The sequence below is a fragment of the Taurulus bubalis genome, assembly GCF_910589615.1.
Source record: "Taurulus bubalis genome assembly, chromosome: 3".
Taxonomy (NCBI): Eukaryota; Metazoa; Chordata; class Actinopteri; order Perciformes; family Cottidae; genus Taurulus; species Taurulus bubalis.
Window position 1 is genome coordinate 24,498,180 of NC_136591.1, and position 72,089 is coordinate 24,570,268.

General features: G+C 42.0%; 3 protein-coding genes across 3 annotated transcripts in view; 1 reads left to right on the plus strand and 2 right to left on the minus strand.

The window, feature by feature from the left end:
• Positions 1-6,039, minus strand: part of ccm2 (CCM2 scaffold protein) — a 9,433-nt gene extending 3,394 nt beyond the window's left edge. Inside the window, exons 1-3 of the mRNA XM_079216339.1 lie at positions 5,775-6,039; positions 437-613; positions 182-265 (exon numbers count right to left, since the gene is read on the minus strand). Of these exons, the coding sequence (XP_079072465.1) occupies positions 182-265; positions 437-613; positions 5,775-5,804 (291 nt within the window). The 5' untranslated portion in view covers positions 5,805-6,039. The remainder of the gene's footprint in view (positions 1-181; positions 266-436; positions 614-5,774) is intronic.
• Positions 6,040-13,086: 7,047 nt separating this feature from the next.
• Positions 13,087-56,126, minus strand: xkr6b (XK, Kell blood group complex subunit-related family, member 6b; the record flags this gene model as incomplete). The annotated part of the gene is made up of 3 exons (XM_079215488.1): positions 13,087-14,057; positions 14,786-14,982; positions 55,567-56,126. 3 exons carry the CDS (start codon positions 56,124-56,126, stop codon positions 13,087-13,089), a joined length of 1,728 nt encoding a protein of 575 aa, XP_079071614.1.
• A 7,160-nt stretch (positions 56,127-63,286) lies between these two features.
• On the plus strand, positions 63,287-70,018 carry mtmr9 (myotubularin related protein 9; the record flags this gene model as incomplete). Its single annotated transcript, XM_079214929.1, has 10 exons — positions 63,287-63,468; positions 64,130-64,238; positions 64,357-64,482; positions 64,592-64,765; positions 64,918-65,135; positions 65,314-65,475; positions 65,678-65,819; positions 66,131-66,351; positions 66,613-66,764; positions 69,855-70,018. 10 exons carry the CDS (start codon positions 63,287-63,289, stop codon positions 70,016-70,018), a joined length of 1,650 nt encoding a protein of 549 aa, XP_079071055.1.
• Between the last annotated feature and the right edge of the window lie 2,071 nt (positions 70,019-72,089).

Here is a 72,089-nt window from a genome sequence, read left to right on the forward strand (position 1 = left end):
TGGTATCAACTGTATTCTCCCGTTGCATTAAAGAGAACATATACGCATATATATTATTGAAGGAAATTCATTGAATATAGTTAATGATGTCAGCTATGTGGAAAACTATCCCAGCTAATTTTGAAAAACGGAAGAAAAAGAGAGCAACCTACTAATGGCCCACGTCAAATCAGAAACTTACCCTTGCATTGTCAATGAGCTGCAGCACTTCAGTGCGACTTGATGGGTTTAAGTATCCTGGAACTGATGCCAGCTGTCCCAAGTACTGGTCAAGACAGAACATGCAAAGATTTTACTTGAGAGTTGTAAAAAAAAAAAAAATTCAGGTAAACCAAACATAATAGCGCTTACTGTTATCTACTGCGTCATCATACGTGAATAGTGCTAAAAAAATGTTTTGATATGTATGGGTAGGGACTCTGCTAGTCACACTCACTTTGACTTCCTTCTCAATATAGTCATTAAGCAGGATGTCAGGGTCAATGTGGTGGTCAGGCTGAGAGAGTGAGAAGGTGTGGAGTGCCCTGCGCTCAGTGGCTTTCTCCTGGGCCTTCTTGTCTCGCCCCTTCTCTCCTTTCAGGAAGACTCGCTTGAACGGAGACACGATACCAGGCTGGTGAATAAAGACAAAGAGAGCAGAGTTGAGACAAAATGATGATGCTGCCTTCCGAAATGCGGTAAGAAATGAGACTCAATTTGTGTGTTTGTATAATATTTCAAACACTCTAAATTACAAACCGTTGGCATTATATGTTTCTATGTAATAGTATATTATACACATTTACAGGCAAACTTATACCTATTGAACAAATATGATTAAGTTGCAATAGACTGGCAACACAGTAAAGCAATTGCAAACGCAGCAACAAGTTTAATGTCTCTCCTCAAACATACATGCAGAAACTATATTAAACTTCTATTGACTGTGGTACTTAAATGCCTTGTAATTTCTGCTAACCCTGCATTGGTTTGTCTTTTCTTAAAAATGTCTGAATATACAGTTAACGCCTCTGCATTGCTATGCATGCAAAAAAAGAAACCACACATTAAATATATAATACTTTACGGCTTATATCGACCGGTAAAATGTCAACACTAGCCCTAGTGTCAAACTCCCTGAACGATTGTGTCCATGGCTTTAGCATAATACAATACATTTTGTGTGCGTGTTTCTAGCTCAAAGCCTTTTTAAAAAAGCCTACCTCGTTCTCCATGAACCCTCTCGCCTATTACACGGCAAGCACACTGCGTGGCCACGGATGCTGCTACGCTCCAACTGCCTGAACTAGTCACCTGTTGCCTCCACTCGCGCACAGTGACAGCTGCCAACCGGTGACAGACGTACAGTGCGGGGTGTGACTCCCCTCGCAGAGGAAGAGAAGGGTCTGTGTCTCTGTACTCGGCCACAAGAACAGGAAAGGGACTCGCCACAACTTCCTGTGATGACACACGCAGTCGTGCTTTGACTATTCAAATGCCTTCAAAACTGTGACATCTCATGTTTTGAAAACTAGTCCACAGCTGTTGACGACATGCAAAGAGGATGTGTGGTGAGGGATAATCTGCTTCAGATCTTATTGCAATTGCTGCCTTGCGTCAATCAATCAATCAGGACTCCGCTCTGCAACTGAAGGGCCATACACGTCACAGCTAAAACACAGCAATATCAGAACTCGTCTACTCTATAACGCAAACCACAGATATCACATCTGAAATGTGGTTTACACTGCAGATTCAATAAGGCCACAAGTGCAGTGCACACAATCAGGTGTAGTTTAAGCCAAGTTGGATAACCTCTCTTAACACAATGGTGATGAATGCAGAAAAGGGTCAGGATGGTGTATTTGACTCTTACTTGTTTCTGCCTGATGTGCGGACATTTGATCACAGACTTTAGACTCTATAGAACAGCACGACCAACAACCAGTGCATTATTTAAGAGTGTGTAGCTCGTGAAAAGAAAGTGCATTAACAATTTATGGCTTATACAATGTCTGGCGGAGGATCCTGTCCGGGAGGTCTTCAACTCCCACCGCCGGAAGAACTTCTCACAAATCCCGAGGGAGGCTGGGGACATGGAACCCGAGTGGACCATGTTCAAAGCCTCTATTGTGGACGCGGCTGCTTGGAGCTGTAGTCGGAAGGTCATCGGTGCCTGTCGTGGCGGCAACCCGAGAACCCGGTGGTGGACACCAGGGGTGAGGGAAGCCGTCAAACTGAAGAAGGAGGCCTTTCGGGCCTGGCGGGCCCAGGGGTCTCCTAAAGCAGCTGACGGGTACCGGCAGGCCAGAAGGGCTGCAGCTGCGATGGTCGCGGATGCTAAAACTCGGGCATGGGAGGAGTTCGGGGAGGCCATGGAGAAGGACTTTCGGTTGGCCTCAAGGAAGTTCTGGCAAACCATCCGACGGCTCAGGAAGGGAAAGCAGGGGCTACCCCAGGCTGTTCTCAGCACCCGGACTGGAGACATCGTCGGGCGGTGGAAAGAGCACTTTGAGGAACTCCTAAATCCGGCCAACATGTCCCCCGGAGAGGGGGCAGTGCCGGAAGACTTTAGGTTGGTTTCACCCATATCCCTGGCAGAGGTCGCTAAGGTAGTCAAAAAGCTCCTTGGAGGCAAGGCACCAGGAGCGGATGAGATCCGCCCTGAGATGCTGAAAGCGCTGGACATTGTTGGGCTGTCTTGGTTGACACGCCTTTTCAGTGTCGCATGGGGGTCGGGAACAGTGCCCATGGACTGGCAGACCGGGGTGGTGGTTCCCATCTTCAAGACGGGGGACCGGAGAGTGTGCTCGAACTATCGTGGCATCACACTGCTCAGCCTCCCGGGAAAAGCTTATGCCATGGTGCTGGAAAGGAGGCTCCGACCGCTTGTCAAACCTCAGATTCAAGACGAGCAGTGCAGATTCCGTCCCGGTCGTGGAACAGTGGACAAGCTCTTTACCCTTGCAAGACTACTGGAGGGGTCCTGGGAGTTTGCCCAACCAGTCTACATGTACTTTGTAAACTTGGAGAAGGCTTTCGACCGGGTCCCTCGGGGTGTTTTGTGGGGGGTGCTGCGGGAGTATGGGGTGCCGGACACGTTGGCACGGGCCATCCGGTCTCTGTACGCCAGCAGTAGGAGCTGTGTTCGTATCCTCGGTAATAAGTCAGACACGTTCCCGGTGGGTGTTGGCCTCCGCCAGGGCTGCCCTTTATCACCGGTCCTGTTCGTGACCTTCATGGACAGGATATCTAGGCGCAGCCAGGGGGCGGAGAGGATCCGGTTTGGGAGTCTCGGGATTGCCTCTCTGCTGTTTGCGGATGATGTGGTCCTGTTTGCCTCCTCGGACCGTGACCTCCAGCATTCACTGGGGCGTTTTGCAGCTGAGTGTGAAGCGGCAGGGATGAGAGTTAGCACCTCCAAATCTAAGGCCATGGTGCTCTGCCGGAAACCAGTGGATTGCTCCCTCCAGGTGGGGACAAACTGCCTACCCCAAGCGAAGGAGTTCAAGTATCTTGGGGTCTTGTTCACGAGTGAGGGTAAGGTGGAGCGGGAGATCGACAGGCGGATCGGTGCGGCTGCAGCAGTAAAACAGGCGCTGTACCGGTCCGTCTTGGTGAAGAGGGAGCTGAGCCGGAAGGCGGAACTCTCCATTTACTGGTCGGTCTACGTTCCAACCCTCACCTATGGTCACGAACTCTGGGTCGTGACCGAAAGAACGAGATCTCGGATACAAGCGACCAAAATGAGCTTCCTCCGTAGGGTGGCCTGGCTCAGCCTTAGAGATAGGGTAAGGAGCTCGGACATCAGGGGGGAGCTTGGAGTCGAGTCGCTGCTCCTTCGTGTCGAAAGGAGTCAGCTGAGGTGGTTCTGAGGTGCCTCCTGGACGCCTCTCATTAGAGCTTTTCCAGGCACGTCCAACTGGTAGGAGACCCCGGGGAAGACCGAGGACACGCTGGAGGGATTATATCTCCCGGCTGGCCTTGGAACGCCTCGGGATTCCCCAGAATGAGCTGGAAAGTGTTGCGGGTGAGAGGGAAGCCTGGGTCGGCCTGCTGAACCTGCTGCCACCGCGACCCGACCCCGGATAAGCGGTTGATAATGGATGGATGGATGGGCTTATGCTTGTGAAATGTGAGATCAGAGCTACCGTGGTTGACCCCAGCAAATTCACCTCAAGATGAACAAGTGCCTTTTTGGTGAAAGTCGGTTTAAAAATAAATGGAGAGGATGTATGTCTTCTTTGTGCTGTGATGGCCAGGGTGACAAGGGGAGGTGGACTTTCTTACACGAAAAGAATAATGCATGGAAACTTGGAATTTGTAGAAGACTTTACATAAGTTCATATAAAATCTGTTAGCCAAGTGAAAGTAACAATATATCATATGTAGGGGACTGAGCTTTCCCTTTGACCTGTGTAAGAAAACAATATTCTGTATAATAGATTATCAAAAACACATCAAATAGTGCTCATTATCCCCACCAAGTGGCACATACAACATTATGCATTAGTGACACTGATGCCTAAAAGATTAACCCTGAACAGCCAGTTTCATAAAGCTGAAAACATGAATTATTGACATTAAAAGGCTAAAAATAAAACGTTTTTTCTACCGCCACAAACAGACTACTTATAATTGGCAATAAAAGGTATTTTTGAGTGCAAGTTTTAAATCTATGCCTTATCAAACTATGAGCAGACTTTGGGTTAGTCTGACAAAAACATTTCCTTGCCACAACAAACCCTCTTCACACAAGGATATCACTTCATTTCCGTCCAAATTCCCCTTCACATCAAGAGGAGGTGGAATTAGATGGGAAGTAGCATTAGTGCTTTTCTCATAGAAAAAATAAATATGGAATGACCAGCACAATGAGAGACTAAGCCACTTCTCATTACACTGCTCAGGTTGTGAGAGCTTCTCAGTGTCATGTCCTGCCTCGATTTCGTGGGTCCTGCCCTTCAGCTTCCTGCTGCGCCGACCAGAAGGAAAATGCCCCTTTGTGTATGCTGCTCTAAGACAGATAGATTAAAGGAATGTCAGCTGTGTGTCTGAACTACAGATCTGCCTCTTTGTCAAACGGCATCATTAGGCAGTGTGTGTACAACCAAGGAGTGCTGATTATCTTTAGCATGACTGACGCTGATAGCCGCTGCCTTTGACAGCTGATGTTGAACACAGATCCCCTCGTGACCCACGCCGAAACATAGCAACGAGGGATATTAATCCTGGAAAGCCCGGTTGTGCTTTCATAACATGTTTTGAGAACACTGATTTAACCAGCATCAACACTCACTGTTTAAAATCCCCACGACGATGGCTGACGCTTTCCGTGAAAGTGCTTTACATGTAACGTAACCCAAGTTACCACAACTGACTACAGAACGAACGAAGGCAAAACAGTGTGGAAGTAGATAATACGATATCTGAGAACAGTATAATCATCCTGAAACCGAGACAGTAACGACACGTTTAAAATCGTAATTTAAAACACTTTACTCGATCTGTGTGGGTTCAATCTGTTGCGCCTTACTGAACTTAGCGTTACCTTGTATATAACTTAGCTACTATCCAATATGCACATGTACACATTCATCCCCTCGAATGAAAACGATGTCCATCTGTCGGCGTGTTAACGTGACCGCTTCTCCCTCTGGTCGCTCATATTTACTTGATATCGGTCTTAAATTAGCCAGCTAGCCGCTAAGCTAGCCGGGTCTGACTTGGTTGAAAGTTAGCATGCTAGCTCGTCAACTTGCAGTGAAAAGTAACTTGTGTCAACAACGACTTACCTTTTTCACTTTTTTCACATCCTCCTCCATTTCTATGAAAATGCCCTCTTCCTCACATTCAGCGTGGTGATCCAGGTGAGACGAGACATAACTATCGCCAGCGAGCGAAGCTTTTTAACCAGCGCTCATCAGAAAGTAGTTACTAGCTTGTTAGCCTAGCGTTGGTAAAGTGATGCCGGAATTTGAGCGGATAGCAAAACGCCATCCTGATTTTTCACCTCCTTATTCGACCGTCATTGAAATAAAATGCCGGCGTGCCACCGCTGTGAAAGTAATATACTTCTGTGCCGCGAACACAGCTAAATAAATAGTCTGTAAGGAAGACAAACTCGGATAAAACAGGCAAAACTTTTCAATCGTGCCGCCATTTTGGGCGTAAAAGCTGTGGTCCAGCATGTTTTGCACTGCACAAACCAAAACAGCTGCCACTGTTTATTACATCGTTAACTACCCAGAGGCTGTTTGACGAAGCGGCCTACTTTAATGTCACTTTACGGCCAGTGTTGAGTGACTGAGACTCACTTCAGACCAAATAAGTATAACTATAAATGCATAAGAGGCCGGACTAACTTTTCTTAAATTATTTTATCAATTTCAATTATTTAATTTTGTTTTGAAGTTCAAACCAGATTCATGGCGACTTGTAAGTACAAGGAGAAGGGTTAGAAATGTTGCCTCAGTTCTCCTCAAGAAAACCTCCAAATCTCACTTTTTGTTGATCAACAATTGGCCTGATGTTTTTTTTTTTTTACAGCTGACATTTTACTTATAACATAAAACAAAGCATAGGTGTCGTAGTGACCCATACACCTAATTGAACCACAGTTAAAATAAATGCAGCTGTTATTAAATGTGCTTTCCTGTTAAGACCTAAGTACGAGAGAGCGAGAGGTGTCACGGTTGTCTGCAGGAGTTTTGTTTGTTTTTCTGTACAGTATGAAGATGTTTGTAACCCCTCTATAAATGTTAAAGTAAATCATATTGCAAAATGTGCCCCTCTCAGCATGACCCCACACTTTTCGTCATCACCTGCTGACCCACTGCCAGGCGTTAAATATAAGTCTTAACATCTGTCTTAACATCCTCATTTTAACCATTGTTCCGATGTGCAAAATACATTCCCTCATAAGCTATGTTAGTAAAATGACTTGCGAAACAATTTGATCTAGTGCGCCCATGTTAAATCGTTTGTCAAACCACACAGGTGTTTTCACTTATGTGCCTGATTAGCCTTTTCTAAGGTTGATTGTCATGTGTCTCAGTTTCGTCACTCCATCACATACTGTAATCCCCACCATAACTCCACTCAATATTAATCTGCAGAGGTTTCATCAAAGTGAATGAAAACACCTGTGTGAGCGTGTAGGCTTTATTTGATTAGCAAAATTAATAAGTTAAAAGCTAAACTTTTTACTGTAAAAGCATTATATTAGAGCACATTCACTGTGTGTCGGCTCACATCACACACCAGGCCATATACTGCAGCTGCATCCCTTTCATTTGTTGAAATGTGAAACGTGAATACAGCAGTGATATATATATTGCACTTTCAAATACTATATTTATTTTTCTCTTCTGGGATGAACAGTCTGATATATGAATCTACAGTAAGGCTTAACATTACATTTTCAGCATAATATTTCTCTTTTCATCTAAAAACCAAAACATACAAAAAGAACTGTAGCACCATAAGTTATTAGTAATACTCATATTGTTCCCGAAAATAGGACATCAGTTTTGCTTTTTTAAAGAACGGGGATTCCATGAAACAATTTACTTACATTGTATATTTAACAACAACAAAGAAATTATTCCATATATGTTCTCAGTCACAACATAGGTTGTATGAGTACAATTTCATAAAGATGCTACAGATTGTAGCCAATTCACCTACTGACATTTTGCCAACTTTTGGAATACCCCGGATAAATCATATCATCTAGGGAGTATCCTGATAGATTTGTCAAATACACCAACAAGCTAACACAATCTAGAAATTGTTTCAATATAAACAAAGCAATATTTCCCAACACCTTTTGATAACAATTTCAAAAATCAGCAGCAATTAATATAACAACCATAGTCGCTTCATTGGAATATCAAATCCATTTTTAAACAAAATATTACAGCCAATTCTACAATAACAACAAAAATAGATACACACAGATTAAGGACATATAGATGACAGGAATTTACAACACAGCAATCACGTTCTATATATATATATATAGAGAGAGATTTTTTTTAACCCAAATTCCAGTAGCAGAAGTACATTTGTGCTCCTGTGCGTTTGCCAAAAAGATGCATTTTATCATCTGCTAATTTAATTCTCTCAGAGAAAAGAAAAAAAGAAATTCTAGTGCAGACTGAATCATAGTAAAATAAAAAACATACTGTATGCTGAAACCAGTATATTAAACACAATATGAACAGAGAATCTCTGTTTTTTCTTTGTGCAGGTTGGAAAATCAAAATGGCACCATTGAGAGTTGAGTTCAGCTGTAAACTGTGTGGATTTGAGGTGCTAGCTCTTGAGCATTTTGAGACTGCAAGTTTGTGAGGCGCAGGTCCTCTCAGTCACCCGGAAGGCTATGCTATCAGAAAGCTAAAAAGTGGACCGCAGTCCACAGTGGTAGCACCTTTTAAATGTATTTATTCAGCACCAGATCAGCAACAGAAATTGAAGAAAGATCTCAGGAAAAAGAAGTAAATGCACCGTTTTATCATCTGAGCATACTGCTCCCGTGGCCAAACAGATGGTCATGACACAAAGGTACAGACTTAAACCAAGTCAAACACTACAATGACCTGCTGCTACACATTAATGCAGAAATCAGAGGGTTTGTTGTGCAGTCGAGAGCACTTGCATGCTAAATGTTGAGGGTCACCTCACAATGACTTCCAAAGGCATGCTGGGAGGTGGTGGGAAAACCAGGAAATTAGGTTGTTCAAAAGTGAATCAGTGACCGGGCCTGCTTCATCATTCCATTGCAAGAAAATGCAACTTAAGTGTTTTGGGGTTTTCTTTTTGCGCATTTTGTCATCATTCACTTCTTCCGTGTTTTATTCCAACTGCAGGCTTTATTGTTTTGGCGAGAGAGGATGTATTTTTCACACAGGACAAACGACACAGAAGGTTTACGTCTTGGCACTACAAATCATTCATCATTGCAAGACAGAAGAAGATGTAAAGGCATAGACAAAAGTACAAAACAATCATTGACCAAATCGCTCGGTATCGTGGCTGGCATCTGTTAAGACTATCCATCAAACAGTTCAATGATAACTCTTTTGAGCTCAGTCCAACTTGCTAATTGTAACTTGCTGAATCACCCGGGGCTGTTGTGGTTCAGCTTGCTGAAACGTAATAAAGATGAGGAATCCTATGTTTGAGTACAGAAGATGCTCAGTATTGCCTTACTTTGTCTCCTATATATTTTGACAGAACCAATAACTGGGTTTCACTCCATACCCACCGCTTGGTTCTGTCACACTGTGAAGTTTAGTTGTAACACTGTACTAGGAAACAGTGGAGTCCTGTGGATGACAACTTGGATGAAATGGTGAGACTAATGGCATCGCCGACTGAGGTGTGAGCTGACAGAATCGAGAACTTGGCTTGATCAGGAGACAGACAGGGAGAATATTGTTTGGTGTTGTCATCGTCTTGGTGCGTGTGCTGGCACATGAAACAAGTAAAGAAAGACATTGGCATTGTTGTTTGTGAACCTGGCTGCCGTGGCTGGATCGAAGCACCCAAAGTAACAAGGCACAACAAGGACTGAGAAGAACAAGCTTGCTGTTCAAATGCTCTTGCTGTGTGTTGTGGCTGTTGTGGGATGTGGAGTTGGGCAGGTAACACATTTCTTTGTGACCTTGTTTATGGTATAAAGTTTGGTAGCCTTAATGCTGCCCTGTACTGTAACGGCTCCCACTTCCACTCGTGTGTAGCTTAGCTCTTCAAACCCGTGTAATTTAAAGAAAACAAAAAAAATACTAAAACCCACTTTTTTAGCTAATTTTTTTTTTACTAGATACAGAAAGTGGCAAAAACTATGATTGTTCTGTAGAAATTTGTAAAATATACTGTGTTTCATAAAAATGACTTGTATATAGACTCTTTGCAGACTTAATTAAAATATATTAGTTTAATTAACCGTCATTACTGCTATTCTAATGACACAGCTAAGCAAGCATAAATACTCTATGTTTCACGACATTAAGCACCACTATGAAATGCAGCCCAGTTGTACATAATCTAGTTTATGATACTATATTTTTACAATCATTCACACACACACACACACACACACACACACACACACACACACACACACACACGCAAATGAATGAATCACAGTGTGTTTGCACCTGATTTGGACATGTGTCCACGTCTGGAAAAGGTCAGCAGGGTTTAGAAAGGATGCACCATTTGCCAGGCAGCCAACTACCACAAAAAACGCCCGCCTCCCCCCAACAATAATAAGAATGAGCAATCATTCTTAGAAAACAAAAAAATTGCAAATCATAATCTAGTGGTACTTTCCCAGCCGAGGAGTGGTCCAGGATGCAATATGTTAAGGAAAAAATGGAGACCCTTGAGGACATGCCTGCGGATGAGAACTGCATTGAGACACCCCTGAGTCAGCTGGTTCAGTGGTCTTGTTTGTTGGTCCTGAGGAACCCTTGTATTGGCTGTTTTTTTTAAAAAGTTTAACAATATTTATTATTCATTAATTGACTAACTATTAACATGGCTGTTCATTCACTACAACAGAGAGGAACTACTCTGGCTACTATGGTAAACAATGAACAAGTTGGTTGTTTGCATACACATGTATATCTATACATATGGTGTCTTGGGTGTTGGCTCCACTTTAGCTGACTAAACAGTTCTCAATTACTCAGGGCTGAACATCATTTTTAATCTGAAGGGCGGCAGACCCTTGATGTTGAAGCTCTTGGCAGTGTACCTCATTGCATGTTCTCATGTCAGGATCTCCAGTTGTTCAGCCTCAACCCCGTTGTTCAGTTACCAGAGAGTGTGAGAGTGTTTCACAGGAGTGCACCAATGCCCAGCACCGAAGAGATGGGGAAGAGGGCGGAGCAGCAACCGGGGATGGAGCCGAACAAACGGCGAGAGAACAGAACTGTGGTAAAGGGCTGAGGAGACACACAAGAAAAGCATGCGTACACCATGCAAGCACACTTGGATCCCCTACAACATACTGTAGGTGGCACTGCACGTGCACGCACCTATCTTTTTCACACAAGCATACCAAGAATCATACACCAGTCAGGCCCTTTATCACGATCTGTCCTCATGTTCTTTTCCAACCCTGGCAAAAACCCCCTCTCACCTTTGGCCTGGACTTACATGGCATCTGCTTTTTACAGTACGATGTTAGCAGGCACACGTGGCCACAGCTGGGCAGAAAGCCAGTGAGCCAGGAGAAAGGAATCTCTGTTTTGTGAAGGGCTCTTGGGCATCCCTTGTTGGGTGCATTTTTACTAATGCCTTATACCAAAGTCATGCCAAACACTGCAATGTTAAAAAACACACGTTATATACGGATGGAGCATTGAGTAAATAGATACAATTTAAGTTTGAAATGCATTCACCTTTTTCTCATGAATTGTTCAGTAGCCTACTGGACATTTTCGTCAAGTTCCTTTGATTTAGAAGGCATGTTTTCTTTTGATTTCATTGAATTTTTGTCATGAGAGATGTATATCTGTGTATAACTGCTGCACAGCAGGCCGATGGATGGCACACGTTTCGCAGGGACTCATTCTACTGGTTCAAGTGGGCCGATAAATTGGAAAGACAGTACTGTAAGATGCGATTTGGCTTTTGTTTTCGACTGCGCGAGTAGGTGCCCGAGCAGTTGCTCTGTGAGGAATATACCTTTTAACACTGCACTGCACAACATTTTTCGTGATGTAAAAAAGTGTGTGTTCTGACAAAATATAGTTATGTCAATGACTATAAATGTGGACACAAATACGTACTGAAGTATTATAGCATAGAAATATCTTCTCAGATTTGTCATATTTTTTTTCAAGAACTCATTACATGTCTTTGCACCCAATAAGCATATATTAATCAACCAAAAACATTTGTTGATAATAAATCAAAATAGGGAGGTTGTATAAGAGTACTTTCTAGATTCAGAAGGGAATGGTGGAGGATTCCTTGAAGGCTGTCTTTGCACTTCAAACCAAAATGTGTGTTAACACACATTTATACCCTTCGACCCCTTACTAGACTTACAATCTTAAAAAAAAAAAAATGTCTTTGGAATGTTTTTATTATTATTTTCTAGCCACCAATTTAGAAAATGTTGTGCTCATTTCAACTACATTCTACATTCCTTTCATTGTTTTTTTTTCTTTCTCATCTCAGGTGGTAATCTTAAAACGTTGTGCTGTGAAAACTTAGTAAGGCTGTTACAGTTTGCCTCCACTGGAGGGCAGTCTGCACTGTAAAAATGTAATGTGTGGGTGGAACTGATTGAAGGTCAATGTGCTTCTTTTTTCCTCCATACATGATGCGATTACGATTTAGGATTTTGACCAAAAATAGAACAGCCAGGATACACTTGAGCCACGTAAGCTCACAGAAGGAAAATCCATTTTGAAGTCCTTCTCTTATAGACATATCTTTGATTGTGTCCTTTCTGTAATTTGCAGGGTCATGATAGGAATTTCAGTGCTTGCGAACCAAGGACTTAGTAAACAGTATCATACGTTTCAATAACTTTCATAAAGAATGGCAGTAAATGTTGGGATGTGCAAAGAACTGCCTCTTCTGAGACTCTCCTCCATCATTCCCATCAGGCTTTGCGCCAGTCCCATGTCACAGGGACACACAATATGCCTTTCACAAGTATTCACAGATTGAATCACCAATACAGTGTAATGCATTAAACACATTTCATAATGAAACATTCATATGTTATCTACACACTCATACAGAACCCTCCTCTATCAATGTAGAGGGATTTACATGATACTTCTGTTTATATCACATCAGATACTGTAGGTTCATAATTTTCTCTTTCTACTGGATGTTTTTTTCCCAAAAATAAATCATGACTGTGTGTTTGGACTGTCTCGACAGATTTTCGGTTGACAAACACACATCTCCTGCAGGAAAATTGAATGATCAGAGGGGAGAGAGAAGGAGAGAGCCGAGTGTCAAATGGAAAGAGATCATATCTGGAGAGGGGGAAGAGCAGAGTGAAAGAAAGAAACGCATGTGCATCGTAGTGTGCAAGAGGAGTTGACAGAGCTGTGGGAGAAGAAGCTTTCAGAGGGAGGATTCGTACTGCAGGAGTTCATATAGAAGCGGACCGTCCCTATACCTGATGCCCACCGCATTAGGACTAATGTACTGCAGAACATTTATGGTCCTGCGCAGGCGCCGATCCACAAAGTGCGCATCCCAGGCTGGGTAGCGCTTTCTGGGCATGTCTATCTTGATGAGAGGACCCTCAGGCTGGATGGGCCTGCCAGCTGCATCCACGGGCTCTGTGGACCTCACCTGGAAAACCGGAAGGCAGGTGTCCGTAGGTGTTTCGTCTGACTCCTCATATTCCCCTGCCAGACCCCGTGTGGGGGTGGCCTGAGAGCCACGGTGGCCTGGTGTGGGAGCCATGGGCTCGGCCTCGGGGGGTAATGGAAGGCCCCACAGAAGCTCAGCACAGCAGGAGCTGGCCAGCACCCTCAACCGGGGTCCCATGGGGTGAAGAACCCCGTAATAGAGAACCATACAGGCCACACCTGAAGCAAAGCACAGGAAGACACCACAGAGGGCAAAAGAGGCATAGGCGTCAGTGGTGACTGGGTCACGGTACGCATACCAAAGGAGGCTGAGGATGGCATTCTCGAACAGTACTACTATGTAATAGGCCACCATTCTGTACCGTGTCCGGCCCGCACGCACATTGAACCAACAGAAGACGTAGACCACGCCCACCACCATGTTGAACAGAACCTCCTCCCACTTGGACATGCAGAAGTCGGTGCCGCCATGGATGACCCAGAAAGCCATGGCACACCAATGGAGCACCACAAAAATGCCAAAGTAGATATGGAAAACAGAGGCAAATAGAGCGAGGGAGAGCACCCGTGAGGAGATGGTAAAAAGGCGCCAGAACAGATGCACCAGGGCTCCTCGGTAACTCATGCTCTTCTTGTCGTCACGTGAATCACGCAGGAGTTTGTGGTAAGATGCTAGCACCCAGGCCAGGGACAGAAGGGAGGAAATGGCAGAAACACCTGGGAATAGAGACAGAGAAAGAGTAAAAGAAGAGGAAGACCAATAATGGTACTGACAGATGCTGTGAGACGGTTCTAAAAACATCAGAAATTGAAAGAAAATTCCAGCTTCATTTTAAAGCATTGACCAAACAGTTATAGTTTTATCTTGACTTGGCTGCTATTCCACTTACTGTCTACAGTACACTTTATTTCAGCTGAAGCAATCCATCACATTTTATAACGCCACACCAAGACCATCAAAGGTCATTCAGTCAACATGGCTTCAATTTAGGGCACCAATTCAGTTTCCTTAAGAGTTGTATAATAGTGGAGGCAGCAGATATGTCAGAGCAGTAACCTGCTGCATGAAAAACGATAGAGGAGTATCTGCAGAACAGCAGCATGGCTTCTCAGCAAATGTATTGATGCCATTTCTATAGACACACAGACAAGGAAGGTATCACTTGTTATGATTGAATTGCCTTCCCTATGGAGCTGTGTTGCACAAGGAAACTAGAATTGTAAAAGAGGTTTCGATAACGAGAGTGATGAATGTTGGAGACACTACAATGTAAATAATGTGATATGTGAACTTCAAGGAAAATGGATTGTTGGGTGTAAAATGCTCAAGCATCTTGGATTCATGCAGCGATCCATGTATGATATAATGCAAGAACAAAAAAGAAAGGATATGAGAGACTACACTGAAACACAATTTAACTCTGGAGCCTTAGGGAAGCCCTTACACTGCAGCCACTCAGCCTTGTTGCTCTGGATCATGATGCAGAGCTGCAGCACCAGCTGAGGGGCACTTTCTAAGAAGGTCTCTAGCAGTCGCAGCATGTTGACATCAGCATACTCGTACATCATAGCCCAGTAAAAACGTCGATGGTTCTCCTTCTGCCGGTGACTTTGTATACCGAGGTACATGGTGCGGATGTACCTACAGAGGGAGGAAGGACGGACAGTTAGACAATGCAATAAACACATGATAATAAATGCACAGTTCAGAACACCTGCACATGGTTGAGTTTGGACAACACTAGAAGGCATACTCAGCTACACTTTATTAATGCACAATAAACACCTGCACACAAAAGAAAAGAAAGTCTAGATGCTCAGATGTTTACTGGGGAATACAATTCACTTTAATAAAATAAACACATAAACGATATGTGCAAAAACATGTGGATTTTGAAAACCACATAAACTTGTGAACACAATCATCTTGCTGGAGGATGTAGTGATATAACTAAAAGATAAGCCAAGTCCTTCCTGAAAACTCTCCTCCTGCCTATACATTTTACATCCGACGAGAGCTTCCCAAAGCAACAACTTGCATATCTCAGCAGTTTTTCTCCACAGTATGACAGCCTTGTGTAAAGCAGCAATGACAAAATTAAAAACATTTTACAAGCATCTCTTTGGCCATAGGTGGTTATTAAACCTGTTTATAGGGTGCATATAGGTAAACATGGCAATGATCATTCTTGATATGACTCATATTATCAGCTGGACTGGCTATTTCCATGACTTATGTGGTTTCATACCGGTGAAGCACAGTAGTGCAGCTGAGGAGTGGCAGCTAATTGAATCAAGCTCCCGTTGCCATCAAAGCTGTACCACTGCTTTCATGCATTGTTTACTGCTGGGCAAAAATGTAATATGCCCAAGGCTGTGATATAGCTCATTAAGATCATAATCTTCTTTGGGTATGGATTTTGAATGTAACAGCCGCCAATTAGTGTGCAGGGAGGAAGACGATGAAGAAAACATTTAGCGGACTGACGCTTTGAACAGGAACATCACACCACAAGCTTCATAATGCATGGTAAAAAAAATCATCAATTTATCCAACAACAAGAAGGAAAACTTCAGTCTGGCGGGGTTCGTTTTATCCTCTCCAATCTGTAAACAACTACGGCCCTTCAAACATGTTAACTCAGAGAGAATATCTCTGAAACAAGTATGACAATTATAGTGGTTTATAGTTGTCTTAATAGTGGATTCAGCCATTGCGTATTGGGTTGTAGCTGCAGGGCCTATCTGCCTGAGCTGGCAGAGTGGCCAAATAAATCCAGCACTTGATGTGAAGGCAGTCAACCGAGGACAATAGTGTAGCAAGGACAGAAATAGACTAGACAGAAACACTCCCCAAAACAAATTGAGAGGCCATGGATCTAAATACAGTTCCTAAAAGTGAGACACAAATGCACTGCAGCATAGCAAACACAAACAGAAAATGCCTATGAGTGGTTTTCAACATAATTAGCTTCTACATTAGCTATTGGGGAAGAGATTACTGTTTAATTTGAAATGAGGTTGAGAGCAGTGCGCTGTAAAGAATGCATCGTCTAGTCGAGTCTGATTGCTTTTGGTTATTGGTTTTGGCTAGATTTAACCACTTCCTATTCTCCCTACATACAGAGTCACACAACTCACTAAACCTTCAGTGAAATGTGATAATGGGAATATGAAATACATCCTGTCCACGTGGAAGGCCTGAGAAATGGGAATTGTTGGTTTTCCTGGGATCAACATTATATTTTTACACATTATTTTGATTCAACACATTATTGCTCTGATCCCGAGGTAATTGAGTCTTCCATGGGACTTTTATTGTGTTCACTAAATAGTTATTTCATGGCCATAAGAAAAGTAGCATGCTCTGGTTAGAGATCACAAAAAAAAGATAAATGCAACATTTTAAATAAGACAAGTCTGAGCACACACTCAGAAGCTAAATTGGATCAGTCTTGTTTTTTCGGCCCACAACAAAGCTCCCTCGGCTTCCTTTTTCTTTTTCTGACAAAGTTGGCAAACCTCTACGTGGTCCACTCAGCCAGCCAGTCAGTCAGTCAATTAACTAACCTGAAAAGACAGCTGGAGTTTCCCTCAAGGTGGGAAAGCAACTGGAGAAATGAACAAAAACATCCGTACCCAGCAACTGAAGCCAAAACATTAGTGTGGAGCCTTGAAAGATCTGGGTGACGGAGTTCAGGGGCACAAGGATGGTGTTTTTCTTTTCTTGGGACAGTGGGCAGGGGGAACAAGGCATGGGGCAAAATGGACAGACGTTTTTTGGGGGGATCAATAGCTCTGGGCTGTAAGAGGCACCATTATATCCAGACGTAAAGGCTGGCATTCCGTGACATTTTCAGCTGGACTGGTAAATGTCAGATGGAGCAAGTCAACCCCTCTCCCTCACTAATGACATACCACAGAGACCTATACACAGGCCCTTTGTCTCCATCTCCCAATTTTCCATTAGTCTGTGTTCTACCGACACGTCTCACTGGTCTGTAGTGCCTCCGTCAGAAACAGTAATCTTCTTGGTGTCCATAGCTGTCTCGCTTTGTAAAAACGAGACTCTACAGCCACGTTAGCAGCTCTGTGAGGCTGTACGGAGCCACGGCAGTGCTTTGAGCTCAGGGCTAACGCCGACATGCTAACATGCTTTTGTTTCGCAGGTGCAAAGACTTTATTATAAAATTGATATGATGAAGTTGTTTAAACTTCATCCTGTATTTATCCTGCACTTTATTGGAGTCAAACTAATAGTTGTTGTTGACAAGTTAATTCAAAACCATTAATGTGAACCTTGTGATGGAACTAAAGTAAAATCACCAAAATCCTTGTCCAGAATTTTGCACCAATCCATCCAGAGATATTCGCAACATGGGTGTCTGTACCGAATTTCATAGCAATCCATCCAAAAGTTTCCGAAATATTCTAATTGACAGCCATATAGTGCAATAATTCACACTTCATCTCTGATATTCAACCACAAACAAGGTAACAGTGGAGTTCTCACTGTACACATTCACATCCACCTCTTAACTCTCTGATAGTACACTCTATTAGTTCAGATTACCTTAGTTTCAGCAGAAAAAAATAAATAAAAAATGTGTACAGTTAGAACACTTTCATTCCTTTCATGGCTGTCAGAAAAATGTGAACTCATTCCATCACGTCTCCAACACACACATAGCGCATGCCTTCGCAAAAATCTCACACACATCCCGCTATTGCGATGCACACTGTTAACACTCCCACTGTGCCTTTTTTCAGTTTCAAATGGCTGTCTAGAAATAAGCACACACAAACGCATTACATGCACACACACACACACACACACACACGCACACACACACACACACACACACACACACACACACTCATGCATACTTGTCAGTGCGATAGGTAATGGGGGATTTCCTTTCTATTCCAGACACATTTGTGAGATGGATTCCGCTCTGCCTTCCTCCCCTCCTCACTTAGGCTGCCCCCCCCCCCAACTCCTTCCCTTTTAGCTCAATAGCTCCTCTACAGGGCTCCTCATGAATTATTTGTGGCGAGATCATGGCGATTCCTCATGGCTCGTTAAGCAGCGTACGCGTGGCCTAACAGCTCGACTCTGTGCCAGGGTCGTGTTCCAAGCTCAGCCGTCTGCCATTGCTGTCGAGACACAGACAACCTTTGACTTTATCAAAGTTACTGTAAGATATGAAACTGCTGGTTTGAATGAGATTTTGACCTCCCAGGTGAGCCACAGTGAGGGACAGGTGGAAATTCAAACGCACACTATGTGGACGCCTTGGCATGTTGTTCCTCTCCTCCAAATTCATTGACCGATGAGTCATCCAATCACCATTACACTAATCTCTTGAGTGTGTGGTTAGAAGAATCACACACACACACACACACACACACACACACACACACACACACACACACACACACACACACACACACACACACACACACACAGACCTAGAAGTAGCCAAGTTTAACAGCATCTGTCTTCTAAGTCACGCTCGTGGAAAGGTTCAGCAGCTCAGACTGCATTCATATCTTGGCCTAAACTGATTCATAAGAAGATCACAAGCAACATAGTAGCATGATGCAGAGCTTGGGCATCGTCTGTTTACAGGTGGAATCCGGCAGAACGCTAAGCACGGGGGACACATAACATACGCACGGCCTGAGGGTTACGACAAGTGTGTATGTGTGTGTGATTAAGGTGGAGGCAATGCCAGCTGCAATGAGTCACACCCCGAGTCCCACCGAGCGGCCGCACATCGACTCTCAATGAGATTTAAATATCTCTCCCTCTCTCGCTCGGGTGTCTTTGCCTCTCTTTATCTTTCCCTCTGTTTCATGACTCGAACACCACACCTAGCTTCCAAGACAAAATTCAATTTCTGTGTGCTGAATTTTGTTCTTCTTCGATACTGATTTATTTTCTGAGGGAAAGCGGTGGAGGGTGTGTGTGTGTGTGTGTGTGTGTGTGTGTGTGTGTGTGTGTGTGTGTGTGTGTGTGTGTGTGTGTGTGTGTGTGTGTGTGTGTGTGGCTGTGTGGGAGATGTTGCCTATACTTGACCATTCTGTTTCCATACCTATATACTGTTTGGCTCTGTCTCCACCCTTTTGGGGCTTTCTCATCTTATTGCCTATATCAACAATTCCATCATGAATGCCATTTTCTTTTAATGTTGTGTCATAATATTGTTTCAATAATTGACCCCTACTGCATATTGTTCTGCAAGCTGAGTTCTCAGCTTTTCGTCCTATCCTGAGTTACCTTTGTTATATGTAATCATTTCTAATCTACTCGATGCACATTACTTTGAATGTCTCCCCATATAACCAGTACAGTATTCTAGTGTATCGCTGGCTGATGATGATAACGATCAATTTATTTCAATAAATTCTTCTCTCTCTGCACGGCCCTCTGCCTGCCTAAAGGAGTCAGCATGTTTCAAAGGAAGCAAGTGGCCAGGTGTTTAGAGGTGAGAAGCAGCTTTAAGTATAAATCCTCCTTCTTTTAGTGGAAATGACCAGAATTATGAATTAGCAATCATCTTCACACACATACACAATAATGTCGTCTTGTTTGCTTCTATGAAGCCTTTATAACTGGCATGTGGGTGAAGCAAACATTGTTGTGGCTTGCTATGAAAGTATGAAAGGGACAGAGTATGTATAGTACATATATCTACTATATAGTAGTAATATTTTTAAGTGATGGTGATTTCTGAAGGAGAAAGTCATCTTTTCACTCAGGCGTTGTGAGTTCAGCAGTACGTTTCTTCAACAGAAAAACGATATTCAGTGTCTTGATCAAGGACAGTTCAGTAGGATGTCTCACATTTACAGTGAATGAAAGTAGTTGTAATGAAAGAAAGTCACTGTTGTGTTTTCATCATTCGCAAATGTGTACTGAGCCAAAGAAAACTGTTAAGATGAACATCTCTTCAACTTAGCATCCTACTTCTAAGGGAGAGAAATAGAAAATAAAAGTATAACATGAATGCTTTAATAAAAAAAAGAAGATGTTTATGTACGTCAAAATAAGTACGTCAATTTTTTTGCACTTTCCCGGAAACACTTTGTGGCTCAATGGGCTTCCCCTTTAACCGCGTACCACTGATCCTACGATCAGATATGTCTTTATCCTCCTTATGGTGGTGAAGAGCCCTGGATGAAAGGCTGACTGAGTTGAGATCTGAGTCCCACAGGCGAGTTAGATACACTCACATACAAACACACAACGATCTGTGACCAGTGCCTTTGGGTGATTGCTACACCGAGAGCTGCTGGAATGTTGAACGGGGATTGGGGTGACATGATGCAAGCTGAAAGCGATGGGGAGTGGCGAGCTGAGATGAGAGATGCTGTGTCAAGTCTGCTCCACCCTGTCAGTTCTCGGAGTGTGTAGTGGTTAACCACCTCTGACGTCTTGACTAAATATTATTACTGTAATTATAAACACATATACGTACTGTTGTGCGGGGTCTGTTGGAAGGAGGGATTTATTCATTACTTTACTGTATGGAAATCATCGAAAAATAATAGACCTTTTCCCCAGATAACATTCCGGCATGTCACAGTAGGAAAAGCGTGTCAACCATATCATCAATGACAGCTGAATTTCATTTTGGATCCTGATATTGCTGTAACACTGTCATGATGTACTGTTTATAATACTTTAGTGAGTTGTATAAGGAATTACATGCATAATAAGAAAACATGACAAGGACTGTGCCCACAAAATACAGAGTACTACGCTTGTATCATGTGCCAAAGATGTGCATCTCTTTTGTTTGATGTCCACATTTATGCTGCAACTCGTGCAGATTAACTAGAAAAACATACATCACTGCACTATAGTTCACATTACTATTAGAAACAACACATTTGTTCTAGAACTTTGGCATTTTAGAAGTAAATATTTAATAGGTTCATCTTTATCACAGATCAATAAAGCACCCTCTCGTTTTGACAAAGCAAACTGCTAATCTGCCAGCTTCACATTAAGACTGGAAGCAGGGGAAGATAGCTTCTCTGTAGAAAGGTAAACAATAAAAAAAATAAACCAGCACCTCTGGTGTTACAACTTAGATAGACAACACATTGTTGATTTACTGGGGGTTATGGTCCCAGACTATGTTGTGACTTCCTGGAGTTTCCACTGGTTACCTGTGAACGTCGCTGTGTCCACAAGACTCCAGGCTTTCTGCGCTTAAGTTAAGCTAACAGTCTACTCGCTGTTTTTTATCTTTTTCTCGGTGTCTTTGTGCACAGAGCACACTGAGCCCCAGCATGGATAGTCACTTTCCTCTTGTCTGCTGTACTCTTTTTCTTTTACTTCCTTGCACACCAGTCATTTGTCACCATTAGCAACAGTCCTCAGGTACTCCAACTTGTTGCACCGTGATCAAGTGTCAACACTAAGATGAGTGGGAAGCAGGGAGAAGAGGGTCAAAGAATAAATAGCAGGAAAGGATATAAGAGGATAGTGGATGAAGCAGGAGGAGAAGAAAGGGGCGGGATAGAAAGGGGAAGAGAAAGGAGTGGACAATATAAGAGCAAGAGGGGAAGTTAAGGCACATGATCCCTCTGCCTTTAGATGGACGGCAGCCAGAGATTCAGGCTGATCAAAGACCATTTTAGGTCATTCTCCGATAATGGACTCAAGCATGCTGCGGATAAGGAGGTGCAGATTTAGTATCAGTGCTAAAGAGAAGGGATGTTGTCTTGCCTTTCAGATACAGAATGCTATTGACCACTTCAACTGGGCATTACCAGCTATCAACAGCGATAGAGCTGTACTTTACTCAGATTGGTAATCCAATGAAGGGCAAATTTAATTAAATGATTGATTTGAAAGTTTAGAAATATCATGACATAATGTGCCTCTGACTAACAGATCACACACTCATGCGGTGTCACTCATTACCCAGATGTCACCTGGTTTTGAAGTTTTTAATCTATTTTCATTGACAGAACAAAAAGTCTAGCACTGCAAGATTCTTCTAAACCACAAATTTACTGTAAAAAAGACAAATTAAAAACACTTTTAAGAAACACTAATAAACAAAACATAAACAACACGTTCAGAAAATGAAATGGTTTCTGTGAAATTAACAATTTCAGCTGCTTCTCACCCACTGCATGATGGGATAACCTCCACTCTCATATTCATTTATATTTTATTTGAGATTTTCCAGGACATGGCAGACAAAAACATTTTGATTTGTTGTTTGTGTTTTAAAGGTTAACTTGTCAGTTGCGGTGATATATTTACCTTTTAAAACACAGGACACTTTACAGCTGATTTCACAGCTCCTCATACCAAATGCACTGTAGAATGTTTACCTGAGGCCCACACACACACACACACACACACACACACACACGTGTGACACACAAACATGCTGTTATGACTTCCTCTGTCCCTCAGACAAATTTGACCGAATGATCTTAAATATTAGGATAAGTGGTTATTACAGCAATTTGTTACTCTGTGACCTTCTGCTTTCTTTGGAGAGAAACCCCCGACAGCCTGAAGTGACATCCTTCTTTCTCCCTTCCTGTTCCTTGCTGTCTGTCTATCACCCTCCCTCGCCCCACCCACCCTGTACTGTTTTTGTGGCATGCTCTTGGACTAGAGGAAGGAACAGATTATGTACGGATTATGAAGAAAAGGCTTGACCCACTTGCTTTTCAAAGAGCACCAAATCAAAAAGGGCCGTGTGCAGGCTGGCTTTCAATCAGTGTCAGCACTTCTGTTGTGCTGTGCGAGACACTTGAAGCTCATGTTTATTGCACTTAAGACAATAATTAGCAGAACTGGCTTATAGTGTTAAAATGCTTCCCTGATTTACAGTTCTCTATGTAAATCTCCTTTGTGCCTGTGAGATTTTTACCGCCACTATCACATAACCACATAATATAAACGTGTGTGTGTGTGTGTGTGTGTGTGTGTGTGTGTGTGTGTGTGTGTAGGTGTGTGTGTAGGTGTGTGTGTGTGTGTGTGTGTGTGTGTGTGTGTTTTCTTTCAAGGTTTGATGGGCTTGCTGTCAGGTCAGGTGGCAATATGCATTTTTCAAGCCCCGCAGACTACACAAGAATGGAAGACGAGAGCCAAGTCAGCACACAAGGAGGAAAAGAGGGTGGTGTGTGTAGGAGAGGGTGGGGGGAAGACAAAGATAGAGAGGAGAGGCAGTGGAGATAACTACCAAGAAAGTGGAGGAGAGTGGGCGAGAGAAGGAGAGAATAGAGAGAAGTGACAGTGTGATGTAGTGACAGAGGAAGTGGAAAGACGCAAAAGGCAGAGAAAGTGGCAAGACAAAGACACAAGGAAAAGCTAAGGTAGAAAAGAACCTGGGGAGTGAGAGGAGAGTGAGAGGAGGGGAGTGAGAGAGAATGAGACCCAGGAGGTAAACTAATCACCGAGCACGCAATGCAATTTTCTGGCTCTGTGCCTCCACTCCACCACACTCCTCCCTCGTTCACTCCCGCTCCCTTCCCTCCTCTCCCAACCCCCTCGTCTCGGGGGCTCTTTTTACTATTCCGCTCACACACTGTCTCTCGCTCCTCTATCTATCAGGCCGTACCATTTCAGCGCTCCCCTCTCATCTCTAATACAGCCAAGTAAATCCCTCTGGCTCCCAAAAATGGATTGAGCCACTCTGGCCATCAGCATGAAAAAATAAAATAAAAAATGCAGTCGATGAAGGAAAATAACGTTTTAATGAGGAGGATTCTGTGGCTACAGATTTACTATTTTAATTTAGTGCTGGATGTTTCCTCAGGTGTTCTCATACTAAGTCCTTACTATGGGGTTTCTGTGTGACAAGGTGAATGATGGGAAAGCGCAGTCAAAAATGGCATGAAACAGAATCTGTCTGTTTGTATCTGTGCATGCGTGTGTGTTTCCCCCGGGGTGAAGGCATTTAGGTAACGTTTGATAACGCTGCAGTAAAGGTTTGAAAGTGTGTTCAGTCTCTCTCCCGAGAGCGTCGGCGGCGCCTGTCTGCCTCACTGTTTTGCAGCGCCTTGATGATGATGATAGATGTTCGCTCCAGACATGCAAATAAAGGAGGCGGCTCCCTGGTACTGCACACACACACACACACACACACACACACACACACACACACACACACACACACACACACATACACACACACACACACACACACACACACACACACACACACACACATACACATACACATACAAGCACATGTGTATGTTTGACTATGATCAAGTCATCTATTGATATATTAATCTTCCACTTTAGGGAATATACCCTCGGGAAAATGCGGAAAGCTCCCACACGCAGTAGCCTCAAAACTGCCCTATTTTCTCACTGCGCACTGAGTGGAGAGGAAGATCTGTCACATAGTGTGCTAATTTGAAAGATAGGAACACTTCTTCTCTCAGAGGGAGGTGTGAATGTATGAGACGAAAGCGAGCTAGCTCATTATTGACATGCAGTATATGTCACCCTATCCATCATAAGTGATACTGCTGTGACTATTGAGGCAAATAGGGACACACACACACACACACACACACACACACACACACACACACACACACACACACACACACACACACACACAGTAACAGACTACAGGATCAATTTCAACAAGCCTATCAAATTGTCACTCTTACACAATAGTATCAGTGTGCTCTTTGTCTCTCTCACACACACAGTAGTGTTTTTTGGGTATAATGACTTAAATGAATGCCATGGAGACTGAAACTAACCATAATCATAACCATAACCGTTACCTCTACCAGCCTAATCCTAACCTTAAAACCAGTATTTCCCCTAAAATTGAATGATTTACACGCATACAAGCATTTTGTCCCCAAAAGGAGGAAGAGTCACCACAATGTGACTGTTTACATATTCATGTCCCCACAAGATGTGTGAAACACACACTCAGACATGGACACAGCTGATGCGTTACACATAAAACACATATACCAAAAAACATATGTCTCAACTAACAAAAATGACATACGCACACATTTGTGCAAACAAATCACAATTTCAAATAGTCATCACATCACCAGACGATGTTACTATGGAAAAACCCTGAGTCCCATGTTAACCTGAGGGGATCCAATGATAGAAAGCATATGTGTAAGCCCCCAACTGCGAGTCACTGACAGGCCCGCTGAGCAAAACCAGCTGTGACATATCAAAATGTCAGCCTGGTAGGCGAAGGAAAGCAGAGATAGAGACAGACAGAGAGGAGGAAAGCACATTAAGTGGCCACCATAACAACTAATCCAGGGATACTTTAGCTATGCGGGGTACTTTAAGGTCACAGACATGCACTAGTGCAGCAGAGCTGCAGAGCAGACTGAGAGAGATACAGTTACTGACAATGAGGGAAAAAAATTAAGAGTCATCATAGTTTCCTGGAGGAACACACACACACAAAGCTGGGGTGGTGGAAAATCTCTCCTGCCCATTCCAGCGTTTCAGCCCCATAAACAGCTTTCTCTCCTCACCCAAACACCGGCTTACACAATATGATATAAATCCCCTGAGACAGCAGTCTGGATTCATGGTGTCAGCCTTTCCAGCTCTTTAAAACACACACACACAAGCACACACTGAATAGCGGACACAACACACATGTAGATGCTCAGCGAAGATGAGCCCTCCTGGGTCTGCTCTACCTGTCTTGGCTGGGGGCTGGTCAGATGGAGGATATGAGGAAGAAAGGGAAGGGGGGATGGGGCCCAATTGATCGAGGTATCCTGGGAATTCTTCCATGAATTTATGCAGGGAAGATCGGATGCTGACAGGGCTAAGCCCCCCTCCGGACACCTGATCTAGGCATCTGCTCCCTCTTAGGGAACTTTATCAGTGCGAGGGGGTAAAGGATTGGCTGTTTGAGCAAACATCCCTCATGCAGTAATACTTGTCGTATCCAGAAAAAAAAAGCGATGTATGATAGCAGCCATATCTCCTTGTCTGTCCCTCAGGATAAAAAAGGGTCGAGCTGTGATGTGTAATACGTATGATGTATTGACAAGAGGAAAGGTAGTGTTTTTATAGAATAGTTGAAAGATAGTGGTGTAATCTTAACAGGATGTCAAAAAAACACACTGTCTGACAGGTACAAATCTTGTACGTTTGTATTATAAAACATGCTGGACTGTGAGCTGTGCCTGAATTGGCCACAATTTAAGATTAAATTGTCAAAACATCAACATATATATATATATCAGAGGCTAGGAAACCCATCTGAATCGCAAAAATAGCCAACTGACTGCTTGTCATCTACAGGGACTGCATAAGTGCATTTGTTGACTTCATTTTTTTGTGGTAAAAGGTTGAGGTTTTCCTTGAGTGCGTAGGGATGAACGTCCTCTTGATAGAGGAAAATACAGAAGATTGATACCACGCTTTAAACATAACATGATGTTTTACACCTCGGTTTTAATTCAAATGGAACAAAGAAAGAGTTAATTGGTTAGCGGTGCTATAGATGGATTTGTTTACCCTCAGACACACCCAGGCTAGCTGTTTCCACCTGTTACAAGCCTTTATGCTAAGCTAAGATAATTGCCTCCTTACTGTAGCTTCATCACTTCCTATTCAATTCTTAGGTTAGGGTAAATTGAAATGTGTGTGTTGTGATTATCTTTGTCAGTTTGAAGAGGTGCTTCTTACTTTTAGTCGTCTGTTTCCAAGACTTCTGGTCGTGAGATAAACATAAAAAATGTCTATTAGCCATAGCTGAGGATTTCAGAGTGGCACCTAATCAGTTTTGCAGAATGTTGCCTTGTAGACACACCATTGCATGCAGGCTATTCTCCTCCAGCGGCCGTAGCTCCAAAAATGAATGCCCTGTAATTTGTAAATACCCCACAAAATCAATTTATTATGTAATCCATGTAATTATGAACCAAGAAGTATAAAGACTGCAAAAACCTTCAAACTTGGTGGATGGGTCAAGCAAAAAACAAGCTTTCACTCAAGAGACTGGAGTCAATGTTGATTTATTTGTCATATAACTTCCGAAATTAAGTAACGCCACTTACATAGTTATTAAAAAAAAGAAGAAAAAAAAAGAGTAATTTTGTTGCCTACATCTAACTAAGTTGTTTCCTGTGAAGACGGAAGTTTATTTTGAAAGCTTTGTAATCGACTCGTGTTGGTGGCTTTTGTAGGAAAACCCTTTTTTCGTAAGATATCATACATTGCTGCATTAGTTGCCTTGTTTACTAACTGGACTCCAGTTCAGTGGAACACTTTAAACACAGTTTGTTCAGATAACATACAGTAACAGTCTCACACACTCCACTCATGCAAACCTTATACTTGAAAGAATTCCTGCACTTGTAAACCTGATTGGAGCCATGTTTCGGTCAATTAAGACTTGTTATGCATGTCATGTGACATGGTGAAACACAAGTTGGCCATTACCGCTATAGGGCACTTTAAGTTCAATGGGTGGACGGAGAGAGAGAAGGAAAAAGAGAAGGTCTGTGGTTGTTTGGCTGAGAGGGGACGAGAGTGTAGAGGATGAGAGTGTGTAGTGGATAAGAGAAAGAGAGAGAGAGAGAGAGAGAGAGAGAGAGAGAGAGAGAGAGAGAGAGAGAGAGAGAGAGAAGCAGAGAGCGCTGGTGACTCCTGGGAGTTGCTAAGTGATGGTAACTGGACTCCAACATTTTGCAGTCTGGGAAGTCTCCTGATGAATAGAAGGGAGAGAGGGCAGCGGAGAAGGGATGGGAAGGAAGACAGGAGAAAACCTAGCTGCGTAATGTATGGGCACTGTGCCAAGGCATCCATTTCATTCACAAAATCCCAGAGCATGTCCAACCTCAGGCTGAACAATCTGCTCGTACTCAGCCCAGGGGAAAGGGACAGGAAGCTACTCTCACTCCTCCTTTTCCTTGCTTGTTTTCATACGCTTTTTTTCTCTTTTCATCTCCTTTGTTTCTTACTGTTTTTGTTTTCTTCATCAGGCTTTCCCTGCCTTTTATTTTCTGCTAAAATTATACCTTTTATTCATGTAGCATCACTGTGGATGTGCCACAAGTGTGATATGAGTCATGGAACATAGTGTATTGTTTCCCAAATTCGTTTCCCCCTAAAGATATTTAATTGCACCGAAAGACTGACCATCGACTGTCTGCGCTTTGTAACTTCTGTAATTAACTGAACCAAATTACTGAGGTGTGTTTTCCAATATTGCATCCTTCTAAAGTTACAGCAGACTCTCCAAAATGAAAAAAATGTGGTTTTAAATGTTTCAAAAAATATCCCATCCCTCATGTGTCCAAACTCACCCTGGCCCTGTGGTCATTTGAGTCAGAAGCATTATTTCATCACTTCTATTTGTCATTTTGGCAAAATAAATTATATATATATGTATGTGTGTGTCTGTATCATTTATCTGCAGCTCTAATGTACATCACTTTGGTTGTGATATGGAAGACCTTTAATTCATAAATACCCTCCACATGCAGATAAAATGTATAGCTTGCAACAACAGTGACGTGTTTAAGGTCATACAAGCGCAGCACATCTGAGCAAACTTTCAAATTGGTCTTTTACTTTGCGGGAGCCACAACTTAGTGATAAAAATAAAACAATTAACTAAAAAGTGCAACTCTCAGCTGGGCTTTAGCATATATTGGTTGTTACTGCAGGATAGAGGTCCTCTGATTCAGAAATACCTCACCACGGTTCCAGCATTTGCTATGACTCATAGCTGTTTGTGTACATTTCTATGGGTGTGTAGGTGTTTCGGAAAACAAATCTAGACAAATGAGACTAGACAAGAATAACCTTACGTGGGCCTGTGCACATGTGGATCCATATGTATGTGTGGATTTTTCGGATGAAAATAATGCAGATCTTCTCGTAGGTCGGATAAGAAGTTTTGGGTGGGTGGACAACACCAAAATGTTTTAGAAAAGGATCAATAAGGAAAAAAATATCATATGCAGTGTGATTTTGTGATTTTTAAGCAGCAGCTTGGAGCATGACTTTTGGATCGGGTGGGGAGCTTGTGAGAGGGGAAGATTGGGAGGAGGGGGAGAGTGAGAGAAAGTAGGACAGAGATGTGTGGGCCTGGCTCTGGAAGGACGGTGGCTCTAATCAGGACTGAGCAGCTGCTATTACTCCAGCGCTCTCTAAAAAGGGAAGGGAGGCCAAACCCTCCTCATGCTGTAACATCAAGGAGGGGAATCTAAATCACACAAGCTCCTGTTGGAAGCAATGTCATGCTATATCAAGACACGGTGTGAGCTGTAAATTATTAGGTAGAATTGATTTGCCGATGAAAAGGATCAAGGTGGAATTGATGAGAAACCTTCTATGAACTTCATTCATTTGGATGCTGTATTTGTCTTGTAATGCAGCTTAACTAGTTCTACACAGCAGTACAGAACAACACTGTCTTATAGATAGATCTTTATGACTGGGACATGCAGCTTCAGCATCAATTTTAGCGTAACATCTTGTATGCAGCCTTCAAGTGCATATTCACATGTAGTATATTGCAGATTCAAAAAGTAAAGTCGTTGTGTCCCAACTATCATCAAAAATGTAGTTTTCATTCAAACTTTTTCCCATCAGCCTCTCTACAGCAGACAAATTGTTTTGCAAGTCACCAAAGTCCCAATCCCTGTAGCAGACCCTGTAGCAACAACACCCAGAAACACCTCGCACTGAAATATTAAATAGCAAATGTGAAGCGACAGTCTCTCGAAAACTCAGCACTTTGTAGGGAAAAACAATCTGTCAATATCCGTGGCCTGGAAGCGCATGAAACTTGAAATAGACAGACAGACGGTTTCAGAGATGGAGAAACAGAAAGAGACAGAGGACACACTGACGTCTTTGTCTCCCTGGCTGTGGGCTTAGGCGCCCGTCTCTGACAAGGGAATGTCAATCTATATCTAAAGTGGACAGCTCCACCAAAAGAGCTCCAGTGTGTTGGTACCTCTGTTGAACCAGGAGGCCATGCCGGGTTAGAATCCTACAAAACTCCTCTCTCTCTTTGCTCCTCCAGCTTACTGCTAGAACATTTCGAGTTAAAACTGGTTGACCGTGAAGTTTCAAAGCATTTTTAGCATGACCGCATTAAAAGATTTTCTCCCTACCAAGAAGACAATAGCCTTTAAATCCACCAGACACATTCACACAATGTGTTGTTGAATATGCCAAAGTATAATCATACAATTGTCTGTCATTATTTTCTATCACAACACAGTCATCTGTTATGTCACAGACAACTGTTTGTATGTATCAGGTGTTGAAGGAATTATGCTCTAATTTATTCAAGCGTTTTTTTGTTCTGCAAAAATTCAATTCAATTCAGTTTATTTTGTGTAGCTCAAAATCACAAATTACAAATTTGCCTCAGAGAGCTTTACAATCTGTACACATACGTCATCCCTGTCCCGGGATCTCACATCAGAGCAGGATCTCCCCCCCCCCAAAAAAAAAAATTGAAAAAAACCTTTTACAGGGAAAAAAGGAAGAAACTTTCGGAAGAGCTTCATCCAAAAATTAAGAGATTAATAACTGATAACACAGATTCTGCATCCAAAAAGCTTGTTTCCAAAGTCAGTAGTCAATCCGACTGACATCACAAGACTTCTACAATTGCTTTGCATATCGAACGATTGATCAGGATTGATGCGGATGTGGATATGAATGGACATTACAAATAATTTTGAAACCACAACTTTTCAAATATCTTTTACTCTGATGAGGCCAAACGACCAATGCTGCCATTTTTCTGGCGAGGACAGGATGGTCTTCGTCACACATGGACCGACGCATTAGTTCAGTCATCAGCTGATTCATTTGTGTTTCACAACCAGTGGCTCATTCATCAGCTGACTACCAATGTCCAAATGGCCCACATATGGTTTCTACACATATGTTGCATATTCCTATTTCATGTTTAATAATCAAATGACCACACAGCAAACACGAGGCCATCTAGTGTCCTAAACTGTTCACGATGCACAGAAACGAGAAGGAACGAGGGCCTGAGAGGAGCCCAGTTAATAAATAAGTTAATTCTTGTAACCTTATTTCCTTTCTGGTGTCTCGTTATATGGATTCCCACTGTGCCAGGGTGGGAGCGCAGCCCAAAACTAAACATCTGGGGGTGGATAATTAGCTAGTCTGTGCGTGTGTGCGCGTGCTTGCTTATCTGTGTTTGCACCCAGGTCACCTCCCCAATTCGCATCAGACGACATCAAACGGCTGCATCTCAAGTCTGTGACACACTTCCATCAAAGAAAGCTCACAAGAGAGAGAAATGTCTTCAGAAAGGCTCAATATGTCACGGTTGGGTTGCGTTCCTAAAGCAGGCTGGGATATAAGCAGCACTATAAAGCACACAGCACACACACACACACACACACACACACACACACACACACACACACACACACACACACACACACACACACACATACACACACACACACACACACAGGCAAAAGGTGCTCTAATGTAAATGGAACCAAGTCTGAAAGAAAAGACGCACACAAAATGTATTGAATATACACAAAAACTGTGCACAGAGTAATGCGACACGTACAGTATAGTCTAAGGTTAAATATTTATGCAGCCCAAAATATTGAGCTTTTTCACAGGAAAATTCTCCTCATACATCAGCTATATGACAGAATGTTCAGCTCGAAGATTTCTGTACAACCTCAGAGGCTCGTGTTTCCTTGGCTTTTCCTATTTTTACTGTATATACTGCCGGTGCCTGAGTGCAAGACAAGGCAGAGTTGACATCAAACTGTCTTGTCCCATCAAACAACACATCACAGCCCTGCCAGCTCTACCTTTGAAGCACCCTGATTGGAGCATGCTCAGTGGCGCCCGGTCAATAAGTCATTAGTGGAAGCTTTAATGGCAGTTGTTCACCTTGTGAGGCTGTGCACTGACCCAGAGTCAGACTGTGGACCACCAGCATACCACCCTTTCAGATCCAAGGTACAAAAGGGAATGAGAAACGTCTTGGAGGATACGTTGAAGGACTGGTTTCTATATTGTCTTATCAACAAACGTATTGGTGGTATTGGTATCAAATTCAAGTCTGGGAGGTCTGGCACTTTCCCTCTGAGTAGGTCAAGCTATTAAAATCTCTGTAAAGATCGACTCAGAAGCACTCATGTGAAAAGCATTGGAACATCCTTAACCAGCTGGGCTATATTAGTGCAATTCCAGGCCTGAAATGGAGCAAATAAATCAAGAAATACCTCGTACTAGAAACAAGACAGGAATAGCTTTAACCGGGTCAAGTCGAGCTGTGTAGACATTGTAAAAACGATGTGATGGCAAGATTTAAAAGCAAAAACTCACAGCAAGATCAGTAGGCATTCATGAGGCTTGTAGACTGAGATCAAAACCTCAATGCAAAATGCATGGACAGAGACGTTTTAGAAAGTCTCTTTCATGGCTCCTCTCGTTGTGACCCTTAGTGTCTGTGTTTTTACAGTTCCTTTCTTTGCTTTCCACTCAGTCCTTTTACCCAATTTTCGCATGGCTTTAATTATGGAGGACACTGTAAAAACCCTGCCAGTGCAATGACAAACTGCTTTGTCGCTCCTCTGTCCTTGATGTTTTCTTAATGTGTAAAAAGCGATGGAACAGCATGCTCATCTTTTTTTCCTGAACAAAGGATCAAACATAAACAGTACACTTTATTTATATGTATTTCATTTTCATGGGCATAAGAAATCCCAAACATACTGTATGTATAAGCAAACCTTTGTATGGATGTAATCTATTCAACTTGTGCAAAGATGTACAACTGTGTCCTGTATTAAATCCATACAATTCAATCATTGTGAGAATGGAGAAGAATGCATAGCTTTCACTTTTCAGTTCATGCAGACAATAAGAACCACAGTTGAGTCACTTTTAATTAGTGCTTCAAACATAAGGGCCTGGTAAAGGCACGTCCCGCCTTTAGTACATTCATGTTTAATGGAGCAACGAAGGCACACATCTGAGGCCTTTCTTTTTCAATAATGTGATGCATTGGCAAATATCCCTCCTAATTTTGGCAGTCAGATTACATATTACTGTGATGAAAGCCAAAGTGTTTGTAGGTGCACACGCAAGTGTAGTTTAGCCAAGAAGCTTCTGTTTGATTTATGTTTGTTATTCTTAATCTGTATCAATAACATTTTAAAAGAAGTTAAACACTTCAAATTCACACATTTATCAAAATATTCTAATGCTGTGGAAGTGTAGCGTTGAAGTTACAGTGTGAAGTTACAGTGCACAGTAATGTGATGAAGATCTGAGGTCAGCAGCACAGCGCAGACTCTTGTTATTGTGACTAATATTAATAACATGTGTCGCAGCTTCACTGATTCAGTAAAAGTGTTGTTTTTTTCACTTTAAAATAATCTTTTTGCCTATTTTTTGTGTGTGCATGGGTGCTGTTTGTAACTTTGTATCCTCTTTATCTGTGAATGTAGTGATGAAATAGAGAGTTAACAATAAATGCCAGGGGTCAGTGGGATTATGAAAAAACTAAGAGTCTACGGCAGTGTTCCCTCTAAACTGCGCGCGTGCGCGGCCGCGCAGGCCAGTCGAAGTGGCCGAGCAATAGATTTTTCAGACCGCACAAACGATTTTTTTTCAGGGGTTAAAAATCTTTTTTGCGCCAGTGTTTCTGAGATAGGAGTGAGCCATCTTCACAATAATCATTCATCTTTGATGTGACGTGTCTAATCTTCTTGGACAATCAGCGTCCCGTTTCTCGACATGCGCTCTCTGTACCTCTGCTAGCGCTCTGTCTCTGTTCTCTATTGTACCTGCTGAGAAATGACTAAACACCTTTAATACTTTTATTTTTTTATATATATCATTATCAGTCATAACCATGAACCAGTCATAACCTCCCTTATTGAAGTTCAACAAAGATCATTTAAGTTCAACTAAACTGACTAGTAAAACACCATCATTAAAATGTTCCCAAAGTCCAGCCATTATAAAGGATATTGAATAAATATCAACCTTGTATACATATTGATGCATTTGCTGTCATCTCTTTGAACACAGGCTTGAGGTCATTTTCGGCAGATCGCGTGGTTGCAAATTGCTCACAGTGCTGAAATGTGCGCTCAGAAAAAAATGTATTTGCTCAGTGCTGAAAAAAATTAGAGGGAACATTGGTCTACGGCCGTGTTTTTCAACCTTTCTTGAGCCACGGCACATTTTCTACAATAAAAAAAATCCTGCGGCACACCAACAACCAAAAAAGTTACAAAATGTCACATTGTAGCATAATACAGCATATATGGTAGGTAATTATTGCGCTACCTACTGGCATTGAGGAATATTTCATTACTAGGCCAGCCACTATATTGCAGGCTCAGACGCTCAACAATGGAAATTATTTGCGGCAACTAAATAATATTCTTTGGGACCGATTAAGTGAAATTTGACATTTTCCCATGGCACACCTGACGATCTCTCACGGCACACTGGTGTGCCACGGCACAGTGGTTGAAAATCACTGGTCTACGGCAATGTTAGCAGCTTATTGCGGCTGTACTGCACTTCACATGAATGCTAATATCACCATGCTTATATCATGGTATCATGTTTTCCATGTTCACCATTTTAGTTTTTAGTGTCAGCATGCTAACGTCTGCTAAATAGCCCGCAAACTACAGCTGTAATAATTTGTCATAATTTGTCCAGCCATGAGCATCGGATAATTTAACATGTTGACCTGGTGGTGCTCGATGGAAAGTCAGAGGATCAAAGTTTTTCTAGTTCATCCTGACATGAAAGTCTGGACCACAATCCATCCAAAGTTCGTCCTGACATTGACTCAAAACTGAATGTCTTGTACAACATTCAAATGTAAAATGTGCAGTGTGGTGCAGATGCTAAGGAAGAAAAAAATTAAGATTTACATTTTTACTGTATATTGCTTTTAAGTAATACTGACAAAGTGGCATCTATGAATGGCAACGTTAGGCTGAAATATCTCAACACCAATTGGATGAAAAGAACTCCATCAGTGTGTAATAATAAGCAATGCAATTTCACAATCATTTGGCTAAACAGGGCGAGCTGGATTTACTAAATAAAACGTCCTGGTACCAGAGCTTCAGTCTTAAGCTCCCCATCATCCCTCTAACACCAGATCCCTCTGTCCCTTGTCAATTTCCTCTTCCCTCCACGAGGCTGCGTGTGAGTTAGAGTCTGAGAGAGAAACTGTAATTTCCGGGAAGAAGCGGAGAGTCGGCTCAGTCGAAAAAACGGCAGCGCCTCGGGCCTTACACACAGCTCCTTTACCCAATCCTCAGAGGAGCTGCCTGTAACCAGAATGATACCTGACAGGCGAAAAGATAAAGGGAGGACATGGAATGGTGGGTGGAGCCCCGTCACAAGATAAGCTCTGGGTGCAGTGTACTCGAGGAAATAAAACTGAAATAAGCCTGCGCTGCTGGGATGTATTATATAGGCCATTATTAATACAGCTGGTCATCCTCTGTGCTTTGATCCAGAGGGGGCACATCATTAAAAGGCCACTGTGGCCACTTAAAATGTCACAAATTAAACCAGAATAAGCTAACTTTATGACTACTACTCTCATCGCCATCTCTCTCACTTTTTCACAATAGTGATTTATGAATTAACAAATCGATTTAGGATTTTTAATGCAGCTATAGCGGACACATAACTCATCTGTTATCATGTCGTCAGATTTAGATAGAGGTGTCTGAATGAGAACAATTGGATTATTTTCCCTGAACGGTAACATCAAAACCTTGTTAGTCCTGCTAGTTTCAATTCAGGCACATCAGTCCCAAATATGTATTCCTGTTCATCCCTTAAACTGGTGCTTCTCAAACATTTTAGTGTACCTTAGAAAGACAGCAATGCCAATGTGTGACCCCTCGTCCCACGTTTGTATGTGTTCATTAACTACCAGAGTGAATTTTCCTGCTTGGACTGATTCATTTGAATAATGTTAAGCAGCTTGAAGGGCAACGAAGAAGCAAAACTAAGTAGTCCGTAAAAACAGATAGACATATCATTATTGTCCAGAGCAGCTATGCCCCCTCAAGCAGAGGACATAGCTGCTCTCTGTGGGAGGCTCTGGCCTCTCATCCCCCTGCAGAATGAGCAGGCAAGACAAAACATCTTTTGCTAAACAGTGACCCAAGAATCCGCCCACCCAGACTCTCCACTAAGTTAAGTGGACCCCTGCTAGGTGGCGAGTCGGAGTGACACCATCTGCAGAGGGCTTGAAGCGCCCCCGCACTTAGACCTCAGCAGGGGGGCGATGCTATGGTAACTAGATGTGACTGTTTTTTTAAAAGCCTTCTGATACCTGCAAAAAAAAATAAACTGGAGTGGGATACTATTCGAGAGAGATGCTGGTCTGCACACAGTAGAAGTAGAAAACAAACACAGTATTATGGTTCAGATTCTGAGGGAATCCCACAGTCCCCCCGCCTCCTCCGCCTGTCTCACTCAGGATTCCATCCACAGACGTGAGAGCGACTGCTCGTATCGCTGTTTGCTCAACAGTTCACACTGATTCCACACGTTATGCAAAGCTTTGAAGAAGACGAGAGAGAGAGAGAGAGAGAGAGAGAGAGAGAGAGAGAGGTGGGGGATGAATAACGTTGGGGTGGCACAGTGGAGGGACGGTCTGCTCATGGCACTCAGCTTGCAGCTGGAGTAGAGAGAGAAATTGACACAGTGATAAGGGGGGTGCAGAGAGGTTCAGGCAATGGGAGACGGAGGGATGAGTCAACACTGTACAGTCAGATCACAACACTAAGACAAACACCATCTGGAGGCCAGGGAGCGTCGCCATCATTGTGTTGTTCCACTGAACCTGAGATCAGAACCTTGTAATCAACACAATGCCGCTGGAAGCGGAGAGAGGAGAGGACAGCGATGGAGCTCAGCACCCAAAATGCTGCGACAGCCCAGGTCATCTGACAGTTAATCATGACTCGCTGCAGAATTTGAATAGCGGGCAACATCTGGTTGGGGGGATGAGAGGAGGGTGAACATCTGCATAGGGTTTAGAGTGTGAGTGTTCAGTTCTGGTGCAGAGTAGACTTGAAAAGCAACAGTGGTGAAGCTCAGTTAGACAGTCCTCAGTCTCCGTCTTTCTTGTAACCTGTCGTCTAAAAGCTCTCAGGGGGGTAGTCACTCGCAGCCCACTCGTTGCCATGGAGATTAAATGTCAATCAAGAGATGGCGGGGCTAGATTTTACACCCACATGCTCTGGCACTCTTATTCAAGCTGAAAGGACTGCAGCAAATACACGTACACATATGTAGGTGGAGTTCACTATTTGTGTCGTGAAAACCATCCGAGCCTGATGTCTAAAGTTGATTTTTTAATAACATTTGTACACAGCCGGGAATAAAACTGGCATAAACATATATGTGTCTACTATCTATCTGCCTACTATCTTTGTTTTTCAATATTTTCCATTTACTGCCCCCTCATCTTCCCCTCTGCTTGTTTCTGTGGCTCAGACAGTGCAGTCGAGTCTCAGTGGGGCTGAGCGAAAGTGACCTCGCAATCGACTGTTAATACAACTGTCAGCGCCTGCTGCCCACCAACGCACGGGGTAGGTCTGGGGAAAGAAGCAAAGGAATGGGAGAGAGAGAAAAAGAGAGAGTGAGAGAGAGAGAATAGGGCCCCCAGAGGAGAAAATGCAGTAAAAATGTGAAGCAAGCACAGTGAGACAAAACTTATGTCAGTGGGCGAGCAGGAGCAGAGTGGGTTGCAGAGGCAGACTGCTCAGACTACTGTGAGTCACAGAGATCATCCTGTGACAAGGCTGCACGCTGTAGCATCACGGTCAGCCGGTCAGACAGGTGGATGGCTCTGAGCAGACAATGTGTTCTACCTCACTGGACACAACAGGGTGCACATGGGTGCCCCCCGCCGCCACAGTGCATTGTAAAAAAAGAGGTGCTCATTCACCTCGATATGTGAGCAATGTGATGCTGTCTGAGTCTTCATCATGAATACATCACCTGCCAGTCATGTGCTGATATCTTTCATTTTTAATCTAGCGTTGGTAGGTTGAAAGGTGTTGAGGGTTCTCAGTCTCATGCATTTAAATTATTTGGGATCCTGTCCTGTCTTCACATGACCTACTTTTTAATGAGGCAAACTTTTATTATGTTTTTTGCTTCTTGACTGTTTTTAATGTTTTAATGAATGCTCAAAATTGTTTTGAATCTTGTTTTCTTCTGCATTATGTGTTTATACTTTTAATGGTTTTATGTGAAGCACCTTGAATTGCCTGGTTGTTGAAATGTGCTATACAAATAAACTTGCCTTGCCGCTCATTGAGACTAATTGTCAACTTCTAACCTCAAGGAATATGGTTCTGCACTTCCACTGATTTCAATATATTGAAATATATTTAAAAACACGAGATAGAGAGAATGAGACATAGAGAGGGGTTTTGCTTTATCTACGCATGGCTGGAGCTGAGTGTGTTTCAGATGAAAGCCGGAGCGCCGCCATATACAGCAGCATTGGTCTCACTGGTCAATGCTGGCCTCCATTATACATCTAGGTCACAGTTTGCAGCAGGACATTACCTCATTAACAGTTCTCGATACACACAGCGCTCTGATTACAGGCCATAGACAGTGTGCTCAGCATGTATGAAAAAAAAAGTGGAGAGGAGAACTCTGGGACTAATTTGACTATAAAGCTGCAAATAAGTATTAAGACAGTTAACTCTTCAATTGTGGGAATATATGGGAACTGGAGGAATGCAACTTTGATCAGGAAGACTATCTCTCACATGTAAGTTTCACCCTTTCCCGCTTCCAACTCAATCAGCTGACTGAGGGGATTTACAATTTTCTCCTAAACCAATCAGATTTTGCCAAGCCCTCTTTTGTCAGCTGGCATTTCAGTGACCGATTGATGCAATCCACCTCCACCTCCAGCTTTCATCAGAATCAGCCGGGGCAATGAGTCCTTCCAGCGAGCTCATCAGGAATCACATCCGCTCTGATTTTCAGCTCGGCTTGTTGTTCACTCTGTCACCGTCACCAGCTTCTATTCCTGTAAAATGATGTGGCTGCCAACGAATCCTCACATCATATGTAAATGCATGTCGTAATAACCCTTTAAGTCCATTTTTTAAAAGAATTGACAGAGGCCGTTTAACACTTTCAAGAAGACAGGGATAATTCACTCCAGCCTCAACCTGTTTGAGTCTGCAAGTACCATACACTTAAAAGATATTCCACTTTGGAGGATGCATTAAAAACTGGAACTGGACTGGAATTTTAATGCACAGACTAGGATTTAGAGAATATACATGTTACAAAACACAATACACATCCCAAACTCACCACAGTTTTCCCATGAATCCCACAGAATGTCTATATATCCATGAGACTTCATCTGGACAGCTTTATTTACATACAGTATATGCTCCTCACCAACACCACCATGATACATTCATCAACGTTTTGCAAATGAAAGTGTCAGATTTCTTTGTTATAATTCTGATTGGCAGATGCTGTGCAAAGAGCTAATTAAAACAGGGAGTTCAGCGGCAAATAATTAATTGCATTATTAGTGTAATGTCAGATCATCTATTTAATAATTCTCACGGTAGAACAAATTAATTCAGGACTCTGGCAAAAAGCAGCAGACAAAGCATTTCCACAACCTCATAATCAACTTCCGCTGCAGCACTTTCCTATGATCCCTTCGTCCTTTTTCCGTCTTTGTCTTGCCCTCTTTCAATATTATGGATGGTGATGCACCATCATATCTTAAGGACCTTATAGTGCCATATTACCCCACAAGAGCATTACGCTTACTGAATGCAGGGTTACTTGTGGTTCCCAGAGTGTTAAAAAGTAGGTTGAGGGCTAGAGCTTTCAGTTATCGGGCTCCTCTTCTGTGGAATCAGCTTCCACTTTCAGTCCTTTCTGGATCATGGACCATGCATACTACTCATTATATGAATCGTTTCTGTCACATTCATTGAATGTGCTGTAACTTCGTTATGTTATTCATTCTGGCCACATGACATATATTGCTTCTGTCCATCCGGGGAGAGGGATCCTCCTCTGTTGCTCTCCCTCATGTTTCTTCCCCTTTTTTCCCTGTGAAAGGGTTTTTTACTATCTTTATTGGGGGAGTTTTTCCTGATCCGATGTGAGGTCCCGGGACAGGGATGTCATGTGTACAGATTGTAAAGCCCTCCGAGGCAAACTTGTATTTGTGATGTTGGGCTATATAAAATAAACTGAATTGAATTGAATTGTAAATACACACACACACACACACACACACACACACACACACACACACACACACACACACACACACACACACATGCAAAATAGATATGTTTGCTCTGCTCTGGTATTTCCTCTCTATTGCACAATGATTTAGAAAAAAAGAGAAGGCTTGGATGTGAGGCATGTTAATGACTGGTTGGAAACTTTGAGAAACTTTAAGCAAATTAATGTGTTGGCGCAATTAATTACACAGTGTATCTGCCAAGGACAGGTGTAAATGAAACCTGACACATCAAATCATCCTCAACAGTCCAACTCCAGAAGGGGAACGCACAGAGACACAAGCCAGCCTGCACACACAGACACAGACACAGACAGCTGTGAAAGTGTTGCAATTATTTGACAGTATTTGGCTTGGTTTATTACAGTTATATAACAGGTATGTGCAACTATGCAGATGGTGGGAGGATAATGGGCAGAATTCATAAGACTCGTTATTATTTGATGATAGAGTGGCAACAGTTCAAATGACACTTTTAAGATGTGACAATATTCTTTGTAAATGAGTCTTTTTAAATGCTGAAAATGCCCATTTGAGATGTTAAGAACCCAACCATTTATTTGATATGTGCTTTAATAAGTCATCCTGCAAATATACAATAAATACATGGCCAAAGACTAGTTTGTTCTCTAAGCACAAGAGCTTCTGCACAAATCAGAATTAATGATTGCCGTCCGTGCTCCAGATGACAGGAAAGACTCATTCAGTGTAGTTAAATATTTACAAAGATTTATATTCTAAATGAAGTACAGCATAATGATATAAATGAATCATACATAACATAACACAACATAAATATTTGTCTCCACAAAGAGGGACTGTCTTCCCACTGTAAATCTTTAAATCAGATGCAAATTACAGCTAAATGTTTGGCTTTTTGCTACACACAAATATCCTCTGTATTTGGGGGGATGTTGGAGTTAAAGCAACTTGTCAATTTGTGTTGAAAATCAGGTGTGAAAATGTTATGATTGGCCCTCCTATGCTATCCATATAAGTATTTAATATATTGATTAAAAGAAAATGATCACATATTTGATGAAGTAAAATTAACATTTGCCAAAACAATGTCACAATTTTAAAGATGTCTCATTCAGGTCTGCTTAACTTGACATTGAAAGTATTCTTGACCTTGGAAAAAGAAAGACAACATGGATGAGAAGGAGAATTCAAATAATTCTCAGAAAATATAAAATACTGAACATTTATGCTGTGGCTACTGGATTCTATGAAGATGATTTCCTCACATATAATAATATACCTTACATGGAAAAGGCTTTAGTTATTTTCCTAATCAAACTGGGCAAAAAACCTTGACTGACACTGCATTACACATGCTGACACCTATATATCAATAAACACATTGATTGAAAAACTTGTGAAACAGGAATAATAGTGTATATTTGTCGTGTTTGCTGATATACCTGCACTAAGCTAATACTGGCCGAAATAAGGTTTATTATAATTAAAACCAAGGTTTAAGGCCTAAATAAAGACATTAATCCTTGAAGAAATTTCAGCAATATACTCTAAGATATGGAGAAAATGGTTTATCTTTAGCTTCTATACTGACAAATTAGATCACATGTATTTGCATAGTAAGAGCGGCCTCTTGGTTACAGATGCAGCATGTGCAGTAGATGATCCTCTAAACTAAAGTCTTGATGAGAATCTGCCTTCAGGTCTCATTTGGGGTTTGAATACTCCAGGTGCACACAGAACACAGGAGTTTATCCCATTAATAATCAGATATGTCTGCTGTGAGGCCGTGGTGCATGACAGTGCTACGTATTGCTCTATGTTTTGTTACATTCACTTGTCTTCAAAGAGCAGAGATTTGTGCCCGGTGGGGAGATGAGGGAGAGGAGAGCTCGGCCAAGCCACAAAAAAAGACAAAGACGAGTCTGGAATCTCTTGTGGCAGTGAGGGTAAAAATGCCAGAGAGGACAAAAAAATAAAGAAACAACCTTCTCGCTGTTGGACATAAATGGTTTAGGATCAGCCTCAAAGTCCTGCATGGAAAACACAATATTAAAAAAAGTCCCAAATAAGTCAATAGACAGACACCGAAACATATGACAGAGCTGCTTGATGTTGTTTTCCCACGGACTTCTCTCGTCAGTACAGAGGAAAAGAATTCCCATACTGTTTTTTTCCCCGCCTTATACCCAAATGATGAGCTTATTTCAAAAGGCTCCATATTAGACATCCCGTTAATCTTGGCGCGTTCTACATAAAACTCCACAGAGCACAAATCCATTTATGGCAAAATGTGAGTGGAGGCAGACATAGAAAGAGAGGTTGCCGTCAAATATTCAGATCGAAAATGGCACCGTTGTAAAGACGGTGTGTGAGGAGATAGCCTGTCGGTTCTCATTGGGGAGTGTAAATATCCATATAGCTAATCAGAAGTACTGCATGTGTGAGTGAGAAAAAGAGACGGAGAGGGGAGAAACAAAAGACTCGTTAGTGAGGTTGTTTAGTTTGTGTGTCCTTGTCAAAGTATGAGCAGTCTAAGAAATAAATGTGTTATAGCAAACCTAATTAAAGTTGAGATGCAAACCTTGTGTTCCTTAATTTATAATATCTAAACATGTTAAGTAAATAAAATCAACAGCACTAGCTTTGACAGAGATATTTACAGGTTGCGTTGTCGTTGTTTCTCCCAAACCTGTAAACCATACGGTGGCCAGGGAGATGCAGTAGCAGTTTTTAAACTGTTATGTCCCTTAAAGGAATATTGGACTAATCCACTCCGACACAGTGGCTGAAAATATCTCACTGACTCCATTTCATTCTGAAACCACTGCAGATTAAGTACAAAGTAGAACAATGTGCATCTACGTCCTGTATGGTTCATAAATGTACTTTGAATTCCAGAAATCCATGTGGTTGTTATGTATATGTGCAATATATTGTTCATCATAGGATCACTGAGGGAATTGTGGAAACTTTGTGTGTGTGTGTGTGTGTGTGTGTGTGTGTGTATGTGTGTGTGTGCTTTGACTTGTGCACTTGCACTAAATGCCATTATGTGTCCAATCATAATTGTATTTATTTATCTATTTATGTATTTTATACTGAGACATCAGGATATGTGGAGCCACATGGCATCGGTTTAAATCCTGTCCAAATTAATATTCTCAGTCTCCATAAATGATCGAGTTTCTTCATCAGCCTCTTTAATAAATTGTGTGCCACAGGGTTCAAGTCCAGGTCCACTCCTGTTCTCTGTGTTCTCTCTTGTCCTGTCCATACAATTTAACTCTCCAATATCATTTTTATGCTGATGACAGACAGCTTTATGTTTTAGAGCTTGACTTTTTATTTTTATTTTTTTACTTAGATAATGCTATGCACAATGATACCCACATACACAAAATGTTACAGAAGCCATTGAGCCATTGAGTCCTACGCTTTTTCAGTTTTCCAGATGCTTCAGCCTAAATATTTGGAAAAAGTCACCCATGCTTTTATTACGTGATGCCTTGTTCACCTGCCTTCTAAGTAAATCCTCTCTATCTTGGCTCTGGCTGGTGCAGAACATTGCAGTTTTGGCTTCTCTCCATTGGCTCCCGATCAGTTATCGGAATTATTCTATAATTTCTCTCTTAGCATAACATGGTCACGCCCCTCTACACTTGCAGGAGTTGTTGTGCCCTTCTGGCAGTTCCAAGGTCAAGACTGAAAACAGGAGATTGTGATTTTGTTGTTGTTGTTGTTGTTGTTGTTGTTGTTGTTCCTCGGGCTCTTGAACAACCGTTCCCAAAAAGCATGTAAAACTGATTGCTTTTTTTTGGGGCCTTTCTCTTTATTTCATAAATTGTATTTTCTAGGTCATACATTTAATTCTGCCTGTGTTCATATATTGTCTTCACAGTCTCCTTTTCCCTCTTTCCCCTTTTCTTCTTTCTGTGAATCTGAATGTCTGCCTTGCAAAGTGCACTATAAATTAAGTTTGCTTGCTTTTTACATTCTGTCTTTTAAAGTAGCTTCCACTAATGAAGCTCTGAATCTGTAATAATCTGTTTAACAATGTTACACCATGACTTTCTGCAGAGCCAAACCTCAGATGTTTTACACTATGCCATACGAGATGAGTCAAGTGCTTCTCAACACTCATTGTAGCATACGGCAGAGGAACATTCACACCTCCTATGCATGCGTTTGTACTCATTTGCATACATACATGCACACATTTGCTATAAAGGGTGAGTTAGAAGCAGGTGGCTGAAGTAACACTTTTCCTTGTTTGTGTGTTTGTATATCAGGGTTAGTGACAGAGAGTGACATTAGTGAGCTCTTGTTGCTTTTGCCTGAGCACACAACCACACAGACTGCAGTATATTTAAATACCCTGCAGGGCCCAAAGCAAACAGGCTGTTATATATATATATATATATATATATATATATATATATATATATATATATATATATGTAATTCAGTCTAAAGACAAACAGACAGGGAGGGAGGATGCAGTGGAACCAAAACAAGAGATGAGAGAGTGATGGAGGCAAAGAGGGTGTAGAATCTGGAGATAAAAGGTAGGGAGAGAGCTGGAGAGTAAAATAAGAAGATCAATCAATGAAGCTGGAGCTTAGGTTAGCATGACACTGGGGGAAAGCATAATAGCCTGATTGTGTCCAAGGGTTAAAAGAACTGCCTATTAGAAGTTTTTTAATTCACAAATTAACATAATAGTTATATCTTGTTTGTTTAATCTTCACAAAAAACTAAGTATAATAGGTGGGAAACTTCTTTTGGTCAGCCTTCATGCTAAGCTAACCTTTTTCTGAACTTTACTGTCGCTTTATATTAAACAGACAGACAAAGAAAGTGGTCTCAATCTTCTCATCAGACTCTCTGCAAGTAAGCCGATGCTATTTTCCAATATGTTAAACCATTCCTTTTGAAAATTACTATCATGCATGTCAAATATTTGTATATGAAATGATATTACACACTTTGAAATCACAAATCACATTTTTTTTAAGAATGAGTACTCAATGTTTAGCCATATAGCAACACATCATTGTTTCAATCAAACACTCACAAGTACAGTTTGTAGGACAGACTGACGGCCTAAATGTTGCCACAAACCATCAAATAGAAAGATGGAAAATAATAAATCTAAAACATGATGGAAAATCCAGTTCTCTGCCCGTAATGTGACTCCTACCTAAACTAATACTAATAACAAATACTCTCACCTTATATCCGTTATGTGTTTTAACTGATAATCTGTTGACATTGTTCCTTATGGTAGAAGTGTTGATGCTTTTCTAATTTACTGTTAATGTTTTAAATAAATTGAATTAAATTGAAATAAAACGGTGTTTGCATGGTTTTGCCATAATTTCTTCTCGTTCTCATATTAACACGATGACGCGCTGCTTGGTGAGCTGAGACTGCATGCACACTCTGCACAGCAGCACATATTTTTATCAAAGGAGTGTGCTCTTTTTTGGCTTTGCATGCAGCATATCTTCATATTGCTCATTTCTCACTGAGTGTAACAGCTCCCTAAGCAGGGTATCACCATGCAAATACGAGACTGAGAAAAAGACAACTGTGAAACCCTGCGAGTGTGACACTGTAAGAGCGAGAGAACTAACGGGGCTGTTCAATTATTTATAAGCAGAGATTGTCTGTTTATCAAACTGACGCCTGGAGCGTCGACCGTGATTAGACTCAAACAATGGTGGTCTTCTCTGAGCACTGCTGATGCAGCTTCTAAGACACATCCCAGACATGAATAAAACACTGACAACATCAAAAAGGGCTGGGAAGTGTATCTGTGTGTAGATGTTCATCAGATTTGAATTTTGAGAAAAGTGTAATATTTGTATTAAAAAATAAATAAATAATAATAATATACTTCAATTTGATTCTCACAAACAGTGTTTTATCTTATTGTATATGACTGCAACTATGTAATAATATGTTGTAAAGGATTCATTAACTATATATACTTTATCTCACAGCTAAATTATAGTAAAATAAGATAAGACAAGATAATCATTTGTTAGTTCTGCATTGGGGAAATTGCAGGATTACAGCAGCAAGAGACACATACTAAAATAACATAAAGTGTATGTGTTATAAACTATGCAATCATTGTTTTATGGTCACACTTCCTCCCAAGACCCAGCACCCCTCTGCCCTGATAGAACAACAAGAGACAACATTGCCAAGACAAGTGCGAGATCCCTCACTGGCTTCCCATCCACAAACCGTAGACGCAAACAATCGTATACTCCAGCAGAAACCAAGCATCAAGGGCATCCTATTGGAGTTAATTTTCCGGCTACCTACTCCTTGGTTGTTTGATAATCTCATTGTATGTTTAAGTGCATCTTCAATTGCCTTTGTATTTGCATTTCATTTGATTGTTTCTTTGCTTTGTTTTCCTTGACATAAATCCACCCCCTAACCCCTTGGTTTGAGCTCCAACTCCTGAGTAAATACATATGGGTCTTTTTCTATGGCCCTTTCTAAATATCTGACTTTCTCCACCTGCCGCTTGTTTTCTTCCACGTCATGCTGGTGCAGGTTCTGTACAACCAGCTGATGTGATCTCCTGGGCTGAGTGCAGCTTCCCACAGTTGCACATGAAGCAACATTGTCTTGACTTGAAAAGAGGCTGACAAGCCGCACGCCACTGGCCGATTCTGTGGTCATATCAAAATTGTATTTAATGCACCTTTAAAGACCCTTCAAATGTTGGTAATAACCTCTCCCTCTTTGCAGCATTTTTGTATTGTATTTTTTTACTGTATTGATCCGTTCTATTGTGTGCAACTCTTTTCACCAGACCATAAATAATTGTCTGAGGAAAGCTGCAAATCCAAACAAATGGCACGACGTGTAAGGAGAGAGCTAAACCACAGGTGGACTCATGAACTGAGGTGTAACAGTTTCCTCTAAAAATTAGACATTTTGTCAGAAAGTGAAAAACTAAAAAAGGACAATGGAACGTGGGAGATCTGAAAATGAGCTCTACAGGGAGTAACAAATGGGTGGTATGGCAGGAAAAGAAAGGGAAGGAGGAGGTGTTGAGTTGTAATGGGGCAGGAGCCAGATGCTCCAGTTTCCTTGACAGAAATGGAGGTCAAGTGCAGCTTTATCTGAAGGTAACACAGGGAGAGAGGCGAAGACATAAAGAGAAAGATGGAGGAGAGGAAGGTATGATGACTTAAACTAGTGGTAAGGGACACAGCATTTTAGCTCACGGTGTAGAAAGCCTGATCCCTCTAACTGCAGCAAATGAGAGGAAAAGACCGCAGAGAGGAACACACAGCGTGGTGTATTTTCCAGGATGGATGGAGGAGGATAAAAGGCTTTATGAGGAGCCTAAGAACATGCATTAATAGGAGTAAGTGATAGGGAGGGATAAAAATAAAAACATATGTTAACTTCGCAGGGAGGACAGATGGAAATGTGGTGTTTCGAACTAATGGAAAGGGAGAGTGTACGTAGAGAACGCATGATGATCTGAAATAGTACATCTGGGAGTGTAGGCCTCACCTATTTCAGGAGAAAGGGAAAGATGAATATATATTAGGAACACAGCTATTAGGCTGGGGTTTCCAGTTGAAAAACGACCTTTGTGTGCGAGTGTTGGATCTCCTCTGAGCCCAGGTAATGATTTTCTCTAAGCGGAATATGCAGGAGACAAATGTGAAAGAAAACATATAACGCACACCATGTACAATGTGTTTGCTCTGAGTGTTTCTGTGCAAGCTCAAAGGAAAAGTTGCAACAGGGTAGATTTTGATTTTTGTTGAGAGGAGAATGGAAATAACCGACAGCTGTCGGGAGGATTGAGAATATAACTGATGCAGCCGACATAATTGCCAAATAAAACAAGGCACAGTGAACAAACAACAGACTTCAAAGTCAATAAACCCAAAATCAGTGTGAGCCAAGTTCCATAAGCATGCAAGCTACATGGAGAGTGTAAACATGTTAACATACACAGAAGTAAATTGAAAAAATACTCTGAATCAAGTCAAGTGTGAGTCAGATTTAAAGGATTTGAATGAAAAGACCAAAACCAACCAAGTTCTAATCTCTCTCAATACTTTCTGACTTCCCTTTAATGTTCACTCAACCCCAAGCCCATTGGTTCCTACTGTAAACTGAAATCTTAAAAACAGAACATTTTAACATGAATACATTTATAAAAGATGTTAAGTCCTTTCATAAAACAGCTGGGCACTGTAGCTTGCAGCAAATATCACTCAAACAGGAGTAAATAGTGTGATTTTTGAGGACAACTTTCAGCTGTGGATTAATACACATTTGATATCTTGTGAGAATCTCTGGCATCAAGATGGTGTTTGTGGGGTTTAATCAAAATAAACGTCAATGCACATGTTTATCATAATGAGCAAACATGTCATTGGTGAGGCTCACTGATGTGGTTTTAATAGTTTTAAAGTGTGCACTCGGCGGGAAAGTGTGCGGAGATGATTCTTCATTAAAGGAGGGAGCCGGCGCCGGGTGGGAGGAGTTTATTGTCCACAGGCTGCACCAACTCTCTCTGATCCAAGTGCCTAAAGAAACAGGACATGGAAATGTCTTGTTCTGCCAAGGTGCGTGTGTTTGTGTTTGTCCATGAGCAAGAGAGAGGTCGCGATGTTACACTGCATATAAGGAGGTATATAAAAAAAGAGCTTCTCTCAACTCCCCCGAGGTGTGGTTTGTGTATGTGCGAGTACACATATCTTTGTGACCTGCATACAAATCTCTGTCTGGTAACCCATCTGCCCGCGTGTTTAATATGCCTTCATGAGTGCCAACCTGTCTCTGTCTGTTGACTAGTGGTCCAGAGGTGGCAAGGATGTAACGTCGAGGCCTTCCGGCTTCTACTACAAAATAGTGTTTTGCTCAGGAGGCAGGCCTGAGGCGGTGAAATCAAGCATCATCATCATCGGCTCTTTTTCTCCATTCATTCTCCCTGCACTGGACTTCAGAGCTCTCTGCAGTAACAGACGGCATCATTGCTCGTGGAAATGGGATCGCAATCAGCTAACACGTTAGCTACTCATTTAATTAGGGTTTCGCCGACATGTAAGGTCACCAACAACTGTCTCTTGTGGTGTTCTGTCTGTTTATTAAGAGGTGGAACATTTGTATTCAATGCTGAATCAAACATTTTCCAGCAATACTTCCGAATTCAATAACTCAGCTTGAGCTCAAATCCTGATGACTGAACCAAAACACCAATTGAGTCCTTTTTCAGATCCCCGTGCGATTTGAAAAACTGAAGCACATATTTTGTGTCATTCAGGACTTTCTGTATCTTTACCCTCAGCTTTGAAACGTTCCTGTGAAAGCCGGCTTCTCCGGTATTTTGATCGGCTCCTCCGTCACATAATTGGGGGCTTCCTTGGAGCGCTGGCTTTAAAGGGTTGTCCCCTGTTATCAGTGCTAATGAGAAAATGAGTAGCACTACACTGCTATGTTCCAGAGCTGCAATGCAAGTTTAATGTGCTGTCTGTAAATAACACACAAAAGAGTCAGAGGTGTAGCTTATTAAAGATAAGTGTTTTCTGCCTGTGCCTGTGTGCTCTTGTCATCTTTTTGTTCTCTGTAGATCAAAATGCATTCAAGGGACTGGTATTCCAAGTATTATAATGTGTTTCTCAACAACAAAAATGTGTGCGAACATCAAGACAGTCACATTTCTTCATATGCCTTTAAAACAAAGAGAAACAATTGGATTTTTTTTTTTAAGGAGATTCACCGACTTATTTACTCTGCCAGCAAACTGAATAAGCGGTCCAGTAAGCACCAGCCGTCTATCTGTTATTTCATTCTCACCAAAAATACTCCAATGCTTCGACGGTAGAGGGAACTGGATGTTCTCATCTTTTGCCATATTGAACAAAACACGAACGAAACATAATTTCATAACATAATTTAAGGATTGTCACAAATTTATCCGAGCCTTCATCTTTTCCCTCTTTCACCCTGTCAGCAGTTTTTTTTCCTTGACGGGGCAGCTGGTTGCATTGTATCTCAATATCTTGCCTCACTGCGTGTACAAACCTTCTTGGCAACTACAAGCAGCCCAGCCAGCCAAGAGAGGCTTTTGTCTACTCCTTCCCAGTCTGTATTAATATTTACCAGACTAGGAAACAGAGGCAGATGTCAACCGTGAGGCAATTTCTTTGTGTCGCTCGGTGGTGAGCCCACTCGTGTTCTGGATAACAGCGTAATCCAAGCATCATATTTTTGGTGTTAAAACAAACTGTACAATTGCAATGAGGTGGGTGCACTCCCCATTTATTTAACTTCTTTAGAACTGGGAATTTCCAACACACATGGGGGATAGTCACATTTATAGTCAAACAAGCAACACAACCCACACACTCTATCATGGACATAATGTAACATCATGAAAAACAACAGGAATTAACATATATAATAACCCAATTGCCTACACTATTAATGTAATGGCCATTGTTGTTCAAATTATACACTCAAACTAAGAATAGCAACATTTCAGAGCTATTTTTTATCAGCTGACATATACACTGTTAAGATGTAAGGTCTGTTCCAACCTTCTCTTTACACAGCGAGAGTCAAAATGTGCACTGAATACAATATCTAATTTCTGAATCAAAACATGACCCATATCTTCTAGATATATCTTCATTGTTGTTAGGATGCTGTGCAACACAGACATCTAAATGGTTCTAGATGTCCAGGACGAAATGAGGCCACAGGGTTTGAAATTCAACAAAGATATCTTAAACAAATTATATGTTTTATATGTGTTGTGAATTATTTTATATGATGAATATTTTGAGAATGTACTCGTGTGGCAAAGGGGAATCAAGTAATTTAAAGTTGTTAGACTCCTATGAAGTTGGGACGCTCACAAAAGACAACTTTTAAAAAGAATATTCAAAATCAAATCAGCAGAGGCTGAGATTCCCTGACCTTTAGTTTCCAGTATTGGTCAAGCTCCAAAACGGCTGGATGCTGCATTTCCCATGATGCATTCCCATCGTGCATTGCCATTAGTCTTCATTAGACCTCCCTGCCTCCAACATGTCCACTTCTTCCACACCCAGTTTAAAATGCTCACTTTCTTTTAAAAATGTTCCCAAGCTCAAGAAATCTGTAGTTTAACCATGTTCAAAAATGTTGTGACTGATTTATCTCGAGGTTGGTTTCCAGCACATCTCCCTTTTTTATTCTGAGAAGTAAAATATAGTATAATGAGAAGCTACTGAAAATTCCTTATTATACAAGCTAGTCACCCCCAACTGTAACACATTAAAAAGGGAATAAGAAGACAAAAACCTGCATAATTCTGCTGGGATTTTCCAACAACAAAGAGCTTCCAAAACCTTCTGCATGGATTTCCTTGGGGGGACAAAGACTGATGCAGTTCTTTTTCAGTCCGATGCTAATTTGGGTTGATGCTGATATAAGCTTAATAGGCTGTCCATCGCACCACCAAGAGACCTCTGTGTATGTGTAATCCACTGTGTGCCTGAGCACATGTGAGCGGAATCTCTAAAGCTTAGGGAGACACCATCAGCAGCGTCGGTGATTCACAGGGAGGACGACATGACAGAGCGGCGGAGAGCCAGTGACAGAGTGGGATTACAGATGGGAGAGGGATCCTCCCCGTTCTGTCAACAACTAACAAGGAGATAACGACAAAACAAGCTCTGTGATTCTGTCATCGGCTCGGTCCTCAGGTGCACGGCGGGGCAGGGAAGGCGGTAAATTTAATGTAGAAATGAAAACAGGATTGAGTAATGAGACATGATGAGGAAGTGTTTTTGACTCCTGTCAGCAGTTCATCTTGTGTTGTTATATTAATGAAGGCAAAACATTTCACAATTTGAAACTGTGGCATCTTGTTAAGAAAGCGGAAGAATGGCAGTTGCTTTGAAATACTGTCATGGAAAAGGATACTTTGTTGCCCACATGATGACAACATACTGGAAATGGCAAATTCAGACAGTTAATTGCACCGTATGATGGCACTAAAACCTCAAATAAGCTAAACACAGCCCTGTTTAATATATATTCACTCCCCATAATATAATGTAGCATGATAACATGATGCTATTGACAGTTTGGCCTCACAGGGGCTAATAATCTCCATATCAAGTGTTAGCCCTGCAGGTCTTAGGTTGTGAACTCTCACTAAGCTGACAAGAGCAGCTTTGACCCTTGACCCCGAACCAGCAACCAGGCGGATCAAGTCCGAAGGGAGACAGTGGCCTGACAATGATCCTTCGCCCCGGGCTTTACGCTGTCACAACATACACACCAACACATTATGTTTACTTGAGTTCCTTATAAGCGAGTTTCATTGCACTAGTTTCTTTATTTTATTTTTAGACAAGGGGGCAAACCGGTAGCCTCGGCCTGTTCAAAGGTATCCACCTGCCAGCAACACTAAAGCTCACTATTTAAGGTTTCAATGTTCATTTGTTGCCATTTTGAAACTCGGAAGATGGGTACCGATGATGTTTTGAGCGGTTTTAATAACTTGCTGCAGAGCCCTTTTGTAATGTTTCCAGTCAGGATACTTTCTATTGCTCCTCTAAAAAAGCTGACAAGAACCTGGCAAGGGAATTTTGCTGTCTTATTTCCTGTTTGTTTAAGTATACACATACACAAAACGAAGGGTAAAAACAACACGTATGTGCCAACGGTTATGGCAGTAGTTGGCAGACAACTAACCAAAACTCCAGGAAGAAAAGGTTGCGTGACCCCTTATTGAGAATTATCGTTGTTTTGCTCCAGTTTTTGTACAGATTAAACACACCGGATATAGTGTGTTAATTTGTCAAGGTCAGAGGAGTGACTAAATGGACTTTGTCACAAGGATACCCTTGGACAGAGCCAGGCTAGCTGTTTCCTGGTGTTTCCAGTGTGTATGCTAAGCTAAGCTAACCTGCTCCTGACTGCAGCATCATATTCATCGCATACAGACACGAGAGAACTATCAGTCTTTGTCATCTAACTCTGTGCTGGAAGGCAAATTTGTGTATTTTACAAAATGTTGAACTCAGTGGATACAATGTAGACAATCTACAGGTATTACTTTTATAGCCTTACATTTCAAATGCAAAATGGTGGACATAAAGTGTATCATGCATACAAGAAGGGTGAGACATGAGCAAAAATCTAAGGTGTTAGATTATGTGACTCAGATGTAATCTCGTTTTCCCTCTGGACACATCCTGTCCAGTGACACCACAGAAAGCTGTTTCCTATTTGTGAAGCAGAGGTTAGACATCTTGAGATGCTCTCAATTTACATTTATATGCATCAACCACTATAACCACCAACACAACTATTGACCATGTGCAACATATCTTCTTCCCACTACAGATATGTGAAAAAATAATCAATTGAACCACAGTAAAGTAAATACACTTGAGCCAATACAACTGCAGCTAATCAATATAATAGCCTTCAGGTGCAGCTCAAAATGAGTCTGATGAGGAATTCAGAGTGTCATTCTGGGAAAACCCATCTTAACAGGGATGCACAGGCATGGACTCAATTTAACTTGTGTCAGATGCTCTTTCCAGCCACATGGAAGGGAAGTAAATCATATAATTAGACTAAAACTAGGTGAAAAATGTTTCCTATAAGGAAATGGCATTTTTTTTCTCAAAAAAGGGTCAGTGAGTTTCAGTTCAGATTGTACTCTTAGTTTACGCATGTGAGTAATTTAGCCTGTGGCACTTAATGCTCTCATGCATTGGACTGAAAACACAATCATGGCATAGACAAATATATTCGAACAGCTGTCAAACACAAATAACAGAATCAGGAGTCAGTGGTCAGTCTCGATGTGTGATGGAAAAAGAAAAAGAAAGAACAAACGCAGCAAACGTCGACTGAAAATAATGTGACCCTTTCCTCTGAGTCTTAAAGTGGGCTGTTTTACATTTTTTTCAGCCGCTGGCAGTTCTCTCAGAGCAGCCGCCCCCCCCCCCCCCCCCCCCCCCCCCATTAAATGCCAGCCACTGCGTCTGTCTGCACCAAAACAACTCGCTGCTCAGAAGCTCCGGCTGAACAGCCCAAATGGTGTAAATAAACTGGACGCACCAGTGTCACATTTTACGACGCCATAGCTACTACATGTCACAGATTACGCGCAGACACGTACACCTTGAGTATTCCCGCGGCCCCCCTATACGCATCAATTTGTATGGCCAAAAAGGCGGATTTGGGGACCAACGATGTTGAGCGTCGCAGAGGAATCGATGACATCATGTCTGTAGGGGGGAGATGTAGTTTGGTGAGCTGTGAAACCAGATGCTCGTCTGGCCTCTAGTTGCAGAGTTTGAGTATTTTATGCGGGGAGGGAGAGCGGCTGAATTGAGGCGACCGTGCCTGACACACACTCAGACGCGCACACACGGACACGCGCACACGTATATACGCTTTTGGCTACTACCTGTCCGTCTTTGAACAAAAAGCCCTCTTCCCTCCCCACACAAGCGCAATGGCGCACTGTGATGAAATAATCACAGTTTCCGCAATTTCTGGGCAGCTGTATAGCAGTTTGGTGTGGATGCATTTGGCTCAGGGCATGGGCACTGTGCAAAACGCTTTAGATGTATTGCATATATATTGAAACTGCAGAGGCATGTGTGTGTGTGTGACACCACATAGTGGAGACTGCGAGGCGAGCGTAATGGCATCACCACGGTGCTGATTTTCACCCCAGTCATGTCCACAACAACGGGTTATACCAGGTGACAGTCAAGAGGAGGTGAGAAGGCTGAGTGAATAGAGAAAGTGAGAGGAGCTGGAAACATTGTGCTTTTGAGGTTTCAATTGATTCTTTTAAAGGCAGAACTTGAAGTTTGTCTTACCTCCACACTTGTCCCAACTGAAAGATGTGTATGACGGTCTGCCAGACCCAGACAGAGAGGCGACAGCACCTGTCTCTTTGCAGACTGGCTGCTCTACGACTACTCAGCCCCTCCACGGAGCCCAGTCCGCCCCCAGTGTAATCCTGTACAAACCACCTGAAGCTCAGGATCTGGACCAGAACCGAGGGAACCAGAACGAAGAACAGGGTCAGGCCTGACCACAGGAAGTCCTGCTTGTGGTAATAGTCGACGGCCAGCCACAGGTCGGTCCCCACGTCCCAGAAAAAGACCAGCAGTGCCAGGATGATCCACAAGCAGTCCAGCCAGAGGCGCTCCTCATGCGGTGGCCGCACCGCATCTCTCCCCTTCCCCTTCTCCCGGAGGTAATGCAGACATGCGCTCCGGCAGCCCCAGTAGCACGACGAGGTGTTGCAGCAGTGGCAGATGTGGAATGAGCTGCTGTTCTGAGTGTCGTCCTCTCCCGTCCCCACCACCTCGTCCAGGTTGTGCAGCTGGGCGAAACCGGTGACGACCCCGCGACCATCGGATTTCGCTGCCATCTTTCCCTATGATGTTCCCACGTCCTCCGGCTTCCGGGGTTCGTGACGACACTTCCCTGACACCTGTTTTGCACCCCAAATGTTGGAGCCATCTAAAAGCGGGGTGTCAGTGCGTCGCAGTCGCTCACTCTGTCCTCGGATAGCGCACCGGTGGCGCCACGGACGCAGCACATCTTGCCTTGCTTTCCCTCTACTGCAGATCTATTCCCTCCCAGTAACAGTAATCAAATCTACAAGTTCAAACAATTTAATGTGAAACTCGTGCATCCAACTGTGGTCGACCAATTTGTACCTGTGTATCAATCTCATTCCCTGCTGCGCAGTTGTTTCCTCTCTGCAGCTCTACTCCAGCTGCAAGCTGAGTGCCATGAGCAGACCGTCCCTCCACTGTGCCACCCCGACGTTATTCATCCCCCCCCCTCTCTCTCTCTCTCTCTCTCTCTCTCTCTCTCTCTCTCTCTCTCTCTCTCTCTCTCTCTCTCTCTCTCTCTCTATCTTTCTCTGCCTCACTCACTCACACACACACACACACACACACACACACACACACACACACACACACACACACACACACACGCACACACACTCACACACACACACACACACACACACACACACACACACACACACACACACACACACACGGCTCTCCCACCCAGCGTGGTTGCCATCTAGTGTCTCGTTTGAAGCCCCCAAATAGAGGACTGCATTATGTAATGCAATATGCCTCATCATAACCAATATTCTTTAATGTTATTTGAACATTTTCACAAAATGACAGTGTGGGGTCACTCTTTGTCGAGAGGAAACACACAAAAGTTCTCCTACTGATGAAAACAAAGCACTCCACAATGCTCTATAAATATGTTATAGTGTCCAAGTGATTTGTATTATGTCTCCTGGTGCTATGATGTCAATATACTTGTAAAATTATATTATATTTTCTAAAGTGCATACATATTTCTTCCTGCATGAAACACTTGTAAGTTGACGTTGACAGTTATACTATACGAAAGAGCAAGCTATAGGCAGCTTCTACACCTGTCCTCCTGATTGGCTCATGTCTGCTTCACCCCCTGCTGATCTGATCTGGACGGGGGATCTGACAGGAGCTGTCCAGTACTGAAGTAGTGCTGAACCCGGGACATCTCTCTAGTCTCCCCCCTTTCTTCTGTAAAAACCTTTAGAATATGGATAGGAATTATACTGGAAAGTGTGTTGTATATATGTACTACTGAAGTGGAGAGAATGAGCAAAAAAACTCATGAAACAAATAGACAAAGTAGTAAAATAATCACCTAAATGTGTATTTTGGATACTTTCTTTCCACTAATCTGAAAGAAGATATGTAATGGAAGAAAAATATCCCAAAATCTCAGGTGCATACTAATAAGATGTTTGCATGGGTTGTCTTGCTAATCCCCTCCAGACAAATAAAAAGACTCTGCTGAGTCTTGAATACTGATTTATCTTGCCAGTTTTGTTTAGATGAATGTAAAAACTGTGAACGTGTGAACGTAAAAACAAAACACATTTTTGAGTGGCGGGAGACCTTAATATTATCATCATGTTCACCTCTGCTGGTTTTGTGACTAGTGACAAATCACATTGGAGCAAAATGTCAACACATTACAGAGAGGAGAAGCATGACTAGTTTGCAAGCTTCTCTCTCTCTCTCTCTCTGCACTGCCAGGGCAAGAGATCCCATTGGACCAGTGAGATGGAGCCCATAGCTACATTAACTGACTTAATTATTTCTGATTGGGTTCATCGGACCAGGTCTTCTCTGGTTTCACACCAAAACACCCACATGTGTTCTACCATTATGATATACCTTACAACAGCTATTCTCAACCACCAATTTATTTGGGAAGGTGGTCCTTGGACATTTTTCAACAATCAGAAGAAAAGAAAAGTCAGAACCCTTATACCTTACAATACACCAAGAACACTATTTGTGTAATTTATATAACAGTTACAATATATTTGTTCTGCTCTTAGTCATTATTGAAAACCATCAAATTACTTTGGTAATATGACAGCAGATACTGTGTTAAGGGAAGACAGTTATCTGCTGAAAATTCTGCTAGCAGCTAGTAAAAAGGCTATTACAAAGAGATGGCACACGATACAACCACCTTCACAAGATGGATGGTTGAAAATTGTGACTGAAATATATGAGATGGAACTGTTAACCCACAGAATAAGAGCTCAAGAGGAGCAATGTCGTGACAAGTGGGAGAAAAGGGCAATGTTTACATGTCAACAATAGAACAAGATAAGAACACTTGAATGTTTCTCAGGATTTGTCATGTTTTTGAGAGGACAGAGCAAACCAGACCCTTTTTGTTGAAGTTATTATAGTTTGTTTTTCATTTCTGTTTATATGTTTTGTGTTTGCTGTGAAAAGGCAAAAAAGAAAGTGTTAAAAAAAGAAAACCATCAAAGGAATTACCATCATCTGCTAAAATGTGTTATGTTCCAATACGTCCAAATACATCATATACGGTTGGCTACGTTTCATACATTTAATACCCCTTGTCTTGGTGAATTTGGTACCTTTTCAGGCGAACAGAGGGAGAGGGAAGTCCTTTGTTTTAGAAGTGCAGCAAAAGTCCCAGTGATGGTGCATGAAAAGAATCAGCTAAAGTCGTTCTTTCAGGCCAGACATAACTTGGAAGAAATTCTTCAATGCTGTGAATACACTTGTGTGAATGCACACAAGAGAGCATGGTATCACGTTTCATCTGAGTAGCCTTCATTTTTTCCTTCTTCCTCAGGTCCTTTAGGCCTACAGAATGCCTTTTGAGCAGCACACTAGATGCACACTCAGCTTTAATATCCACAAGATACGGCAGGCAGTTTAATGCAGCAAACGTCTTGCAGCAATAATAATAAAAAACAAATATCAAATCAGATGACATCAATTTAAATCATAATTCAAATTAACCAATTTGTCACAAACCGCCTCACAGGGCAACACAGGCATTAATCATTTAAAACCAAAACAAACCACAGGCCTAACATGAGTGTGTGTGTGAGGCAGATGGAGTGGGTGAATATAAAAGCAGACTTTAAAAGAATACTAATACTAATAATAAAGGCAAGAGTAGAGAGAAAAAACTCAGAGGCCTCTCGAGGAAGAGATGAATAAATCAGATAGTGTGTGTGTGTGTGTGTGTGTGTGTGTGTGTGTGTGTGTGTGTGTGTGTGTGTGTGTGTGTGTGTGTGTGTGTGTGTGTGTGTGTGTGTGTGTGTGTGTGATTTCCACACAAGGAACCTGCAGAGGGATTAGTACTTTCTACTCAGCTGTACTTCTAATGTAAATCCTGCATCCTGTGAGCGAAGTGCTCAGGTGGAGAAAATCAATGATGCATTGTGGGCTAGGCAATTTAATGTTTTGTACTTCAGAGGTGTGAATGTGTAATCAATACAAGTAGCAATGAGAAGCCAATGACAAATCTTTGTGTGAGTGTTCCTGCTGCAGAGGCTTGTTTAGGTCACTATAGACAAACCACAGCACAAAATAATGTAAAGTATAAAAAAAGCAATGTCATGTATTTGTACAAGCTTCCATGTTGATGGATTTTTTTTACTGAAACCTACTAGAGACTTTCTGCATTCCTAAACTGTAGAGGCATTTAAAATAGGGGCAGCGATGCTGTACTAAATAATATTCATCAGGTTAGCGCTCATGTCAAATCTCATCAGGGTGCCCAAATTGACAGTGACAGTGTGCCTAAAAGTGATGTCTGTTCTTCTGCACCAACGGTATTATAAACCAGGGGTGCTATTCAAGAAGAAAGAAAGGCAGAAAGAAAAGAAAATTAACTCTCAAAACACATAATATGTGATGGTGAGGGTGTGAGCTGATTACTGCGGCTGTAAATGTCGCGATGCAAAAGCATTATGTGACATCGACATGCCTGAGCAAACCTAGCCTAGCAATTATTTAAATTTACAAAAAATAAGAAAAGAAAGAGGAAGTAAAGATTATTCTTGGAATCGATCACATTTCTACTCGGTCTTGTTCCAGTCTCAGACAAAGAGGACTCTGGGTTTTATTTCAAGACCGGTCAAGATCACAACCACTGGCAATTTCATTAAATTACATGTTCAATGTCTGAATCATTTGTAAACATCATGTCTGTGTTTGCTCATTGAAAACAAAGGAAAATTCATCCCTGCAAAGCCTTTTCATTATTTTATCAAGACATCATGGTACACTTATACAGGAACACGTACAGTATATGTATATGGCCATTAGTTTTATTTTGTTATGGGATTGTGGATCCTTCAGATCAATTTAAGGAGGATCCTCTGGTTTGCATGTTCTACATTCATCCCATGTGTGTCATGGAGCGTGAGACTCACATTGGTCTGGTCTCGGTCTCGACTCCGTTTCAACATCTCAAAGTCTTGGTCACGACTTGGAGTACAACACTGATTATCAGTACCACAACCAATACAGCTACATTCAAATGAAGATCGGAACAAAAAACCACAACGAACAAATGTTATTGTTCTACTATTAATTTCATAAACCTGACAAACCAAACTCCCAGAGGAAATAAAGACATTTCTCCCAGAGCTTACACAACTAATTTTGGTTTTAGCACCAATGTTTAAGTGATCATTCTCCGGCCCATGACAGACTGCTGTGATTCACTTGACGTACTCAAAATAACAGCACACAGCAGAACAAACACCAAGCAATCCATTCAGAACAGAAGGTTGGATGAGACATTGTCTTTCAAAGAAACTGAATGAAAAGCTTGGGTGACTAATGGTGTAGGTGTGTGGGCACAAACTGTCAATCTTTAAAATTGTGCGGGATGATGTTCCAAAATGCTCAGAGCTCGTCAAAAAATGTCAAACTCTGATCTGCGTGACGTGAGTGAGTATTTACATTTAGAGACTGAGAGATAACCATGTAATCACAGTTTGACAGCTACTGGTTGTAGTTACTTATTCAATGTACTTTTGGTGGAACATGTAGTTTTGTGTTTGACATGTTTATTAATATTTTTCCCTGACAGCCTCCGTGACACAGTGAGCAAAAAGCATTTTGTGTTAACTATTTAAACATTTAGCTGCTGAGATAAAAGTTACCATTTCTATCAGGAAACTTTTTACAACATAATGTTAAAGTAAATCATCTGCTACTGCAGATGCATTTGTCAAAGCATCCGGTAAATAAAACTGAGGTTTCTTTTGTATCCTGCGTCGGGCCGTGAACTGAATATTTGCTTTGAAAGCTATTTTTGATCTTCTTTAAAAAAAATGTAAAAAGCAACAGCAAAGCATCTTTTCCTCAGAGGAAGGGCAGTTATTTAGTTTGTAAAGCAACACCGGGTTTCACATTCAATTAATCGCTGGCGTCTGTACATGCGTTCTCTGTGACGATGGCTGGAAAGGCTCAGACAAACCATCTATTGTGGAGCCCAGACAGACTGCAACTGAAGCAAATACGGTGCTGATTTACAATACATCACACAAGCACGCATAAACCCACACTGCCCTGACAACGATGTGTGTGAAACAAACAGGCCCATCTGCTCTTCTTCTTCTTCCTTCGCCAAAAGTGTTCACAACTTTATGGAGTCTCCCATTCAAGGTTGGCGTGTGCTTTGGAATCGCAGCAGAACGGCCTCTGCGCCATCCTAAAAACTAAAGACGAAATCCTCCATCAACAGTTTTTTCCTAAACTCCCAGCTGCTGTTCAGGAAGCCGGCTCCCTTGTGATCTTCAAATCGAGGCACAAATTGTATTTTATATCATTTTTTCTATGAATGTGAAGCGCTTTCTATTAATCCAGATTTATCCGGACTTGAGGTTGACGCAGAAAAGTTCACTAGCTTGGCAATAGTGGAGTCTAGTTGATGGAGCACCTCGTCTATAGCTGTTAGGACCCTCCATGATTCAATATCCCTCTGATCTGTTGATACCGCACAGATCTACTGAGTTTCTCTATGAGAGCAAACACTTTTGGAGCTCAGCACCAAGTTATATAGAGCTGGAGCATTGCTTCTTTTTTTTTATTCAAGATGAAATCATGGCTAAAATCAAGCCTACCATGCATCATTTAGGGATGAGCTGACACTGGACTTGTTTCATTGGACTTTACTTCATCCCGTCAAAAAACACTTTCAATGTCACCACCTAGTGTCCCTTTTTTATACTGTTTCATTTAGCAGGGGAAGGATAGACGATAAGGATTAACCTTCAAAATAAAAGCAGCTTGACATAGTCTACACAACGGGAATATGAAAATATGCATTGTGCCAATGCCATGAAGGAAATCTGTTGGCTGGGTTTTAATTGATTTTGATACCAAATCGTTCGTATACATATCTCCTTAAACTGAAGTACTGCTCTGAAATGATCAAGCTCTTTACCATACATCTACTCTAGAAGGTAATTTCATTTCCAGTCTTTGGTAAATTCATTTTTGACTTAACATACAGTGGATGAATGGGACGAAACTACATTGTTACATATTGATGTATCATATCTTACTTGTGTTGTGCCCATTGAGTCTCGAGTTGACGTTATGAACACACACTGTCACGATAATAATAAAAATCATTGTAAACGTATTTTTTCTCCCTCCTTTTATTCAAGAACAATTTGGGAATGTGCGACGCAAATTGTCCTGAAGCACATTTCTTTCTCGGGGTCACTTGTTTCCAGTCGGCTTGTTTATGTGCACGTACCAATCTCGCCCGACAACAAATAGAAGGACAAGATAAGCAGGTAACTGTACGACAACTCCCTTTAGCGTCAATGAAAAAGGTTTATTTTGTTCTGTACGTTTACAGTGCGGTGTTTACATTTAGACATAAATATAAAATTGACGGACAATTCACACGGTCCGTCACGGTTAGCTAGCTAGCCGACGTTAGCCCCTTCATTTCCTGAATCAAGGCAACTTTAGCGAAGCTTAGCTGAGCGTTTATTGGTGTCATGTTAATTGACATGGTTTTCCTCGATATGTTTCTTTAAAAGGAGCACATACGTTATTGAGTTGTTATGTCTGAGCAGTAGTGACTTTAGCTCATCAGTAGCGGTGTCCAGATAACCTTATTAAAAACAACCCCGCACCCTCATCCTCTTTCTTTCCTCTGTATCTCTTTGCTGTCTTTTCTTCAGGTCGGGTCATGGAGTTTGCAGAGTTGATAAAGACACCCAGGGTGGACGGGGTTGTCCTCCATCGGCCTTTCCTGCCCACTGTGGAGGGGACCCTGTGCTTGACTGGTCATCACCTGATCCTCTCCTCCAGACAGGACAACACTGAGGAGCTGTGGCTGCTTCACTCAAACATCGACTCCATCGAGAAAAGGTGATGAGCTTCTTGCTCGCTGATGTGAGGATTTGTACAATTTTTTTTTCCCCTCTCACATTGCAGTGGCATTAGTTATGTTTAGAAAGGTCACATGAAAAGGGGGGTGTTGCGCAATGTCATTGTGGGACATTGATTGACAAGAGAGAGATCTAGATCTGAGCATTTAACTGCTATATTTGTGTGTGTGTGTGTGTGTGTGTGTGTGTGTGTGTGTGTGTGTGTGTGTGTGTGTGTGTGTGTGTGTGTGTGTGCTTACGCTTCACTTTTACAGTGGAGAGAGGATCTGAAACTGTGACAGGAAGTTTGAGTCTGACTGTGGACTGTCACTGCGGCGTTTTCTACATTTTGTGTGGTTGAGAAGGTTTGGAGAGCGGTAAACAGCATTGAGGATTTCATATTGGCTATAAAAAATAACACGCAAACAAACTGTCCCTCCTAGGAGCAGCTGCTGGGATCAACTCTTGCTCTGAGGCTTGTGCCTTGACCAAATGCAGGCAGGAGTATTCCTAATAGCCAAAGTGAATGTGTTTTAGTACGGGGAAACTCAGAGTGCCAGGAGGAAACCCAACATGAGGAGAACATGCGATCTCCAGAGGTCATTCTGAAATTTTCATTTGGATTTTTTTAAGCTCACCTTTCTTCGATCTTCCCTTTTCAGATTTGTGGGCTCCCTGGGAAGCATCATAGTCAAATGCAAAGACCTGAGGGTGATCCAGCTCGACATTCCTGGCATGGAGGAGTGTCTCAACATTGCCAGTTCTGTTGAGGTAAAACAAAAACAAAAACTGCATAATGCTCACTTTTACTATCTGAAAGATTGTCCTATTTTAAATGTCAAAAGAGACTCTACATTAACTAATACATGTTTATTTTTTTACTTTCAAGGCTCTGTCCACGCTCGACATACTCTCCCTGATGTACCCTTTCTTCTACCGGCCCATGTTTGAAGTCATAGAAGATGGCTGGAATTCATTTCTTCCAGAGGATGCCTTTAAAGATTTAGAGACCATGGTATGGACAGGATAAGTGACCATCAAATGTTTGTACCTAACATTCTCCAAGCCCTCTGTTGTACATGCTTAACACCTTTCTTTTAACCCTTCACCATCTCCTTTATCAGACCGATGAATGGAGACTGAGTGAAGTCAACAAGGACTTCACTGTATGTCCATCATACCCCCCTTTAGTGGCAGTGCCAAAAGATGTCGATGATGACACATTGAGGAAAGTAGCCACCTTCCGTCACAGTGGCCGTTTCCCAGTACTTAGCTACTACCACAAGAAGAATGGCATGGTGAGCACCTGGTAATCTGAGTTTAAATCATTCTGACTTCTCTGCTGCAAAGTATTCTTTTTTGGATGTACTGCGTCTGTAGGCATGGTTTAGTTATATTTTTATGGAATGTTTAATTCAAGAAAATCCCCTCAAATCCCCTCCACCTTCAGGTGATGATGCGAGCAGGGCAGCCTCTGACAGGCACCAATGGGCGACGGTGTAAGGAAGACGAGAAGCTGATCAATGCCACACTGCGACCAGGAAAACGTGGCTACATCATCGACACTCGCACCATCAATGTTGCCCAGCAGGCCAAAGCTCGAGGTGGAGGATTTGAGTCTGAGGCTAACTACCCCCAATGGAGGAGGATTCACAAGGCAATCGAAAGGTGAGTGGTCAGTCAGGGCTACGGTTGAATCCATAAAGTAATAACCTTTGTTCTGAGTTCAACAAGGCACCGATATGTGTTTTTCAACATCCATATGACTGATCTTTACGCTCTCTGTATATTAATTAGTTAATTAATAAGAATTATGAATCGTGACAATTTCAACTGTCATTTCCAGGTCTAACATCCTCCAGGAGAGCCTGATAAAGCTGGTAGAGGCGTGTAACGACCAGTCCCACAGTATGGACCGCTGGTTAAGCAAGCTCGAGGCTTCCAACTGGCAGACTCATGTCAAGGAGATCCTCACCACCGCCTGCCTGGCTGCCCAGTGTATCGACAGGTCAGAGAAGGATTGATTTCCTTGTAATACTAATCATGGGCCAGTACACACGAAGCAATAGGCAGTAGGTGTATCTGCTCTAAACATGCTGAAGTTAGAAATTCCCAGTGTTTTGAATCTGTTTTGAATCTTTGCTACTTGTCTTTGTACAGTAGAGAAGCAGGTGGCAATGACAAACTGTTATCGTGTGTGTTGGTCTCAGGGAGGGAGCGTCAGTCCTCGTTCACGGCACAGAGGGGACAGATTCCACCCTGCAGGTGACCTCCTTGGCTCAGATCATCCTTGATCCGGCCTGCAGGACCATCAGAGGCTTCCAGGGCCTGGTGGAGCGAGAGTGGCTCCAGGTAAAGTTATCTCACCTTTTTGAAGCGCTGCCAAAGTCGTTTTTATCCTTTTGATCCAATTGTATACATCATATCATATCACATATTTTCTTTTTACCACCTCGAAATGACATGCATTTTGTTTAATATTTATACGTTGGACATACAAGCAACAATCTGGGCACGTATTAGGTTCCAGAAACCTTCATCACGTCACAGACGATCGTGTGAAACCTTTCTGTGCAGTATAATCCGGTCCAATAATCAAGATGGACTTGGTCTTTGCAATTTTCCTCATGACCCCCTCTCACCTCTTTGACCATCTGTCTCAGGCGGGTCACCCATTCCACCAGCGCTGCGCCCAGTCGGCCTTCTCCAACAGCAAGCCTCGTCAAGAGGCTCCCGTCTTCCTTCTCTTCTTGGACTGTGTGTGGCAGATCCTTCGCCAGTTTCCATGTTCCTTTGAATTCAGCGAGAGCTTCCTGGTGCTGGTCTTTGAACACGCCTATGCTTCTCAGTTTGGCACCTTCCTGGGCAACAGTACAGCTGAGAGGTGAGTCTGAAGTCTGTTGTGGTTGGTCTACCAGCTTATGTTCGCTATATGCTTTGTTTTACTCATATATGATCTAATGCAATCAGATACAATATACAGAGTTTATAAAACATTTTGCATATTGACCCATTCATGACATTGATAAAAAAAAATAATTTCATGACGATTTTCCTTGTTCATCCAGAGACGTGTCGCAGTACATAGACAAACACTGTTCTTAGTGGTTAACCATTGGTGAACACCCTCTCACCCTTTTCATAGAACCAAGCTGTCTCTGCCTGAGAAGACAGTGTCCCTTTGGTCGTGGGTGAACCGGCCCCAAGAACTAGAGCGTCTGACCAACCCGCTCTACGAGGCCAACAGTCTTGTGATCTGGCCCTCTGTGGCCCCTCAGAGTCTGTTGCTGTGGGAAGGTAAACACAAAACACATGCAGTGACTGAGATTATGTACAAGAGGTGACCTAAAAGGTTCTGGCTTTTCAGAGACAATCATCCCATAATATCAGATATTCGATAGATGAGCAGACATAGAAGGGAAAACACCCACAAAGGTTAAGGGCTAAAAACTAGTGGCTGTTTACACAATTGAGGTTTTGTGGATGTACATTTGAGAGAGTAGGCTACACAACTGATAGTTTTACTGATAGTCTGGTTTAACACAGAAAGTTTCTGTTTCTGTGGATGTCAACCAGTAAGACTCCATGCTCTGCACTTCCAGCGTGGCAAGTTTTGTTTTCCCGTGACATTGTGGGATTGACTCATGCTGTTTGTTTAAGCTCGGGCAAGGCCCGAAACCAAGTCTGTCTTATTTAACAGTTGACACCCTTGACTAGTGCCTGAAGCAATTGTTACAGGGTTCCCACACACCCTGGAAAACAGTTGACTTTTTTTTGAGTTATCAGAGCTTCCCGAAATGGATGACATTGCCATCTGAAAGGGCTAAATTGTGTTCAGGCTCATAATAATGCTCAAGTGGTTTATCGACCAGAGTATTTTTGAATAAGCGGCTCTCGGTTATGCTGTGGAAACGCGGTGAACACACTCAAATCATGTCACATGATGACACATGTAGGGTGGATGACTTTACATCGGGTTACTTTCTTCCCAACGGTTGAATAATATTAAATTGGTGAGCATGTTTGATTCGGTTGGAGCAATGGTTTCATATGTGTGTTGAACGTTGTAGAGAGTTGGATAATAATGAATGCCAGTCTGTATGTGGCTAACAGTACTTCTTTTTTTTTTTTTTGCTGCCATTGTTATAGTTGGACTGAAAGTCTTTTAAATCAGACTTCCACAAAGAGGAAAATGTTTCTATATCACGATCCCCTTCGGTCAGATCATCCCTCAAAATGTCTGGTAAAATCCTGAAAAATGATCCCTAGAAAAGAGAGGAGCCCTGCGTCAGCGATGGCTGTAAAAACTGCTGTGATAGCTAAGCTCCCATAAATTGTTCATCGTCTCATCCCTTATTACATTTTTGCTCCGGCAGACATTCTGTAATCCCACCAGAAGGGGGCGCCATTGATTTCACCATTTGCACTGCTGATAAACTGAGTGACCCCGTGAGCCACTCTAAATACTGCAACACCCATTTTGCAGTATTTATGAACCATGTTACATGAAAAGGTCAAACTCTCCATGTGGCCGTTTAGCTCATATTTCCTTTTTTACTCCCATCTTTACATTTTTGACATTGCTCAGATTGCTTCGCAGGCATCCGGATGATGTGTTCAGCTTGCTCGTTTGTCTTAATATAGGTTGCATGGACACTGACATCTGAGCACAGTGGTGGTTTACGACTGGTTACCAGTCATGTGCAAGCTTATATACTTTGGCACACTTTTCTGTTTGTCTGTATAGCAATCTTGTATCGTTAATTAATGAATATAAGGCTTACATTGCACCACAAGATATCAGAGTGACTCGATAACTGTTCTCGGAATGTTACAGATACTGCATGAAACTGTACTTAATCACTTAATTTTAGTTTAAGCTGTAAACTATTTTTAAAACAAATTCTACCGCCTTTTTAACTTAATGTTGAGTTTCAAAGCAACGAATGGTGGTAAACAAAAGGAACAAGCAGTGAAACGGGTTCCGTGATGCTGAAGACGATCTGCGTGGGTGAAGTGACTGCGTACGGCTCTTTCCTCTCGCGGGTGCCCTTGATGAATCTTAACTTCCGTGAGACTGAGATTGTATCAGTCGTGCGTCTTTTCGAAGCAGAGCAATGCCTTTCTCACGATTTCAGATGGTTATCTTGTCATTTATAGTCGTTAGGAATCAAGTATTACATGGAATTAATAAGATGCCACCTTAAGTATTTAAATATGTTTTCCAACGTTTCACAAATTGTGGTAGCTTTTAATGTAACAAACACTTATTTCAAGGAGCTTGGTCTGGATTGCAGGAGGGGTTTTCCCATCAAAAACATAATGATGGGGATACAAATGTATTTTCTCTTTGAAATTGTTTAAATTAGTAGGAATGAGTTGATTTCAATAATTGTGGGTCCAGTTTTTTGGGGGAGGGTTGGGGGTGTATTGTTAAAAAAAAGTCCCAGCGGAGCCTATTGAGCCTATTTGAAATTGCTGAATCTCCACCCAAAGCAAACGCCATTCATGAAGAAAAGTAGGGGGAGGAGCTCTGGACAGATGAGGGGTCATTAGGTTCAGTCGAACCTGTGTGAGGGGGCCCCTTCCTGCCTAAAGCCTCAGAGCCCCTCCCTCATTCTATATGAACTATGAGAACTACTGAAGCACGGGTAATGGAACAGACATCCTGCTTATGCAACCCTTTCATAGTGAATGGCACATACTCCCGGGCAAACTTAAAAGACCCCTGTTGCTCCAACTGCTAACACTAACGGGGACTAGCTTAATAGAACAACAATCGCATACTATTTCTGAGGACGCACTTGCTGTGCTTCAATGGAAATCGTTGGTGTGGCTTGTTTGAATTTGGAATGAAATTTGAGTTTGGACTGAAAACGTAGAGGGCTCCATGCTCGATTCGCGGGAATCTTAAGCTGCAGTCGTGTGTTGTCTAGTATTTACCACGTAATCGGGTCACTCGCTTTCATAATAACCGACGATTCACCTCCTCGCTGTGGTGAACATTCCAGTCACACTAGTGTTTCCAGTATCTCAGTCCCACGAGTTCCTCCACCAAAGTCCCCCACCCCAGAAAGCTTTCACACAGTCCGTGGTTTTCTCTTCAACACTATTTGAGCCTCAAGAACGTTGATGCGTGTTTATTACGCTCAGTGCCGACATGCTAAACTGTGACGGTGGACATGGTAAATGTTATACCTGCTAAAATCAGCTTGTTATCATTTAGACTACTTGTAATTTAGATCAAAATGGAGCCGCCAGAATGGTTGATGCCTGCAGACTAGTAGTCTTGTTGGACCATGAAGGGAAGATGAGAAACCACTTCCTCGTAATAGGTGTTGTTCTTTATATAGTACTCGCAGTACTCTACTTTCTCTTCTATTACAGGAGTGTTCCTTCGTTGGAACCGCTCCTCCAAGTGTTTGGACGAGGCCTACGATGAAATGGTACATATAATCGACTACAACAAGGAGCTTCAGAACAAAGTTAACAGCCTGCGCAGGCAGCTGGCCCAGCTGGAAACTGACGATCCTCTGCTGCAGACGCCATAGAGAGAGAATGAGAGAGAGAGAGAATGAGAGAGAGAGAGAATGAGAGAGAGAGAGCTGAAAGGAAGCCTGATGGAAGAAAGAGGTAAACAAATGTGAAAATATAACTAAATACATGAATGAATAAATGTCCCAGCTTTAGGCTTTGGTTAGTTTCTTCCCAGATACTTGAGAACATATAATTCAAACTGTTTTCATTTTTTGTTTTGTTTTGCATCATCGATGAAACATTTTGGTTTCCCGCACAGATAAAAAATGACATGGAAAGGCACTAAACCCAGATTAGCTTCAAAATCAATCACTCGATTCAATTAATTTTCCATTCCTCCAGTTATCTTTCACACAGTTCATATGACTGAATGGGCTTCAAGAGTGCCTTGATTCATAAAAACTAAAACAAATTTGACATTTCAAAAACCATTTAAAAATGTTTAAATCGTCAGATTAAATGATAATGAATATAATTGTTAATTGCTTCCTTCCTGTGTGTGAAGAAAAAAAAACTTCACAGCAGCCTCATCAAACTCCCACGTCTCACACTCGCTGACACACACGTCTGAACATTCAGTGACTGAGTCCATTTCCTCTAAATGTGTTTTAATAGAGCCCTCCCGTATTTTTGGGCATGGATCGTGTTCAGGAGGGAATGTACTACAGAGTTCCGGTTTTCACCAAAACATCCTGCTGAATGTATATGCCACTGAAGCGCTGCAGAGTAACTATGGCAACATATAAAATGATATAAGGCAGCATGTGACTTTGCTGCACCGTGAGATGATATAATAAGCGTGGGCGTGGTCATCACCTGTGCTGTACAATGAAAGCGGAGGCTTTTTTAATAGGGACCTGAACTAAATATCTTGTATGTTTATCTGATCATTACTTGACATTCTAACTGGAGGTACTCCACACACAACCTTATACATCTTAGCTTACCTGGTTGTTATTTAAGAGTGTGATTCAGAAAAAAAGAGGGTCTTGATCCCACAGTAACATTGGCCATGTTGGTCATATGATTGGTGACACAGAGGCTTGCTTATGAAGTGAAAACATTATATGTATGTGAGATATTGCTTTAAAGACCAATTTATATTTTGGTAATTAAAATCATACGATAATTATTAAACGAAATGCATATCTGCTGTTTTCTAGTTTAAGATCCAAAACTGATGCACTTTGTGTGAAAGGCATTATACAATATCTGGAGGATATGCTGAGAATTCTTGTAGCATACTTTTTGTGGTTCCCAGCTGTCACCATATTAGACAATATGACGTAACATTAAATGTTAAAACATGCCAATACATCGACAAACATAAACTCAAGCTATTAGACTACACATGACACAAACTATTTGATGTGATTATTTTCACCATACTGTAGTCCGTGACCAGGAAAGTCTCATTAATACACTGTTGTTTCCTCCAAACCCACTCATTAGAGAAGCAGGTAAACCTGAAAAGTGACATTAAAACTCATCTTTCAATGGCTGTCCCCGGGCGAAGGTAGTTTTCTTCGCATAATACTATTGAGAAAGCGAAATGCTGCACTTTAAAATACAAAATGGCAGTTTGGGGGTTAAATTAAATCCACAGTGGTCCTCCATGGCCAGCTTTGTTTGTTTTGCCAGTAAGAATTAGCATTTTTTTGACTTGTGTCCATGTCATCTCGATACATTTAATCTGAAGGATTTGATAAACACTATGCTGAACTGATTCCAGCCACTACATTAAAATGCTTTACAAAAGGGAAAGTTGTTTATAGCTGCACTATATGCATGTTTTCCTTTTGCCAAAAGAAAAAGACACTGTACCTACCGTTGTTTTGTGTGTGTGCATGAATGGAATAATGCATTATATCGAGATAATGGTTTGATTTACAATTGTGCAAATTTCCTATGCTTAATGTTATCCCTTAAAATGATGTTGCTTTGTCAAAGTCAACAACTTTATGGTGTTTGTGCAATGCCTTACTGCAAGATCATAATTCAAAATGTACTTTTATCTACTTTTATCACTGTTTCTGTAAAATTATATTGTTGTTGAAAAGAGTAAATGTTTTGTTTTTTAAGTTT